The sequence below is a fragment of the Dermacentor albipictus genome, chromosome 2, assembly GCF_038994185.2.
Source record: "Dermacentor albipictus isolate Rhodes 1998 colony chromosome 2, USDA_Dalb.pri_finalv2, whole genome shotgun sequence".
Classification (NCBI taxonomy): Eukaryota; Metazoa; Arthropoda; class Arachnida; order Ixodida; family Ixodidae; genus Dermacentor; species Dermacentor albipictus.
In genome coordinates, this window is record NC_091822.1 from 208,353,184 (window position 1) to 208,425,272 (window position 72,089).

Sequence of the window (72,089 nt, forward strand, 5' to 3'; positions counted from 1 at the left end):
TAATAACAATTTAGAACAGGCATGTGCTTAAAGAACAGTGTCTCGCGAAGACGTTGGTTATCCATGATTGATGCAATGTCAGCAGGAAGGCGGTTCCACTGATTGGTGTGCGCCTAGGAAAGATTCGAAAAATGTTTTCGTTTTACAAAATGGAACATCTTCATTACGGCGATGATGAATGCGATGGGGCATACATTGTGGTGACAGAACTAACTTGTCGTGAAGAACGGTATGGCAGTGTATGTTATGAAGTAAATTCAGGCGGTCAATTTTCCGACGCGCTGCTAGAGACGGGAGGAAAAGGCTGGCTTTCATGGCTGTTATGCTACAATGCGATTGTAGTTGGAGGGACTAAAATGAGTCATTCTGAACAAGTTCCAGGGCAGTGAATAATTGTACATGCATAGGATCCCATACGCAAGCAGCGTATTCAAGCTTCGATTTTATTAATGTTTTATAAAGTGCTGGTTTAGCTGAAGAACGAACGGTGGAAAAGTTGCGAGCTAAGTGTCTTAGCATACGGTTGGCATTGTTAATAATGTTTTCTGTATCCACTGTCCAATTTACATTACATGAATACCTAAGTATTTAAAACATGTGACTGATTCTAATGGGACACTGTTGAAAAGATAAGTATGATTAACAAATAGAAAAGTGTGTTCCCTCCTCAATTGTACATCGTCCGTCCGTCCCCGTTGCCTCTCACGCGCTGGTGCGTCCACTCGATCTGGTATTTTCAGCATAGCTTGAGTGCATAAATGTAAAAATTGCGTCTCATTCAAGTTATGTCCTCTGTGGTGGATAAACATAAACATTACACGAAGTTGCACGCTGCATAGTATGAATTAAAGTAAACGCAATTTTCGACCTAATACGCAAAACCGCAGAATTTATCTTTTGACAATTGTGCACATGGACGTTAGTTGCACAGAATTTAATTAACCACTTCAAGAAAGCCTCGCGTCACATACGTGCTGGATCTGCATGTTTCTTTTTTAAATGTTCCTAAATTACTGCTACATTTCTCTCGTAATCTTCGTGATAATGCTAGCGTCTCACATCCGTAACCTTGCGTGGTGGACGTCGCCGCGGAAAGTGCCCGGCGTAACAGGGCTTAGTACATCAGAATCAGATCCCACAACGACTCGGCGAGGCCCACAGTGCAAGAGGAGGGCAGCACTCACCTGCGCGGGGACGGATGCAGCGGACGAGTGGCGAGACGCCGCCGCCGCCGCTCATGGGGCGAGGAGGATCGCGGAAGGCGAGGGAAAGATTGCCCGCCCGGCTCGGTGGCGACGCCTATTCGTCAGTGGCCATAACGCCCGCGTTGTCAACCGGTGTGCGCGAACCGCACTCTGCCCAAGGGCTTGTCGATTTTACGCGTCCAGGCTAACTGGCATCGATTGGCGTACGGCTCGTAACAGTGGCCTGCTCGCAGCATAATAACAAGAGACGTAATAGTTCTGCGGAAACCCGCAAAGTGGAGAGAAGCAATTAATGAAGGGAAAGTCAGATATCCACCCGTTCGTAGAAAATGCTACAAAAGAAACCTATACGGGTTCCTCGAAAGAAGAGCCTCGCAGTTGAAGAAAGACACCTCCTGATCCGGGACTCGAACCCAGGGCCACCGCCTTTTCCGGGGCAGCCGCTCTACCATGTGAGCTAACCAGGCGGCTAGCAGATGGCAGGGCGAAGTCGTGTTTGTCAACAACTGGAAGCAAACGCATTAGTTTGACGTAATAGTTCTGCGGAAAGCCGCAAAGTGGAGAGAAGTAATTATTGAAGGGAAAGTCAGACATCTACCCGTTTGTAGAAAAGGCTACAAATGCTACATGTAGCATTTTCTACGAACGCGTGAACGACTGACTTTCCCTTCATTAATTATAAGAGAGCGCTACAAATATTCTGAAAACTGTCCACTAATGCTTAAGCATTGTTTGGCTCTGCCTTGACTCCGTTATTGCTCAGTTTTGCTTACTTGCTTTTCCTAGCTTATGCGCGACAAGCCTTACCGGTGGATGGCATGCTTCGGCTTGAGCAGACAGGTTTCCTCGCCGCCCCTTCAATGCGATCGTACCAATGGAGCGCCAGGCACGAACGCGCCCGGACGGAGCAGAGCGGTCGACCACCACGGCTGCTGCCTCCGTGAGGCGTTGCGTGAGGGCAGAGGGCGTCGCCGCCGTGTCGCAGGCCTGTGCTGTGCGCGCGTTCCTCGTCCGCGCAAACCTGGCTGCTGGTAGGAACATTTATCGTCAATGATACGAAAGGTAAGCATATGTAAGGGTGCCCCCTCCCTTACTATGAGGGCATGCTATGCAGATGCTATCCGCCGTCCCCGTCCATCTGCTCCTTGCTGCCGGTGTGACTTCTTCTGCTGCCTGTGGATTGCTGTGCTACAACTCTGCTCCGCCCACTATCCAGCTGACAACCGTCCACGTATCAAGCTTGAACCCGCCGCTATCTGCTTTCCTGTCGCCACTACCGCTGTGCCTGGCCCTGGATGGTGGATCGTCAGCGCCGTCGTCACCAACATCAGCTACGTTGCCAACTATAAATAAGCTGCAACTGTCAGCCGCGCTTCGTGGGCTTGGTGGCTGCTTAGTGTCGTCACCTACATACCCGCTACTTCTTGCTATGCAGGTTGGTGTATCAGAATCACTTTTTTCTAAGAAGACAAGTAATTACTTCTTGCTGCAGCTACCGAGCCCACGTTGCTGCTGTGCGACCGTTATTGAGTGTGCTGGTGTTGTTCAGTTGTTGTTGCTTTTGTTATCGGGTGACGTAGAGTCAAACCCCGGCCCTGATCCTATTCTCGTGGAACTACAAAAACTTTCCGCGGGCCAGTCAACGCTAATAAGCGAAGTGCAGGGTCTAAAGAACCAACTATTAACAACAGAGCAAGCCCTATCTGACTTAACTAAGAGAAGGGCCGACATTGAAAAACATTACCATTCTCTGCCATCCCTCCAAGCCGAATTAGAACTTATAAAAAATAACACTGTTCATACATCACGCCTAACCGACGATATTGAAGTACGTTTGGATGACGCCGAAAACAGGTCGCGACGTAACAATCTAACTTTCTACGGCCTTCCAGACGCCAAGCCATCTGAATCGTATGCCGAATCTGAGAAAATAAGCATTCAACATTGCCGTGACCATTTAGGTATAGATATTAACCCTAAAGAAATCGACCGTGCGCATCGCTTAAGCCGCCACACAGGCGGGAGATGTAGGGCGATAATAGCGAAATTCGCGTTCCACAAAATAAAGGACGCTATCCTTTAAAGTGGACGTAAATTGAAAGGAACACCCTATAGTATAGGTGAGGATTTCTCACGCAAGGTTCAGACCGCCAGAAGTCATTTGGTCAAATTTGCAAGACAGAAATCTGTTCCATTTTCTCTACGCTACAAAACGCTTCACATCGGCTCGAAACGCTATCTTTTCAATTAAACCTCAAGAACAGTACAAGAAATCCAGTAACAATCACATCAGCGTCAAGCACTTATCACCAGTTTTCACCCTAGATCAAAAGCTAACCTTTTTTTTTCCGTAATCTTCACTAACATTCGAAGTTTCATACCCAAACGTGAGCACCTGTCCTATCTTGTCAAGTCTTCTGATAGCAGTATTCTGATACTAACCGAAACGTGGCTATCAAGTGATGTTGCCGACGCAGAAGTACTCGCCGATTTACCGAATTTCAATGTCTACCGGAATGACCGCAAAGGCACTCGCGGGGGCGGTGTTCTCATTGCAGCCAGTAAACAATTACCGTGTTCTGAAGTTAACATTGACTCTGAGATGGAAATTTTATGGCTATTAATCCAAGCTTTACCACAATCTGTATTATTGGGTGTTTGCTATAGGCCCCCATATAACAATCCTAACTTCTCCCGCGCACTTAATAATAATCTAAACCAGCTTACCTTGACCTATCGTAAAGCCTATCTCGTTCTTTTTGGTGATTTTAATTTTCCCGGTATTAAATGGAGCGAAGAAACTGGAACGGCTAACACAGCTGAAGCTAGAGATTTTCTTGATGTTTGCCTTGATTATAACCTAACGCAGTTAATAACTCAGCCAACGCGTGTAACTTGCGAGTCCTCTAACATTTTGGATTTAATTCTGACGACCCATCCCAATAGCCTGTCTTCGATTAACTATCTGCATGAAATTAGTGACCATAAATTTATTCAGGTAAATTTCAGTTTTAGCCCTACTACCAATCCCTCGCACAAGAAAACTATAACATTATACAATAGGGGAAATTATGAGGCCATAAATAACGAACTTTGCACCTTTTTTCCGACATATGAGGCCAATTTTTATCACTGTTCCGTTCAGGAAAACTGGCTTACTTTTAAGCAGAAACTAACCGAGCTAATACACCTGTTCATCCCTAAAACTACTATCCGCGTAAACAGCCAAAAGCCATGGTTTAACAAAATATTGCACGGCGCCTAGATAACAAGAAAAAACGTTTATTCCGGAATGCCAAACTTAAAGGAGGCGCCCAAAACTGGGTGAAGTATTGTGTAGCAGAAAAAGCTTATCTCACGGGAATCGCCAAATTCACTTTCTTTAACAACGATTTGCCTAATATGTTAACTAATAACCCACGCAAGTTTTGGCAGATTATTAACCCCCAAGCAGCAGCTTCTACCACGCTTACTAACGACTCTGGAGAGGTTATTTCAGCAGCTGAATGTGCCGATGCTTTTAACAAGGCCTTTTCATCAGTCTTTACTAAAGAGGTTAACACTTCCTTACCCATGTTTTCATGTCGTATCACGTCTTCCATGCCTGAAATCAGCTTTTCTGTTGATGGTATCTCATCCCTCATCGAAAAGACTAAGTTATCATTGGCATCTGGACTGGACGACATTAACGCTAAAGTGTTAAAAAATATAGGTCACATTGCTTCCGCTTATCTTGTCTTATTATTTTCGCAATCTCTTTCAACAGGTATCATTCCAGATGACTGGAAAGTGGGAAAGGTCGTTCCCATCTTCAAATCCGGTAACAAAAACTCACCTCTGAACTACCGAACAATTCCATTGACCAGCGTACCTTGCAAACTCATGGAACACGTCATTTACTCTTACATCATGAATTTCCTCGACTCTCATAACTACCTTCACCATTCTCAACATGGGTTTCGTAAGGGTTTCTCTTGCGAAACCCAGCTTGCCATCTTTGTTCATGACCTTCACGCTAACCTTGATGTTAACGTACAAACTGACTCCTTATTTCTTGACTTCACGAAAGCTTTTGATAAAGTACCCCATAAACGCCTAACTTTAAAATTGTCCTTCTTAAACTTGCACCCGAATGTACTACATTGCATAAAAGCATTCTTGACTAACCGTTCAGAAGTAGTGTTTACCAACAACAAATTATCCAGCCCAGTTCCAGTCTCATCGGGGGTGCCTCAAGACTCTGTCCTCGGCCCTCTTCTGTTCCTAATATACATTAACGACCTGCCTTTGCATGTGTCTTCTAATATTCGCATGTTTGCTGACGACTGCGTTATCTACTGAACCATTACTAGCCCATCTGACCATATGATTCTACAACAAGATCTCGACCACATACTACAATGGTGTGATGATGGCTAATGTCCCTAAACCCTACTAAATGCAAGCTCATTTCCTTCAATCGTTGTAAAATTCCCCTTCACTTCACTTATAACATAGCTAACATCCCTGTTGAATCAGTAACCACTTATATCATCCACTTATATATCAACCATCAACGCTCCGAGACACGTAAAACTACTTGCTTATAAATCTTTAATGAGGGCTAAGTTCGAGTACGCATCTCCCATCTGGAACCCACCCGAAGTAGGTCTCACTAATACCCTAGAATCCGTTCAAAATCGTGCTGCTAGATTCATTCATGCTTCGTGTTCATATGAAATCAGTGCGTCATCCCTCAAAGCTGAGTGTAACTTATCACCTTTATCCTGTTGCCGACGCATTTCAACCCTCTCTCTATTTCACAAGTTCTTTCACTCGCCGCTTAATTGCGCTCCTTACATTATCCCTGCAGCTCACATATCTCACCGCACTGGTCATTCCTTGCAAGTTTCTCGCTCACGTGCCCGCACTAAAACATTTTCTGCTTCATTTTTTTCCCAGAGCAGCAAAAGACTGGAACGGCCTTTCTCATAACATCGCCATTATCACCTGCCCATCAAGCTTCATGCATAGCATATCAAATATAACATCGCACTGATCGGTATCAACAATATTCTGCCTAAGAAAAAAAAACCCCACGCCTTATGTAATACCCCTTCGGGGGTCTTTAGGGAAATAAAAATGAAAAAAATGAATGAATGACACCCTTATAAAGCGAAGGAGAGCTCTTTGGAGCGCATTCCTTCTCACAGCACTGGAGATGATCCGGCGCTGGTCTTGAGCGGAAGTGCCGGTCAGGGGAGTCTCCTAGTAACACTCCGCCATGGCAGGTAATGGAAGATGAGGAAAGGTCGGGCATGATGAAGAGGGTGTGTAGGAAGTCACCTGATTTGCCGCAAAGTTTGCAGGGAAATTCGTCTGGGTATCGGGCATGTAGTAGTAGGGGTTATAGAGCTGTCCTTGCTTGTAGTCGTCGCCAGTGTGCGGCTTGCGCTCTGGTGATGGATGGGGCCGGGGGTGTGTATTGCCTTCGTTTGTCACGGTAGTAAGAGAACGAGAAGAAAGGGGGTTAACCAAGAGGCCCGATTTTTATGAATCATATCATGAGAAGCCAGCATATAAGGTACCAAGGACAACAAAGGAGACATGTGGTTACTAATTGAACTAAAGAAATGATAAAAATGGCATTGAAAGTGGATGAAAAAACAACTTTCTGTAGGTGTTAGCCAGCACTACTACTTTCAAACCTTGGAGGTGGATGTAGAACATTCACCTCTAAGTGGTGAAAGCAATTGGTTAATAAACCTGCACATGCCACCTGAAGGTATCAGTTTTGCCGGGGAGGGAATATCATGGAAGCAGGCAATCCTCGGCTCGTAGCTCGACTTCTACTGCCCCGAATGCGAGCCGCCTCGTCGCCAGGGAGCCCGGCACGTGCTGGCGTCCATATTAGGGTTACGGGGTGTCGGGGCTGCCAGAAGCGTAGTAAGCGCGCAGCGATGCGGGATATGTAGCCATTGGCATAGGCGAGAATGGCGGATTTGGAACCAGTACTAATTGTAGTGGCAGATGTGGAGACGACAGCAAGCGCGATGGCTGCCTCTTCTGCGATGGAATTGGTGATGTTTAGCTGGAGGTTAGAAGCTTTCCTTGATTGTCGGCTGCCGCCTGGACCATACGGGAGGCTGACGCCCTGCGTCCACGTAGACCACCTCATGATCCTCGCCGTACTGTTTATGCAGGGCCTGAGCACTTGCTATGAATTCTGACTGCGCCTTGTAAGGCACAATGAAAAGGCACCAAGCGTCTTAACGCGCTCGCGTGCCCGCGAGGTGTTCATAAAAGGAAGGACGCCGTTTAAGTTGCCCAGCTCCAAATTTCATTTGGTCCAACCCAAATTTCATTTGGCCCACCCTCAAATTTCAGTTGGCCCACTCACATATTTTAACTTGGCCGACCCGAAATTTAGGCTCGCCTACGCCCAAATTTCAAGTTGGCCCGCCTCCAGATTTACCTTGGCCCACCCCCAAATTTAATTTGACACGCCTCAGAATTTCAAGTTGGCCTACGTTGAAATTTCTTGTTGGCCCACCAACAAATTTAATTTGTCCTATGTCCAAATTTCAGGTTAACCCACCACAAATTCTAACTTGACCCAATCCTAATTTAAGTTGGCGCACCCCACAATTCAAGTTGGCCCACCCAGTAATTTCAATTTGGCCCACCACCAAATATAAGTTGGCCCACACCGAAATTTCAGTTGCCCATCATCAAATTTCAAGTTGACCCAATCACAACTTTCAAGTTCACTCACCCCCAAATTTCACTTGGCCCACACCTGCCATGCATCTTCTATGGAGCCCTATGTCTCAGTATGGGTATTATTTTTTAGCTTATTTTTGTTTTAAATTGCTACTTATAGCTTAAAAGCTAGCAGTCATCTACATTTACTTTATCATAGGTTGTAAACGTCATAACTTGGAGAATTACGCATTCTTGTGCAAATGCAACGAATTAGACTCTTTGCGTGGCAGGGCTGCGGAGCTCACCAAATAATGCATTATAAAATGAAATAAATTCTGGTGTTACACGAATCAAAACACAAACTGCATTTGAGCCATGCCGTAGTGGGGGCCTGTAGATGACCACATGGGACTCCGTAAGGTGTGCCTAAACGTAAGGGCGACGTTGAGTTCAGTAGCGCAACGGCATAGCCACCGGGCTTTGCCGCGGCGGATGCGTGCTTGCATAGTTGTCGGTTATGTATGTGAAGAGATGAGAAACTGGTGGGCGTTCTCTGCGTAAAACATTAACAAAATTTTTGAGTCATTCCACTCTGTGAATATGGATGACCGGTCAAGCTGTTTAGCGCACGACACAGGGGTGACACAGAAGTTTGAACAAACGTAGGAACATATTTAATGTTCTGACCTGTGGTCATCGTGACGATATAGGTACGCAGACACATTCACGTGTCACCTCTGTTATTAAATGTGTCCATCAAGCAAGAAAACGAATGTCTTATAAGCCATTATAAGCCATAACCCCTTAAGCAATTGCTCGTACCCCCGAAAACGCGGCCTCCCCACTAGGACGACAGAAGTCGACGCTGGAATGATGAGCGGCACCAGAGCCAGCTGTAGAAAAAAGACGACGTATGCGTGAGCAGTAGCACGAGCGCTTTCTCGCGGTTGCGCCGGGGTACTGTGTACTAGAATATGAGGGTATAGGCATAGGGAAAGAAATTCAACAAATGGGGACACTCGGCGATTACTGGCAACAGGAAAAAGAGTGACAGAAAGCCTCTGCAGCCTAGCTCGCGGAGTAGCCGTCGGCCTTCAGCGAGAGAGTGGGCCGCAAGACGCCCGACATGCGCCAGTCATGCGTCTCGCGCATACATGACAGAGTGATTTTGGCGCGAATCAGCCGAAGATCAAACACGGGGAAAATCTTACGTAGAATCTCCTCAGGGAGTTGACCATTTCGTAGTAACGACGTGGCGTTCAGTGCTCGCGCTTGGTGTAACTGCGAGAGCGAGCGTGAAAGAATCGCGAAACGGAGAAGCTCCATACCGAACTGCTAAGTGAGACCTGCACGAGACGACACAGAAGAGGCGAGTAGAAGCAATGTTCACTCGTGTTGTAGAGAGGCTGCAGCGGATGTGGACGTGGGGTGAAATGACGAGGGCGAAGCAGGAAATGTAGGAAATGGACTACGCAACCTTTTCGTGGTAGCGGATGGGCGAAATAACGTCTTAAAGAGAACAGCGATAGGACTAGCCCAGCCCCTGGCAAATGCCGTGGACGACTTGCGCGAGCTGTCGCCTCAGGTGCAGATCGTGGTGTGCACGGTGGCGGAGCTGCCTTTACGTGACAGTAACGTACAATAAGCCGTATTGGCTGCCAATGAGGCTATATCGACAGTTGGCCAAGAGAAAGGTTTCGAGGTTGTAGAAGTAAATAGGGCAGTGAGAAGGTGTCGTGGTTTCCAACGAGACGGCTTCAATCACAGGCTTGGACGGGAAGTGGGCTGGCGACGTGCTGGTCGCGCGGTTGCTTTTTTGCGAGGCCCACGCGCGATCAGAAGGTCAGTGTAGGTAATAATGAAGACGGTCCCCTAGGCGCAGTCAATCAGAGAAAAAGGAGGAAAACATGAAAGAGAGCTCGCTATGCAATAGGCTACATAAACATGCAGGGTGGTAGAAGAAAGGACAACTGGGCAGAGATTGAGTAGCAGTTAAATAGAAAACAAATAGGGGTGTATGCGATTACAGAAACGCACCTTCGAGACTCGGAAGAACCGCCAGTGATAGAGAATTGTGTTTGCGAAGGGTGCAACAAAACTAAATCGCAAAGAAAGGGAGGGGGAGTCGGAATGCCCATCCATCAGGGAGGCGAATAGAAAAGAGTAAATTCAAGATGTCATTATCATCTTTGGTCATCATGTACAATGAGTGTAAAGAAAAGTTAGCTGGGCGTAACGTATTTGTGGACGGGAAATAATTGTGTAGAGAAGAATCAAGAGTTAGTGGAATGTCTAAGTGGCTATATTAAGGGTATCGGGAGTGATGCCGAAATTATCCTATTAGGTGACATGAATGCCTACATACAGGATTCAGATGGCTATACCGACAACAACTGGAAGTGAATGCTAGATCTTCGTGAGCAACATAACCTCGTTATCGTCAATACAGGGCCTAAGTATGACGGGCACACTACGAGGAAAGTGGGAAACCGGCAATCGACCATTGATTACTGCCTTATGGAAGAATGAATTCATGATAAGTTGAGAGAAATGGTCATTGATGAAGAAGGGTATAACGGCATAGGTAGTGAGCATAGATGTATCAATTTGAAAATGGAATATGTAGTTGGGAAAGAGAGCAAGGAGTGCAAAATGACCAGTGCAAGCTTGAACGCAGAACAAATAACAAATATAGTCACAAGAGTCGAGGAAGGACTTGGCAAATGGCCAAATTCTGTCAAATGGGCTTTGAATATAACTCAAGTGCATCTGATTACACACAATCATTCCTGAGATTCAAAGAACGCGCAGAGTGACAGTCTCTTGATTGGAAATGTTCCCAAAATGAAGATTACAGCTGCCTGCTCACTTGAGCTGAGCTTAAAATCTTTCTTGCTTGTTGCATCAGCTCAGCACCAGGTGGTGACCGTATAATATGTGAAATGATCAAGTACTTCTACCCTGAAACACAGAACACACTCCTTTCACTTCTTAATGTCATGTGGGACGCTGGGTACATTCCATGTTCTTGGAAATGAGCTATAAATAGTAATACCCATATTCAAACAAGGGAAGTACCCGTCCTTAGTAATTACAGACCTTTCGCTTTTACAGGCTGTCTCTGCAACCACTTCGAAAAGATGATAAACCGGTGCCTAGTCTATCTCCTTGTGAGCAACCGACTACTAGATCCACACCAACGTGCTTTCAGAGAAGGCCGGTCTACCACCTTGCTCGCATTGACGCAAATATAAGGGGTGCCATCATACAGAAACAGTTTTTTTCTCCTTATTTTTTCATTTGGAGAAAGCATATGACACCACATGGCACGTTGGTATTATCCGAGACCTTTTCGCTATGGGTATCCGCGGCAGTATGTTGAGTATAATCGAAAGTTATTTTTCTAACCGCACCTTTTGTGTAATGGTGGGCCATACATTGTCGAGGTCTTTCACCCAGGAAACCGGTGTTCCGAAAGGTGGTGGGCCAAGCTGCACAATTCATTGTAAAAATAAATTCTTTGCGCACGGCTATCTCACAAAGAATGTTCTACTCAGTATATGTAGGCCATGTGCAGATTGGAGTTCTATCATGGAACCTTGCTATATGCGAACGACATGTCCAGCATGGCTTAAATAAAGTGGCAAAATGGGCTGATGAAAATGGCTTTAGGTTAAGCCCACAGAAATGTATATGCGTTCCTTTCACGAATAAGAGAGGAATACTACTGTACCCTGCTGTTGGGCTCTCTGGTAGCAGATTACCCGTACGTGCCGAGCACAAGTTTCTCGGCATCCTATTGGACTCGAAACTTGCATTCACTCCGCATATTAAATACATGAAATCTGTTATGGTTGGCGTGTAGCACCCCGGGCAAAAAGGATGGTCGACCACCATGTCTCATCGAAATGAAGGGTAAATTTTCTATTTGTTGTGGTTGGCTCCAGTGGTTACCGGTCTGGCAGGTGCCCCGCAGCACTTACAGGCCCTTTCGTGTGCGTACATGCCTAAACGAAACGAAGAATGTATTACTTATTTGCTATGGTTGTCTCGGGGGGGTTGCCGGTCTGGCTGGCGCCCCGCAGTGCTTACAGGCCCCTTTGTGTGTGTGCGACTTTAGAATAACCCGTTCCACTAACTGTCAAGTTCTACTGGAGAACTTCCATGAACCAACGTCGCCTAGAAGAATGAATCACTCACCTATCCACAGTCAGCCGCCCATCTACAACCAGACGCCCTTTCCTCGAACCAACGTCGCCTAGAAGAAAGGATAAGTGCCTACGATCCCGGACCTCCGGGTTGATACCTGCGGAGGCGGCCCCGTACAGGCTTACCTGAGAAATGGAAGCAGCCGCAAAGCAACAACAGAGACGTGCAACCTCGCCCAGAAGAGAAGCAGCAGCCGCAAAGCACCGATAGGGACTCAGTGCCTGTCACGTGATATCGACGTGAGCAAGATCCCGCCAACGACTTTAGTGGGCCTATTTAAAGGGCCCTGCAATATACTTTTACACTTCATTCTCTTCTCATCTTTCACCAACCATTGAATAAACCATGCAAGTTTCGCACTACAAATCACCTCGTCCCTGCCTGATCGCCCATGTCTACTGCACGCCTGCAGCCCGCCGACAACGTTACGCTACCCAATAGTAACGCCGGTCGGGCGTCGAGAAACAGGCGTCGCATCAACTGGTCGGCAGCGGTGAGATACGCTACCCTGGGGGGGTATTCTGTAAGAGTCCACCTAGTGGACTGTCCATTTCGGCCGCTGCTGATTGGATGCTGCTGTACGAGAGAGGAGGAGACGAGAGGCCCTAGCCAATCAGCAGCGGCCGAAATGGACAGTCCACTAGGTGGACTCTTACAGAATGCCGCCCCTGGAGAACGCAACAACGGTTGGCAGTTATTGGCATACGCTAGAACGACAGAAAGCTGAGCTAGTTGATAAGGATTCATTATGCAAAAAAGAGGTGAGGCGTGCAGACAGGGCACAAGAGTAGAGAAGTGGACAACACGAACGCCGACTATCAACTGAAGGGAGCGCTGAGGCGAAAAAAGAAATTATTTCAATGTACTTGAAGTCGACGCTGATTGGGTGGAGTGATGGCGTTTTCCTGCAGAAATCAGGCGTTTGTATTGGCTCAAAGGTTGCCCCTATGCTTAGCAATATTTACCTGAGTAAGGATGACAGCTGCTTAGAGAAAGCCTTAGGTGATAGCGTTTTCAACATATTTCGTTACGTTGATGATTACCTGATTTTCTGCAATAGGGAAGAATTTGATTCCGCTGCTACCTCAGTAAGTGAGCAAATTAAACTTTATGGAGGAAGATTAAGATTTACCAAGGAATTTCCTCAGCGATGCGTAATTCAGTTTCGTGACATTTCCTTGGTCTTCGAACAAAATCACGTTTGTTGACAGCACTCCGCAAGATCTTCGAAGCCGTTGCTGAACTTTCAATCCAAGCATTCCAAAATAGCAAAACAAATTACCATGCCGTGCCTTAAGTCTTCTCTCACCAGATCCTGCATGCAGAAAATGAGCACCAGCTTTAATGCGCAGGTTCGGTGCCTATTAGAAGCAGGTTATCCTAGTGTAGCAGTGGCCACTGTGGCTGAGCGCCTAAAGAAGTTGGTTTCAAGGGAGACGGACGTGATTACAGAAAGCAGTAATAGCAAAAAAAAGGAGTAGTGGCTATTGCGTACATTCATTCATTGTCGCACAGGCTTAAAAAGTTGCAAGTAGATATGATGTTAATGTTGCTTTCACTGCTCCCAATAAGCTAAGTAATATATGCGCTGCCATACAGAGGAAAAAGGAGCAGTTAAAAGGAAAAAAAAACAGATATTTGTCCAGTGAAGCACAATAAGAACAACAGTTTTACTGACTGTCGTATGGCTGTGGTGTATAAAATTCCCCTTAGCTGTAGGGCAAACGGGACGCTGTATCAGTGGTAAAATGGAACATAAAAGTAAATTATAAATCCATGAATAAACATAAATAAATGAAACATAAAAGGTTGTTAACCGGTGGATTGCCTTCTAATCTTTCCCTACATTGCCAAAATTGTAACTGCACGCCACAGTTAAATGAATGCGCGATATTGTACAATCATAAGAATGAAGATACGCGTTTTATGGTAGAGGCATGGCATATCTATAATAGTGGAAGTGCGTGCGTGAGTCAGCCTTCGATTACTTTACATAAGGGAGATATTAAGTGCCTTAACAGTTATCTCTCAACTATACCGGCACATGTACCCGACTGACACGTGGTGATACCATTCCTGAGCTTGCGCAGATGAGTTTTGTGTCTTCTTTCTTTTTTCGCCTCAGTGCTCCCTTTAGTCGATAGTCGGCGTTCGTGTTGACCACTTCTCTACTCTTTATTTTTATTTTATTTAACAATACTGTAGGCCTTTGCACAGGCCCAAACAGGAAGTCGATTGTACAATATGCACACGAGCATGGGGAAAACAGGAAAAAAGAAAAACAAGAAATATATAAAGCAAAAAAGACTGCCATACAACAGCACTGGTACGCAACACAAGACACTCTTTTTTGTTTCACATGAATCAGGGAAAAAGGGAGCTTTGCATTAGCAACGCCGTGAGCAGAACCGGCGACGAGCTCCTCTATTCCGTATCGATGCTGCAGCCCAGGCACAAGAACAGACTCATGCAGCAAAGCGCAAGCAGCAATTGCGTACTGAGGATCCGGCAGAGTACCAAGCCGTCGTTTAATGAACCATCGAGATTAATCCACTCATAAATACCGGGGTCGAACGTTTCAGCTTCGCCGGTTAACGATCTGTACGGAGTGCTCGGGTGGTGTTTTTTTTTAATTACAGTTGTGAAGATGTGGTTCGGGGAGCAGGTTTAAAATTTTGTGAGTCAGATACGTCTCCGGGGCAGGAAGGAACGAACGGCAACAATCACCGCTCACACGCATATATTAAAGGGGTGGAGACATCAAAATTTTCGTTCATGCGTTTGTTGATTCAAACGTTGCGTCATGCTTCAGGGAGCACGATACACACAGCGGGATTCATATATATCCGATAAATAATTTAATAGCATTATTATACCGAGCGATTTCGGTTTCGGTTTCTGGGCTCCGGGGATGCTATGACGTCACAGAGGAGGAAACGCAACATGGCTTGGTCACGTGGGCCACAAAAAATAGTGACGTAAAACTATGCTGCGTCGTCTGCTCGCTCATACGCGTGCTCTGCCAGCAGAAGTCAACTGGGGATTCGAAGTGCATGTCGCAATTATTATAATTATTGCAAAGAGCGACAACAACGGTAACAAAATATTGCGGCTTGTGAGAGTCGGTGATTCATTCCGAAGCGCCGTAAGCTTTAGCTTCGAAGTGAACCGGAAAAGGCCTAGCCACGATATCGGCGGCGCCGAACGATCAGAGGCGGTGAAGCTGCCGTCGGTGCAGAGAGTGACCACTCCTCGGACGCTGATTGGCCGCTTCGCCGTACGGCTGCCGCACAAATAGGTCCCGGGCCCGTGCTCTCTACAGCTAGGAAATCTCGCCGTTCGCGAGCAAAACCGCCGTCGCACGGGGGCCCGCGAACGGCAAACGGCGTGCGGCGAGTTTCCGGGCCGTTAACGTGGACGGGCCTTCACATTGAGAAAGGCCAAGCGAAGGATAGACCGCTCCGAGCTGCCGAACTATGCGACTATGCGAGGAGAGAAGCGGACAACACGAACGCCGCACATCCTGTACCTTTCGGAGTCGGCCGGCTACTGTTTTACACTCAAACGTGCAAAGGCCCGTAGGCACGGCAACTCGCCACACGCAGTTTGCCATTCGCGGGCCGCCGTGCGGCGTTCGTGTTGTCCACTTCTCTCCCCCTGTGTCCGTGTCTGCACGCCTTACCCCTTCTTTGCATTAAGAAAGGATTTCTATATGTTCTATATGCCTGTAGCTCGGTCATAGTGAAGGCTATGCTCGGTCGCTCGGCTCAGCAGGCTCCGTAATCGGCATTTCATAGCTACTCATCATACGTCACGTTTTTGTGCTGGTGTGCTATGACGTCAATATTTTCGTTCCTCCTCTGTGACGTAGTAGCTGCCGCGCTAGCGATGGGTCTCGACTACGAGAAGGAGTTTTTAATGACTTTTTGGAGCTGAATTAAAATTATTTTGAAATGTTTGCAGCGTCCGATACCTCTTTCTGGGTGTCCTTGCATACGGAAGCAGCCTACAACATGCTTTTTATAGCCTCAAAATTTGGTGTCCCAACCCCTTTAAAACAACCAAAAGTCAAGTACACAGGCACAAGCATGGGGGCAAGCAAGATCAGCGTCCCTACCTAGCGTTCATAGCGACAACCTACACGCAAACACAGTTTGGTTGAGGTTGCGGCGCTGGGCGAACGGTAAAGGCCCAACCACACGCGGTTAATCGTGCGCGCTTGGCTACGCGTCACGCGTCTGCGAGGCCATGCTTGCCTGTCCTACGCGTTGTTACGAACGGCCTGCAAGGGTAGCGACCTTTTCCCCAGCCAGCCGGAGCTGCGAGCGTGGCGAGCTTCCCCGAAGCGATCATGGAAGGCTGCCTCGGCGACTTGTTTAGTAGGGACGACGGTGTGCCGCATCAACACCCCCTCGCTGTGACTAAACGCGGTCGGCGGACCAAGTATTGTTCGTGGATTCGCCGTGGCCGCCCCGGGCTGTTTGAAGCAGGGGGTCCCTTGAAGATATTTTGCGCTGCCGTCTCACGCAGCTTAGAAGTCATGGGCAGATGCGGCAACCATTGCCTGCAGAGTTAACATTGGGATGAAGCGGCGCCTGCTCGGGTCATGCACCGTGTCTGTCAGAACCCACTCACTTCGGTGTGGTCAGTGCAACCTGTGCGGAAATGTGTCACTATTTAGGTACTATTTAGGTACCTGTGTCACTATTTAGGTATTATTTAGGCACATTTATTTAGGTACCCACAAGGCAACTTTGGCTTTGCAGTGGGCAGTAGAGAAAGCAGGAATACAGGTACAAAATAACAAGTAATATAGCGCATAAAAACCTAACATAATAAAGCATAAGACAGAAGCACAGAGAACATCACATACAAACTAGAAGGATGAATAAAAAGAGAAGGGCTTGCATTATGCACACACAAAAATAAAACACTAAAGATGCAAGTATTTTCCTTTTATTCTGTGCACTGATCCTAGAAAGCACTGTGCAAGTCAATGGCCAGTATTTAGAAGAGTACTGAATGTTGCTATAATCACGTATGCCCTGGGCACTGCAATGAACAGCTTTATTTTGCATTTTGTCACTTCCCAGCAGTGCGCAAATCTGTGCTTCATCACAGATCCTCAAATTTTACCTATCTTGCTAAAGGATTCATTCAGTGCCCTCATGCTGTAGGAATAAATGCACTATAGTACAAACGACATTATTAGCTGTGTGATTGGAAATGCTTGCTTTGCGTCGGCTCAGCAGTGTCCTTACCTAACTATCTGTTTGTGGTTATTCTGCAGATACCAAGCGCTGTAGTTACTGGTTTAAGCAAAGCTTTGGCGATGTTTATGGAGAACTCTGTTCCTGCTTAATAAAATTTCCAAGGAAACACTAGACGATCCAGTTAGACACATTTTCACTGTGCATAAAATGATTACTGGAATTTTACATGCGAAAACCACGATCTAGTTACATTACTATATCCGGTATTTGCACTATGTCTGGTACTGGTCACTCGTGCAAGACAGTAGCCAGTAGTCAGCTGGGATGACAATGATTCAACGACTACATTAATATCAGTACGAGGCATTCAGTAAGGGCTATTTGGCAAGACAGTAGCAGCAGTGGGGGGAAAGTCCTCAGAAGAGGCAAAAAAAGCTTAGGCTTATGAAACCTTCTCGAAGGGTTTGCGCGCTAAAATCAGCTTCACTAGGCCAAAACGTCCTTTACAAGGCAGATGGCGATATGACAAACATGATTATGCATAACTTCCTAAATAAAAACAACAAGTACACTGACTGCTACGTACACAGCTTCACACTGTGTTTAGGCACACATTCATTAAGAAAAACAGTTTACAATGAGACGAAGTTTAAAAAGAAATGAAAGGAAAACGAAGTTACAAGCAAAGAACATTTCAAGTACAAAAAATGTAACAGGAAAGAGCCTTATGTTAAAGCAAGACATTACAATACTACTATATGTTTAGGAAGTACAAGCGTAGGTCTTTCAAGATAAAATTTATTAAGTGGTTGTATTGAATAATGTAGTGGAATGCTTGCTGCTAATTATTTCGAAACTGGTACATTTCAGATATCATGCACTGTTTCAAGTACACGGCATCACTAGGCTTTCGGCATTGAGATCTCATAATAACTGCTTAAATGCATCAGAAGCATAAAAATAAAATAATAGAAAAACTACGCTTCAGCGCATGTAGAAAATTTTCATTCTGGTTGGGTATGCAAGCTACTTTTGTCCATACAAAACTTACTCAGAGCTTGGGCGTTGTTCTCTAATAAAATGACACCTTAAAACAAATGTGGACGGACATCAGCCATTACGTACTTTTGCAATCAGACCGGCACATTTGCACATTGACACTATGTGCAAACCTTATTAGGCTCGCACGCAGGACGTCTGCCAACCTTCCACCAGTGCCCCCATCGAGTGAGGAGGGAAGTGCTGCGGACATCAGAACGAAGATTTGTCAGTTTTCTGAACTGGCAACGCTTGACCTGCCATCATTGTCAGGTGAAGAGTCACAAGCGCCAGCATCGATTTGACTTCAGCATCGCACGATTCTGTGGAGCCCTGGGACATTTTGAAATCTCTTGAATCACTGGTTCTTCAACCAGTGCTGGTTTCTGAAGCACACCACAGCAGGCCGCAGTCACAAGCATCGCTGGCTTCAGCAGGCAGTCACAAGCTGGACACGTTGGGACGCATTGCTTCTGAAGCGACATCGTCGAGAGGGAGGAAAAAGAAGAAAAAGAAAGATGAGAGTCAGGTAATATTAAAGGAACCAGGCAATGTTTCAAGTGCAATCAAAAGATGCAAACCAGAGGACGACCTCAAACTTTTGTTGTCTCTCTGCTCAAACACATAAGGGAGGTCAGTGAGGATAAGCATTTCGGTATGAAAATTATATTGATGCAAGTAGTAAAGTAATTCAAAGATTAATGCTTTAATGTATACGTTTTGTTTAATAAAACCCAGAGAGAATGAAACAAAGGAAATCATTGAGTAATTTAATTACTTTATACTGAAATGGAGAAATAAGGAGGAAAATGAAATTGTATGAAAAGATAACTTCTCATTGATGGGAGACGAACCCACAGCCTTTGAATTATGCTTGCATTGCTTTATCAATACAGCTGCAGAAACGACTATCCCTCTGCAAGCTTTCTTGAGCACACATGTGCATGTACTAGATCTCGTTCTGGTAGTGTTAGCCAGTGCTACTTGTGCAACACTTCCAAACCTAATCTAGTACACGTATACATTCTAGGAAATTGATGGTGGAATGGCCTCCACTGTAGTTCAATTAGTTTTGGATTCAGCTTCCACCAGTGGCAAGTTATATTTTGTCGACTTTCATTTGCCTTCTCCTAGTGAACTCGACATTAGAAAAAAAAAACTACAGTTATTTTCCTCTATGTTTTACTACGTTTCCTTGTCTGTTGGTGTCGTATCAAAGCCCCTCAATTCTTATTTTTTGTTCATTTTACATTGTGTTGTATTTGTATGATTGTGCGTAATTATTTAGGAATTTCATAAAGTTGATATCTGTAGGCCTGGTTGGTTAGCCATGGCTGCTGTAGAGATGTGTGAACATGTTTTATCAACACACCTATGAGGGAGAAACAAGCACTGACTTGCAGCTGAAGGTTTGTTGTTACAAGACAGGTGTTCATCGCTTTCATCTGTCCTTACTCATTGAACCTGTCCTGCAGCAATGAACGTTTTTGAGTTCACCACCTGTGCATGTAGAGTTTGTGCGTGTATCTAAGGCTGTGTGTACATGCCTGTAAAGAAAAAGAAATGTAATGGACCTTCAACCAATATCCCCATCGGAAATTTCAGTTACATGCTGCAATTTGTAAAGCATTGTCTCGGGGCCTTCTAGCCCCGCAAGCATTCTTCAAATTATTTTATTATTAGAAGAGATACCAGAAAGTGAAAAGTCTTACCACCACCTTAGCCAGGCGGTGAGGTTCATTGCCAGCACAGACAACCACAAGCCACATTTCTTGTTCTTCTTTTTTTGCTGTTGCATGGCTCACTTCCAGAGTTTGCTTAGCATGTTCTGCATTGCATGTTTGGCCAAAGTCCTTGTACATAATCAGTGACATTAAAGACATAGCGTAAGTGAGGCATTTGTACATATGACTTTGCTTCTCTGGCAGGAAGGAGGGCTACCTGACATTAGCCGTGAAGAGCATGTGAGCTTTAAAAAATTATTAAGCTTAAAAAATGTAAAAAATTTCTGACGCTCTCGTGCTGTAGAGCAGTTTAATACTTTGCACACACGATCGTCACAGTACGACTTACACACCATTGCAGAGTCTAGCCGTCTCATTCCCCACACGGTAAGCCGAGGAGGGCCCGGATGCCAAGTAGCTGGAATGCAAGTTGGAAAAAAATTAGTGCCCATGTCTCAATGTTTGTTTGCACATTAATTGTGATGACATGACTTTTCTTGACAATGATTTCCATGGCTGTGGGGGAACTTCTTGGGTGACATAAGATCAAAATTCTTTTGTGTAGGTTAGCTACCCCCTTTATTTAATGCTACATGTGTAACCATTCCTAAGTGCATGTTGTACAAGCTGCGCAAGGTCAAAAGCGCTGAGGTAGCTTTTGTGCGATGCTACTAGATGGCAAAGTTTTTCGACTAATTTAGCCACACCTGCTACACTGGTGATGCACTAAGTGCAAACTTTCAACCTCTGTGATCATGCGATAATTTTCTTTCAGGTATCTCTTTTTCATGCGCATTGTCAGTAGCTTCATTACTATTTCTCTTGTTTTGTATCAGTGTTTTGTGTCCCATCCGTTATGTTTTTATGAGTTCATAAATATTTATATGTGTATGATGAACTAGATTATGTATTAGTATTTTTATGTATGCTTATTGTCAGTTGCTTCGTTCTTTCTTTTGTTCTGATTCCGTGTTTTGTGACCCCTGCTTGCTTTGGCTGCCAAAAGGCGGCGGGCAGTATTATGTAAATATATAAAACAAAATAAACAATAGAATAAATGACCAAGAACGGTGTTCTTTTGTATTCTTCCAATCACACATTATTACTGCAGGGGCAACTATCCTTTAAAAACCTCAATGCTATAGCAAGTCGTTCTCCAGGCTCCAGGGCTCTATCGAATGTGGTGCTGCAGTTTGATATCCCCTGCGACAAAGCCTAATAGCTTGTCAGAGCTGCGGCGTCATGCGAAAGAACTTGTAGAAAAATCCGTGGTCATCCTGATGCATCTGTTGGATCTGTAAAAAATGGTGCATCATTACTTGACAGAAGGTCAGTGCCCTACACACAAACACGTGCAGGTATCAGGAGCTGTGCACTTTTCACTCATACACATGCATATCTACGAGCCATGAATAAAGGGAAAATCAGACATCCACCCGTTCGTAGCAATTGCTACAGAGGAAACCCATACGGGTTCCGCGAAAGAACAGCCTCATAGTTGAAGAAAAATTCGTCCTGGTACGGTCCCGGACCAGGACGAATTTTTCTTCAACTATGAGGCTGTTCTTTCGAGGAACCCGTATGGGTTTCCTCTGTAGCAATTGCTACGAACGGGTGGATGTCTGATTTTCCCTTTATTCATTACTTCTCTCCACCTTGCGGGTTTCCGCAGAACTACTACGTCAAAGGCTTGCCTTTGCTTCGTGTTGTCGACAAATTTGACTTCACCCTGCCATCCGCTAGCCGCCTGGCTAGCTCAGATGGTAGAACGGCTTCCCCGGAAAGGCGGTGGTCCCGGGTTCGTGTCCCGGACCAGAACGAATTTTTCTTCAACTATGAGGCTGTTCTTTCGAGGAACCCGTATGGGTTTCCTCTGTAGCAATTGCTACGAACGGGTGGATGTCTGATTTTCCCTTTATTCATTACTTCTCTCCACCTTGCGGGTTTCCGCAGATCTACTACGTCATCTACGAGCCATAATTAACTTTAGCCGCTCCTTTGGTTATATATTTGAATACAAACACTGTGTCGGCAAAAGAGGTGAGCCAGTCAACGTTATGTTAAACAAAAACCGTACGGTCCGTGCTAAGAGATTTCCGAAAGCAGTCGCACAGCATTTTAACCTGCCAGGTCACAATTTAATTACATTACACTTCATATTCTACAGTTACACTTCCGAGAGACAGAAAAGAGAACTTCTGTGTCGTCCACAAGCTTCATATATGACAACCAACACGTATAAAAAGGTGTTCTTGAATCCATGTGTTATACTAATGGCACAAAGATAACTAGCAGTCATTAACTTTTTTTGTAGTGGTGGGCTAATACCGAATAGTAGATTTAGAATCAAATATCGAATCAAATGAAGAAAAAATAAGCTGGATTTCGAATTAAATATCTAATATAGCAGAAAATTTATAACAAAACTTAATTCTTACAAATTTTGTGCAAGAGGGGGCTACAGTAGCTCTGTATAAACAGTATGGGCACGTTGCAAGTGCTAGGCGGCGCCCTGTTTTTCGGACCCCTAGCGCCATCTGACGAATAGTTGCTCAAATGTGGTAGGGTTACTCACGGCCTCAGCAGCTTGCGCGGCGTGTTTGGTGCCCTGTCAAACGGTAGTTATCGCGCGAAACAGTGTGCCTATATTAATTTTAGCCGGGTTTCGGGTATCACAAGATCTTGCCAGCTTGTTTCGTGGAAAAAATTTGGAGAAAGGAAGTCGTCAATTTCAAGCGGGGCACGTGTACGACGCGAGGGAAGTGCTGAACTCGCACGGATCGGAAGTGACTGCTAGGTGCATTCCGCAAACGAAACTTAAATCACCGCATCAGCGAGATGCGTGAAGGTCAGCGTAAGTTACGTCGTTATATACGTTGTTGACGCATGAAGTTACAGGTGACATTGATTCTTGCAGATCGGCGACAGCAGACAAATCTCAGCGGGGAGCTGCGATTGCCGTGCTGACATCGTCGGGGAGAGCAAGCACGCCGCGGCGGTTGCTGCCCTGTGCATGCAGGACGGCAAATGCGACTCCAAAACATCTCAACCATGAACGTGGGGCGTACCAACGTCGCGTAAGACCTAGCCGAGGTATTCTGACGTTGCTCTCCCCAAACACAAAAAAGTGAGGAACTTACCAGTTTTGTTGGGCTACGCTGGGAAAATATTTTCGCCCAAATTACTCGAAGCCCGACACTTTTTATGTTGTTGCGATTTTTCAGTGCGTGCAAAGGAGATTCCAATAAACCATGTCGTCAAATATTTTGGTTATCTGAACTGCCCTCTAGTTGATATGCTGGGAGCAGAAGAGTGTATGCCAGCTGAGCCAGCTGCAACCCCTCCTCGTAGCTCTCAGCAAGGCCTGGCACTGTTTGAATGGGAGAGGATTGGGAAAGAGTTCCACAGCTTTACTTCGGTAGAGTGTGGAAACAAATTACTTTGTTTGCTGCATATGCTGGTACGCACTACAGGTGTCCCGTTGCCGCCATCGTTGCTGTAAAGGCAACGAATTCAGCGTTAACGCATTTGGCATAACGCCAGAACATAAAACTGTCTGCCGTCGGACAAGCGCGAGCCAGCGTTGACGCCGTTCTACTTCACACGGTCGGCTCGGAAACTTGTAAAACTTTGTTCCTAGTGAGTTGGCGTACGTGCTGTTGCAGCCCACTACGCAACAGCTCGGGTTGCACTTCAACATTGCTCAGAAAAGGCAACAGCTACGCGCGAAAGAGTGCACATACAGGCTTTCCGATCGCAAGCGGGCCGGTCGTGTCCTGCCAGTTGCGCGCTCGCCGCCGCGAGGGGCGTCCCAGTAGACGCGGGAACTACGTTCGCAACCTGCCTATGCTCCTGTTAATAATGAATGGAGCTCCAAATTAATATTCCAGCAGTGGTTACACTTCTGTTCTAGTGCATGAAGGTCTGGCAAATACTTCTTTTATTAACCGATTCCCTGTTGAATAGGATGAAGTGCTTTTTCCTCTCTGAAACTGAAGGATTAGTGACGATAGGTCGTACTGCATACACGTTGAAACGGCGTCAAGTATCGTCACCGCGTATCCAATATACGATCTGCGTGCCTCCGGCGGCTAATCAGCCCGATCTTCACCCATGCTTTCGCGCTTTCCACAGCACGCCCTGCTTTCGTCGTTGGCTCTGTTGGCGTACGTCACGTTATCGTTTCGATCGGTGCTGTCAAATTGGACGGACCTTGTACCGACGACGCGGTGCCGTTCTGCGAATTGTGGCATTCGCGCGCTGCGAGTAGGATCCCCGCATTATATTTTAACCTTTTCACTTATGTCTCGTATATGTGCGTAGCTAAAAACGCTGATAATTGCTGTCCCGACGAAGTCCCCATGTCCTGGCGCCTAGTTCTACCACTGTAGATCATGGAAAGAAGTTACTCACAGCCGTAAACCCGTTCTTTTTTACGCCGTTGAAAGACGGGCTGGACCCACCAACATCGCTGCAGACGCTTTCTGCGCTCCCGCCGTCTTTGCTAGAGCAGCAGTAGCAAAAGGTTCTTTCTCATGTGGTACATTGCGGGCCGAGAACGCTGAAGCCTGCGAAGCAAACGGCTAAGCAAAAACTCTACCGCAGTGTCGTGCGAGGTCGCGCGCAGTTGTCAACTGCAGTCGTGGGCAAGCAGACGCTATCGCGCGTGATGTTGATCATTGATGTAGCTTTCCTTGCCATAATGATGTGTAGATAGATGCAAACGGCGCGCATCTCTCAACTTAGAAAAACAATATACTAACTCTAACATAGATACATTAAATAGAAAAGGCTACCCATAATGAAAGTAAGGATTCACTTTTCTCAAACCCAAAGACGAACGTTTCCGCCATCGCTGGTGCGCTGGTCTGTCAGCCCCTTGCAACGTGGAGTGAAGCGCGCACGGGTGCGCCTGTCGTGTGGCTGGCTGCCCTTTCCTTCGTCACCCGCACTCTGAGACCCGTGCGCTTACGTGTACGCGTAGCGAGGCGCGTATCCCGTGCTACGTGTGGTTGGGCCTTTAGAACGGAGGCGGCAGCCTGGCTATCGAAGACAGGTTGTTCGGCTGGTATGACGGGAGCGGGATACGTGTGGATTAGAGGTCCCCTTGTGCGTTTACGCTCCACCGCGTCCCTCTGGCAGCGGTTGGCCTCCCGAACGTTGACGTCCAACACAAGTCAACGTGTTTTCCTTGCTCCTCTTCTCAGCTCTGTCTTCTCACCGACGGGTCTCTTCGCCTTCTCTAGGCAGCCTCAGCCGCGCGTTTCTTGAGTTCTTATTCTTGAGTTATTATTTTGCTACGGCACATGCAGAGAGGTCCTTGTAGGCGATACAGGCGCCGCGGTGCACGTGCTTCCATGTTTGCGGCGCCGTCGTCGAGGCATCTTTTGGCACCACAACAGCGTATGCGTGTTGCATAAACAGGTCCGTGGTAAAAAATTAAAGTGATATATAGAGACCGGGAAGCGGCTCAAGCATACAGGAAAGGCAAAACCGACTTGTTCAAGAAAGCAAATGTACTACCTCTAAGCGAGCTCAATTGCCCAAGGGGATGTCTGAACTAAAAAGAAGTGATAAAAAAAGTAATCGACCCAGAATATTCTCTGGGATTTGCGTGAATGATGCGTAAGCATTTCGTATCCCTTTCGTGGTGCTTTGAGGTAGTACGCTGATGTGTTTCGTATAATTGCAAGAACAATCGCGAAAGAACCGTGAAGAGGAGAGGCGCGGTTGCAACACCGAACTTGTGAGACCTGCACGGAACGACATACAAGAGCCGAGTAGAAGCAATGCCCACTGCTGTTATAGATAGTCCGCAGCGGACGTGGCATGAAAGACGAGCATGCTATACCAAATGAAGGAAATATAATCAACACTTACATTGCGGTACACTACCCATTATGAACCGTGATCCACCGACGGTGGCTACGTGGGGCATGGCCCGAATCTCGAAAGCGATATGGGAAGTCGGCAGAGTGTGGCACGTGAAGAGAATTCCGTGAGCGCTGTATTGTCGCCGCTTCGATGGCGTTGACGCCAGAGGTAGCACGGAGGGGAATTCACTCGCTGCTGCGGGCGCGATCTTGAAAACAATCCTCTCACGGGAAGGACGGAGGGACGAATTTTCCGCTCAATAAGGATAGAATATTTACGCATTTAAGACCATGAGAGCGCAGTGTGGCCTTATTGCCTACAAATTCGTAAGCGCCGTTGAGCACTAGCTGCTACACAGAGAACGTGTTCGAATAGGTCTCCTTCTGCAGCTACGTAGTACTGAGTGCGCTTTATCAAATCTTCTATGGCTGTCTTGATGACATCGCTGGAATTCTCTGGTAGACATCCGTTATCCTTGCCTTGAGCTCATGTGACATGTGTCTCGATCATGGAAACACGATCTTTAACATAACCTCAAAGAAGAAAATCGAGCGTAGGGAGGTCAGGTGACCGAGTGGGCCAATTCACAGGCCTGGCCTTCCAATCTATCGGGCATCAAAAGTCGCTTCCAGCCAGTTCGTGCTCGGCTGCTGGTGTGTGCTATAGCTCCCCATCTTGCTGATACCTAAGAAATGGAAGACGTGACAGCGGGACTGCACTGAGAGCCTAATCCACCACTCCTTCAAGGATTTCGTCAGCGTAACGCTATCCAGGCAGTGCTCGATCTAAGTAGATGAGACCGATTATAGCACCGGCGTAAATTCCGCATCACACATTGAACGACCACTGTTGCTGGTGCCGAGTGCGCGTTACGCATTCTCTCGAATAGTGTGAATTATTCGATTTTACCTCTGTGATCTTCCTCTGGATTTGGTGGAAGCGGCGGAACGCGCTGCACGCAAAAGTCTTATAGGCCAAATTCCTGTAGACCCGAGCCTTTGAATCTTGCACCACCGGTTATCTGTGAACGAATGTGCCGCCACAACCGGGAAAACCACGGCATATCGTTCGGCGGGTGCGTGTCATTACATTCGGTGGCGGAACGCGCAGGACACAACGGTCTCACCTCGCTCCTCTATTTTCTCAGGCCGGAATCAACCGATTCACTGCGGACCGAAGCCTTCGAATCGCGTGCCACCGGGAACGCCTAGTGGCGCCGAAGAGTGCAGACGTGTTCGCATCGGCTCCGTCAATAATCTTGCCTATAAGCAAGATTATTGACGCAGCCGATGCGAACCGCTACTATAGTAGCCGCTATAGTATGACCGCTACTATAGTAGCGGTCAAAATCATGTGACCACCACGGAATTCGCAGGATTTGTGTAGGAAGACACCAGGAACAAGCTGATACGCCCTTTTTTGGCAAGTGAACCCAGCTTCTTCCAAGAGATAAGACGACCGCCCGAGCATGCACGGCCCGCCACGCTAAGCCGCGGCTGCTCAGGACACTCCCTCTCAAGCAGTCATGTTAGACTGATTTACTTTCTCAAACAGTCATTTTAGACTGATATAAATACTGTAAATAAACCCATATTCCTCGTTCTCGATGAGAAGCAGTCCTTCCCTTCATCAACGTCCTCAGCGTGGATACGTTGGACGACGGCATGGGCCAGCTACCTTTTAATTCATGCCCGACTGCAATCTTGACAACGGATCACGAGCGATGGGATTGAACCCCCAATCATAACAACTGGCTGACAGCGGTGAGATGGACCTTGCAACGTGGTGCTGTGTCTGCGGTGAGTGCTTGGTTCTCGCTTTGACTCTTTAGGCTTCATTTTGTGGTTGTTCTGTTTAGAACAGCAGGGAAGCTAGATTGCTGAGTGTTAGCTAGGTTGTGTTTTCCTAGCTAGCTTTAGCGAGCAGGATCAAGGCAGTAAAGCAACAAACATGGTGTTAAGGACACTGCTGAGAGATGAGTTGTTGATTGTTGGTGAGGAACTGGGCCTAGATGCACGCAGGGAAATGCTAAAATCGGAATTATTGCAGCTATGTCCGAACAGGCCAGTGAAGAAGAAATTGAAATGGGTTTTGAACTTCTGAAAAGGATAGAAGAACGAGAGAGAAAAGAAAGGGAGGAACGCGATAAAGATCGCGAGTTAAGAAAAATGCAACTGGAACTTTAAAGCAAACGTTTTGAGTTGTCTCAAGGAAGTGAAGGGGCTCTGGGACGATCAAGTGAGGCAGAATCATACCGCATGGACAGGCTATTAAAGCCATTTGAGGTCGGGACCGACATAGGCTTGTTCCTAAGCAATTTTGAAGAGACTTGTGAGAAGATAAACTTCGGCCCGAGTACATGGCCACAGCGGTTGCTGTCTCTGTTGCCGTGTGAGGCGGCAGAAGTAATCACCAGACTGAGTGCACAGGATGCATATGATTATGCAAACGTTAAGGCTAGTCTCCTGAAGAAATACCGCCTTTCAGCCGAAGCTTTTCGGCAAAGATTTAGGAGCACAGGCAAGCAAGATAGCGAGAGGTATCCGGAGTTTGCATACGGCTTAAGTGTCAACCTAGTCGAGTGGCTGAAAAGCGTGGAAGCGTACAACAGCAGAGACATGATCATTGAATGCATGTGTCTAGAGCAGTTTTACAAAACCATCCCCCAAGCTGTGAAACTGTGGGTGCAAGAGAGAGGGAATGTAAACACTGTGGAAAGGGTGACTGAATTAGCCGAAGAGCACGCAACCCGTAGAAAGTTGAACGCCGCGGACGGAAATTGGGCGGTCGAAATGGACCACGGAAACCATTTCCGTTCAAAAGGGGTTTGCAGACTACACGATCGGAGCCTGTAGACGTGGAGGAAAAGCCCGCAGCAAAAAAGCGAGGAGAAACTTAACGGGGAAACCGCACAAAAGGAACAGAAAAGAAAATTCGAAACATTTAGGCCGATCCGCTATTATAAATGCTACAAAGTGGGACATATAGCTGTAAACTGCGGGAAGTCTAGCGTAGTTTTTTCCTACGTAGAGGAAAAAGACAATATGGAACTTTTAACCCCCTATCTTCACGACCTGCAAGTTAATGGCAAACCATGCTGAGTGCTAAGAGACAGTGCCTCCACGATGGACATTGTCCACCCGCCTTACGTGACGGTAGATGACTTCTCCGGAGAAGTAGCATGGATCAAATAGGTTGTAGAAGAACACAGCGTGTGTCTGCCCATGGTCAAAGTCAAAATCAGTGGACCATTCGGTGAGCTAGAGACTGAGGCTGCAGTTTCGTAATTTTTTGTCGCTGCAGTACCCTTACATTTTTTCGAATCGTTCGAATAAATTGCTGCGTGACAAAGGGCTTAAACTGGGAGAGGGCGTAGTACAGGCATTGACGCGAGGCCAAGCCCGTAAAATCGCGTCGTTTTCGGCTGAAAATGCAAAAGCTGCTCCAGCGGAAGCAGAAAAGAGGATAACTTCCATACCCGAATCTGGGCTAGGCTCGGGGGATGAAAAATCAGTCGAGGAGAGCCTGCCAGCTGATCAGCTCATTGAGAGCGTATCACTAGAGTGTCCAAGTTCAAGCCTGCAGGAAGATCAAGCTGACGCACTCACAAGCGAGACAGGGTCCTTATTATGTACTCAAAGAACTTTGATAAGCTCTTACGTGTGGATAGATAATCATTGGCAGCAGAGCAAAAGAATGATGAGAGCTTAGCTAAATTGCATCACACAGCCAAAGAAGGCATTGGTAGGCGCAACGTGACGATACATGAGAGAGGAGGATTGTTGTATCGCACTACAGAGATCGAAAGGGTAGGATTTTAGATCAGTTAGGCATGCCTACTAAGTGTAGGGAGGACCTTTTGAGTCTCTGTCATGGAAATGGGTGGTCCGGCCACCTAGGCATAAACAAATCAAAGGAAAGATTGCTTATGGAATACTACTGGCCTGGCTGTTTCAAAGGCGTAGAAAACTTTGTAAGATCATGCGACGCCTGCCAGCGTTCTGGTAAACCAGAAGAGACATGGAAAGCTCCACTGAAGATAGTGCCCTTAATAACAGAGCCTTTCAGACGACTTGTAATAGACATGGTAGGGCCCCTTCCAAAAACAAATCGGGCTTCAGGTACTTGTTTACCATGCTGTGTGCGGCTACAAAGTTTCCAGAAGCAATGCCTCTGAAAGAGCTCAGCTCCACCGAAGTAGTATACGCGCTTTTGACAGTGTTTGCACGAGTTGGGTTTCCAGCCGAAATTCAGGCAGATCAAGGGTCAGTATTCACGAGCGCACTGATTTCCACATTCTTGAAAAAGTGCGGGGTAAAGTTAATACACAGTCCTGTCTATCACCCTCAGTCAAACAGTGTGGAGAGCTGGCATTCAGTGCTTAAGCGAATTTTGCGTGCGCTCTGTTACGAGCACAAGGAGGACTGGGAGAACTGTCTGCTGGCAACTTTGTTTGCTTTGCATACGGTTCCACATGAAGCGACAGGGTTCTCGCCAGCAGAACTAGTGTATGGGAGGACACTCCGTTCTCCACTGAGAATGTTAAGAATGATGTGGGAGGAAAAAGGGCAGAGTCCAACAGTGGTTGAATACGTGCTAAATCTGCTTGGGCGGCTAAGCGCAACCGAAGAACTAGTCGAAAAGAACATAGGAGTAGCTCAAAAGAACGCCAAATTCTATTAGGACAAGAATGCGAGGCTTCGAAAGTTTAGCGCCGGAGACCAGGTAATGATCCTCAAACCTTCAAGAAAGAACAAGCTTGAAGTTCACTGGGACGGGCCCGTTAAAGTGTTGCACAAACTTTCAGATACTAACTATGCTCTGAAAATGCCCGGTCGCACGAAGGAATTGAAGATATATCACTGTAATTTGATGAAGCCGTATGTAGAGCGGAGCGGAGTAGTTAACTATGCCATCAAAGAGCAGGATGGCACTAGTACCAAGTTTAAGGAGTATAGGGCAACCTTCAACTCTGAAATCGGCCTAGAAGAAGTAGTAGAACACTCGGTAAGCTCGCACGCTCTAAGACCCGAGCAGCTAGATGAGCTAAAGGAAGTGTTAGGGGAATATCTCGACAGATTCAGCGATCGGCCGGGTAGAACCGAACTAATAACGCATGAAATAGAGCTGACGTCAACAGAACCCGTAAGATCAAAGCCTTACAGGGTGTCTCCAAGAGAGAGAGAAACTATGGAGGCAGAGATACAGCGCATGCCAGAGTTGGGAGTTATTGAGCCCGCTGAGACTGACTACACGTCACCGCTAATACTGATGGAAACCCCCCACAAGGACCCTCGTCCGTGTGTTGACTACAGGAAGTTAAATGCCATCACTAGGGATCAGCTGTACCCGATACCCAACATTGAGGAACGAATTTTTTTTTAAAGTTAGCGCTACTAAATACATTTCAACTATTAGCCCCGAGAATTAGGAGTGGCGCCCTCTCGCGAGTGACGTCACGGCTAGGACGCCGCTCGCTCCGGCTCGCTCGGCTGCCGCACACGCTCGTTCCCTTCGTGTATGCTTGGGGTATATAAGGGTGGCTCGAGCCGTACGTATTGAAGAATACGTCAGCTTCTTTCAGCTGCCATACCTTAACCACAGTTTTTTCTTCAAAAGCGTGTGAGTCGAGAAACTTTGCGGCTTGGATATCGCAAGCTAAGTAGCGTTAAAGGGGTCTACTAGGTTTTGCAATGCATATATGCGCCGTGTCTATCGGTAAATTTTGACTAAAAAAAGAATATCTGCAAATTCAACGCGCGAAGTTGTGTATGATGCTTCGCTAAACATTTAACATTCCTTTAGTATTTAGCTATGAGATGCATTGCATTTTACGTGGAAGAAAAATTTGGTAATTGGCGTCAACATGTTATCTGATTTTAGAAACACACTGCCCAGCGAAGCTCTCATCATGATTCCTATTACTCTGGTGTGTTGTTCTATTCAAATATGGCCATTCATTAATGCGTAAAAAAATAGTTAGGTGCGCATTTCTTATGAAAAAGTTTGCTGCTACTTTCATCCCCCTCTGAAACAGGCCTCCAAAAAAACGAATTGCTCATGGCTGCTAACACGACGGCGCGTCATGTAGAGTATTTACATAGTTAATTCACGAACACCATAGTAGCAATCACCTGAGAGAAAAGTTTCGTTGTTAACATCGAGAGCCACTCAATTGAAAGTGATGAAATGTTTCATAGTGGCCCTCAGTAGCCTTTATCGACAATATGGCACACCCCTGATCACGTAACGGTAGCAATCGACTGTCCGCATGGCGAGGCACGCTATGTTCGAGAAACCCATCAGTTCACTACAACTTCGAATTAAAACCATAAAGCATGTTTTTTACAGCGCCAACTGGAATGGCTAAAGTATTCTCGAGCTACTACACCGCAGCTTAGATTTCCTGTATACAAAAGGAAAATTCAACCACCTTCTGTCTCACCATGTCTCGATCCAGCGTTATTCAATTATACAAACGGATAACTATTCGCTTCGTCGGTACATAAAAGAGAACCTTGCAGGCAAATTAAGTTTGCTCCAATCCAATCGCAAACATTCATAAAGAAAGCACCACAAGCCTTGCATATACTTTCGCTTGATTTCTTACCCTCCACCGGGGGAATTTCGATATCTTCAATATGTCCCATACTACTAATCATTGACGCTTCGAATTCTTTCTCTTACGAAAATGGGTGTTGAATTTCCATTGTCGATTTGTTGTACTATAATTGAGTCAAGTCAAAGTACACGGAATTTCAACACCAGTTGACTCACCACAACGAGAGTTCAACGGAATTTCCGTTGTCCACTGCCAATGATTTTTCCGTTGAATGCTTTCCAATTGATTTCTCGTTGTATTTTCACGTTGCGATTACACCGGTACCACATGGTCACTTTCAATCGTGATCTTGCTCCATTAGGATCAATAATACGCGCATCGCGTTCGAGCCTCTTTATCGCGATCATAGGCTGACTACCATTTGTTTGATACAGTGTCTCGATGCTTAGCCAAAGGTTAGTGTGGATCCAAGCACTATAAGTAGCATTGAATTTTTTAGGACAATTGTTTACATACTGAAGACTACTGAAATCATAAATATAGAAATGAAACAGAAAACTAAGAGAATGAAGGAATAGCATAATTGAGCGAATAATAATGAGGAGCAAGAATATGTCGAGAACAGTGTCATACAATCAGCTGATGATAACGGCCCTATTCACAATGACAAACGAAATATTTTCCTTTAAAAAATGTTTTATGTTGAAATTTTTACAGCACATTAGACAAATTTGACAAGTCCCTTGGACCTGCAACACCTGAAACTCCATGAGCATCACTTAATTGGACAGTGTTATCAGCTGTCACTGTCAATTGCAATCAAATTTGATCCATATCAGGCTTGATTGCAATCGAAAGTGGCTCTGTGACACCAGGTATTAGATGGAATGACGAAAGCCAGGCGTTCTTCAGCTTGTGGCTGTTTGGGCTTGTTGTTCCACATGTTGACAAACTGAGCAGAGAAAACACAGACAGAAAGAATGATACGAATGCTTGTTTGTCATCTAGTTTCTTTTGTCTGTCCATGTTTTTCTGCTCTACATTTTCTCAACAGGCATCCATGTTTTCTTAATATTCCAGAGGTGTAAATTAGGATAGAGTACAGGCACACTGCAACAAGGCAACAGCAACTATCTGCAAATTACTGACAACCATCGTGATTGTTGCCCGAGGATCAGCTAGGTCACACTCATTACAGTATGAGTATGCATCCTATCCTAAAGGGAGTCAGGATAGCCGTCTGCTACAATATGAAAGAAAATACACCTCTGACTCTATTGCACTGCTTGTTTCTTATTAAATGTAAGTGTCTATATGCAGATTTACAAGCCCCCTGCTTGTATTGATACAAGTGCAATGCTGTTTAATGATGTTTGTTAGCATACTGCAAGTGTACATTTCAATTACCCTAGCTATTTCACTAAGTGATTGTTGAATAAGAAACGTGTTTTTGTCCTCATATGAAAAAGCTCATTTGAAATATGTCACACTGTTTGGACTTATAATATATTACCCAATAGACCTATATTTTGCAAGTTAGATCTAGCATGCAAATGATGACTGCTGTTGGCCACACAGTGTTGCTGCACCAATTTTCAGATTTGCAGACGTGGATAAGCAAATGAAGAGAAAATGAAACGCATGTTCTGTGCCACCCCATGATTTCAATGTATTGCTTGTGATAATATGAGGGGCCACTCGTGAACCTGTGTGCTACTCCCCCAAGCAGCGATTACTCAAGGAACCAGACATATAATGCTCTTTATTATTTACAGGCATCGCAAAAGTGTACAAAAGCATACTATACATGAAAAAAATCTGTATATATCACTTTTGCTCACAGCACACATCATAACAAAGCATAAAAATGTGGCACAACATCACGTAATAACTTAACAAAAGCAAGCATGGTTAAATAGGATGTGCTTAATTCAAAAGAGTCCATAGAGCTTTCCAACAAAACTGAACTCTGTTGCAAGGTAATGTAACATTTTCTATGGTGTTGGAAAATCAAAATGCAGCTGCAGTATTCATTTTGTAACAAGCGATGAAAGTGACTGTAAGGTCTTGTGAGCAACTTCCAGACAGCGAATAGCTAAAGCAAGTCTAAAGCCCTTTGATGGCATCTCATATTACTCATCTTTTATTATGTAGTTTAAGGAAAATGTTACTTCACCATGCCATTTCGACAACTATCACTCACTTATCTCAAACAAAATATTACGCAAACATCTAATTTTGCCAGCTACAGTTGGCAATCTGAAATTGTGGATATCTGATGCCATTGACTTAGCGTCTAAGTGTACCATTCATAAATTCAAATGGAAAAAGAGGGTGACTCCACAAAGGACCCCAGTTTACGGCACTGTCGACAACATGCAAAAGAGGAGAGCATTATATGTCACGTACGTGATACCGTACAATTCCTGGTACTCAAGAAGAAACTTCTTCATCTTTCTCCTAACTGTAGCAAGCTCCTGAATGCAGATGCAAGGGTCAAGAAGGTAATGCATGATCACAAAGAATTTCAACTAATGGTTGTACTGTCTTTCTAGAATGCGTCCTATTAATGTGACTGGGGAACAAAACAGCAGCCGATTCCTCCAACCGGCAGCTTTCCACTCCTTTATGTCCTTTAAAGACCTTGGCAGCCTCGTGAGCTCCCATATGGGGGCGAGGCTCAGAAGACATTTGTCTGCATCAGGAAGATGTCGGCATAGATGAAATCGGTGGCACTGTCTGGACTCCAGCCACATAAACATTGTTGCCCGAACAAAACCAGAACAAATGGCATGCACGTAGCGTACTACAAAGGCCTCACTAAATGAAAAAAAAAATGAAAGAAGTGTCAGCACACTTGCTACTTTGATGCCACAACTAGGGGCCTGCACGGCCATTTGTGCATGGCACAAAAATGGCTCGTGTTCTGAGCTTGTTTGCAGAAGCACTTGGCAGACACACACGACAAAACCCATTTCCTTTTGAAACAACCTGCCCAGAGTCCTCACACGATGCACAACCATAAGCACTATTGAATTGTGTCATACTAGTTAGTTCACACTTGGAAACGCTGTCTACAGTACGGGGACCAGAAAATGTCTTTGACGTGTGCGATACACCCCTGCTGTCCCTCCAAACAACTCCAGTGGATGATATTTCATTCATTCTTTTCACAAACTGTATCAAAAAAGAGTTCATTGATGGCCTCCCTGTGCCAAACCACAGCCCAGACAACAAAAGAGTCTGTGCACATTCTTTGCATGGCAGTTCACTAATCATCAAAAGAAGAGACCACATGCTCGCATCAGAACTTTCGAAAAGGGGCACACCGTCAGTATTCAATGTCAATGTAATGTCATTCGAAGTCACAGGCAACTTGTACTGATAGCTTTTTGTGATGTCACACACATCAAAGGAAGTGCCTGTTCTACTGCATTGCAGCTTTCCTGATTCTAACACATCTGGAATTTGGCCCTTCAGATCCATTACAAGAAAAAATGATGAGCTTTTCAGTAAACTGCCACTCGCATAGTTCACATTGCACCAACTGCCAACCACATCATTTCCTGGTAATTCTGGTAGTTCACCAATATACCCAAAACACACACTGCAGTATAAGTGCTTAGCATACTGCTTTTTGGATCCGGCAAAGTGTCAAAAAAGAAGTATACTTTGATGTTGGGTACGCGACACCTTCTGGCAAGTGAGCTCTGAGAAGCTGCACTAAGCTATCGGTGGCTTCTTTTGAGCAGCCATGGCGCAAGCTGTGGGCCATGACCATTAAGAGGCTTTCGGCTTTCGTAAGCTTGGCTCCAGGAAACAGGTCTTCATCCTAAGCAGAGAGGAATGGTAGCAAACAATGGTGGTGTTAGAAAAAGTACAACATTACAATCATACACTTGTAGATGCCTGTTTTGTTACCTGCACAGTAAATTGGACAGAAAGTCCTGCCATGACAAGGGCTTCATGAGTTATCTTGTGGCACTGAGTTTATACTGGCTAACATGTTACTTAACCTGGCAACCAGCTTTAATGCACCATTTTAAGCTACCCCTTTTACTTTGTGAACCTGCCTCGAAATAATGCAGGTGCCAACTGTGCATGGTGAACACCAGATGGCCACCAAAGAAACCTCTTTAAAGCAGCCATGGTATACATGCAGCACAGTGAGACTAAGCAGTGTCTTGCCATGAAATGTGTGCTTCGGGACAGCAGATATTTTTAACATGTACTTTTGGAGTACTATTAAATAACGACAGATGTTCAAGGAAGATTTGAGGGCTTCATTTGCAAACAACCCCAAAAAAAGCAGGCTTTGGCCACAACACGACAAAATTACACACACACACACACACACACACACACACACACACACACACACACACACACACACACACACACACACACACACACACACACACACACGCGAACGCACGCACGCACGCATTATGTATATATGCTAGAACAGGCGCTAAGATAACGCCTGAACGTTAAAGGAAAACCCTAGGAAATTCCATCAGCACATTACGTATTCTAAGGCTCTGCGGTGCTCTGTTCCTGCCTCAGCTCCACGTTACCAGCACCGGTTTACTAATGCTTTACCATCAGTAAACACAGGTTACTGACGTAAACTGTGTTTACATCAGTAATATGAATTTAACAGCGCGGTTTTCTCCTTAATTGGGAGAAATAACTGCTGCGAGCAATGATCGCATCGGTACGCTCCCTACTTCATTCCATCACGTCAATATTTTCACTATACGACTCGGTCACTACGCTGCATAAGCTTCAGGAGATAACCTGCGGCAGGCGTTACAGCGGGGCAAAATAAGACGTCACAGCAACAAAATAATATCTGGAAATTACGCCTGACACCACAACGCTTACCAAGTCATCCTTCCAGGCTCTCGGAAAATGCTGCTCGCCGGGGTCAGGATACACGTCAGCGCAATCAGCGTCACATTCCGATTCGCTGCTCTCAGACGACGAGGTAGTTTCATGCGTGCTTTCCAATGGATGACAGTCTTCAGTTGCAGCGTCAATTGAAGGGAATGGTGCGATGTGGCCTGCGTCTGCTTCGTTTTCGCAGAAATTCTGTTCACTTGCATCAGTAGAACCCAGTTCACTGTCCAACGCGGCAGACGAAGCACCGACTGATGTACGTTTTTGAACCTATTTTGAGCGTATGGGCACGTCGATGGACGGGTCCCATAAGTAATTTCCGAATTGTCTTCTCGGCGACATTATTCGTGAACGGCGCTGGGCCTTGCACGATTACTTTACGATAAAATATAGAGCGCAACACCCAAGTAAAACATAGCGAACAGCGAATGCGGAGTACAGCGGAGTAGTCATACAATCACGTAGTAGTGCACCCGCTGGCTAGAAAACCTAAAGCGTTGCCAGACGGTCAACTGCCTCGACGCTCAATGACTCAACAGTGAAACGTTAGATCAGCGTATCCAAGAGGTAGGTCTGGAAAATGCATTTTATATTATTAGGCAATAGTGTGTGGCTCACAGGGCCGCAAACATTTATTAAAGTTTTGTTTCAAGCTTTTGTTATGAGTTTTTAAAAAAATAATTTTAAGCCAAACACAGCCATATCTAAAAAGTGAGCAGGAAACACTGATACCATCTCTTTCGTTTGCGTATAGTTTGCGTCGTGTTTGCATTTTTCCGTCGCCATTTCGTACGTATTTTTGTTAGTTGCCTCCCGTCAAGTTGGTTCTTTATTTTATGTTCCGGCCTCGGCACGTGCGTTTGTTTGCTCGGACAGCTGGAGCGTAAGATGTCTCACGTCCTTGCGAAGTGAGTTGACGATAACAAGTGGGACGTGTATCCCGTGAATGCTTTGGCCGACACGGATGTGGCCTTCCGTCTCATATCGCAGCAGGGGTCAATTAAAGAAGTATTCAACTCATCAGTTGGAAAGAAGGAGCGCCACCGGACCCGGCAGTACTCCTTGCCTTCGGTGAGTACATCTCGTGTTTTTTGACGGCTGTCCCTACTAAAGTAACATATTTAACAGGGAGAGGCGAGCTAGTTGGTGGTCGATATTGGAATGCATCATGTAACCGCGAAAACGACAACGGACGATGAAACATCCGCGCCTGTCCTGTGTGTTTCTTTCCTCGTCCGTTGTCGTTTGCGTGGTTACATGATGCATCCCAACTAAAGGCACGTTACACGGAACCTGTCTCAGAAAAGTTTATGCGCTGTCCAGGTTGCCGGTGTAGCGTGTTGCACGTACAATCAATTGATCACTAAGACACGGAAAAAAAAAAAACATCTCATAGCGAATATGATCGACGCCACCAGTTTGTGTGCTAGACCTTGACATTTTTCATACGTATGCCCGAGCAGCGCAATGTAATACAGCCTAGCCACAAATTCGTGCCAGCTTGCCCGCTTATCAGTCATTCTGCTCGATATTTCAGCAAAGTTCTGACTGGTGTCGCATAAAAGTCGCGGGCCGCTTTTATCGTCGCGACGAGAGATTGGAGAATTTTTACAAGCACTGCTCCCGGAGGGGACATGTAACCGGCAAACGAACGCTTCAGAAGAGCACTTGATATTATAACAAAAGAGGCGGCGCAGGTTCTCCAGGGCACCCAAGGGGTGCGGGAGGATCAAAGCTGGAAGCAGGGCGGCCCGTGAGTTGGGGCCGCGGAGGCCGAAGCGTGTCAGGGGCATTCACACTGTAAGGCATTCGTATTTCGAGCTGCCGGTCTTCTACAGGTGGATGGTCACGCATTTATGAAAAAGAAGTAATATTTATTTATTTACAATATCGCAAAGACCCCAGTAAAGGGATTTTACATGAGGGGTGGGCTATTTACAAATGCATTAAGTGTTATATACAATTTTTTTTATTACTGTATTGAAGTCGGTGCTACTGGAGAGGAGCGCAACGTCAGAGGGAAGGTAATTCAAATCTTGCAATGTTTTGACAAAAAATGAAGAAAGATTCACAGTGGTTCGAGCAGATGGTGGGTATACAGCTGTTTCGTGATTGGTGCTGACTTGATGGCAGGAGTACAAGGTGACGTGTGATAAAACTTGAACAATAGGCACAGACGTGCTATTCTGCGGCGTGCTGAAAGACTTCCAAGGTTTGCACGAGATTTTAGTTCGGTGAGACTAGAATGGTATGAGCATTCTGAGAAAATGAATCTGGCTGCATGGTTCTGTACAGATTTTAGCATTTTATTAGGGTTACTTTGGTGAGGGTCCCAAACAGTACATGTGTATTCCAGTTTGGTCTGATTATTGTGTGATAGGCGAGAAGTAGGACAGAAGGATGTGGTAGATAAAGGTTACGATGTAAACAACCAAGAACGCGGTTAGCTTAATTAGTAGTGTGCATTGTATGAAAGGACCGTGTTAAATGTGATGACAAATGAACACCTACGTACTTGCACGCACTTACACATGAAATTGTGAAGTTATAGATCAAATAATTCAGTGATGAGTAATATTGCTGGCAATGAAAAGAAAGTAGTGATGTTTTATTTGTGTTTAGTGACATGAGCTACTCGTTGCACCAGATTTCGATCCGTTGAAAGTCAGACCGAAGGGAGTGAATGTCAGACAGGTTGTTAATTGGACGATATATGTAGCATGCAGTCGTCTGCAAAAAGTGTGATGTTAGAAGAAATATCACTCGGTAAATCATTGATATATATTAGGAATAATAGTGGGCCTAGGATCGTGCCCTGAGGCACGCCCAAGCTGACAGGAAGGTAGGCAGAAGACTGTTTATTGGCGTGCACGAATTGCTGGCAGTTAGTTAGAAAGTCACAAATCCATTCAAAAGCAAAAGAATTAACGCATGAAAGTTTTAGAAACGGGCGTTCATGAGGAACGTTATCAAATGCTTTCTCGAAGTCCCCCCCCCAAAAAAGGACACACACTCACACGATATATCTCACGTGCTCCTTTCTTCCGCATTCCAAAGAAAGCCTGCGAAATATAAAAAAATACCATGTGACGGGGCAATGGTGCACTGTTATTGTGTTGCTTGCTCTCAAGCGTGCGATGGATGAAGACGTCGGCTGCAGCGAGACTGGCCCGTGACAGGGCGTTACGTCTGGTGTAGGTGTCTGGGCGTGCGGCTTTTATCGCATGACGGCACAAATGCATGCTGCTGGCTGAGCGGTGCCGAAGCGATAAAGCATCTAAGGAGACGAAAGAGAACAAGAAGATAGCTTTATTTCTTTTTTATTCTTGAAATGGACACGAGCTGGCGGCCTGCCGATGGAGTGTAATGGGGTTGGGCGGGGAGGCGGCGTTAGGGCCGGAATGATTTTGCAGTGACCTTCAATCCAAAAAGTGCCTTTCGATTATAATGCGTGTTCGAAGAGGTCACCATCTCATAGGCACATTTTCCAAGCCGTTCTTGATCATGGTATCAGGGATGGAGTTGCAAACTTGTCTTACTTTTTCTTTTAGGTTCTCTGATGTTGTAGTTGGTGTCCGGTATACTTGATCCTTGATGTAGCCCCAGAGAAAGAAAGCAAGGGAGTTAAATCTGGCGACCATGCTGGCCAAGCAATGAGCCCATGCTGTCCAATACACTGCTGCGGGAATAATTCATGCAGCCATTTGCAAGCTTTGGTGCTGCCATGTGCATGAGCACCATCATGCTGATACCAAATATCCTAGCCAATGGAACTCGGCAAAGAAAATCCTCAGGCGCCCCATCAAGGATGTCATTCATATGTTTCGCCTGTAAGCATGTTATTAAAAAACAGGGGGCCAATGATAGTGCCACCGTAAATTCCACACTACACGTTAACCGACCGCTGATATTGGTAATGTCTTCAAAACCCAGTGAGGGTTTTCGTTGCTCCAATAGTGAGTGTTGTGGATGTCCACGTGGGCATTACATGAGAAGGTAGCTTCATCAGTCCACAATGTTTTGTTGGCAAAGCCCGGCTGAAGATAATCTTCCACCTTGATTATAATCCAGTTTGCCAAGTGCTTTCGATTTTTGAAATAGCGGGGCTCCAACATCTGGTGCAGCTGCATGTGGTATGGATGAGGCTGCCTCTTCTTAAGTACTCTTCACATTGGAGAATTTGGCACTCCAGCTTCAGCACCCACACTACGAGCGCTTGCATGTGGGTCTGAAGAAAACTGACACAGTATCTATCTCCACGTCCTCGTCCAGGATTGAAGATTTATGTTGCTTCTTCGTAAAAGTCCCAGTCTGTCTCAGCGTTTCATATGCATGCACAATCATCATTGAGCTCAGATGCTTACCTGGATGCCAGTGTGGAAATAGCTAAAGTGCCCGCCTTCTATGTCCACTTGACGCACCTAGAGCCAAAACCATATCCTCCCTTTCCTCATTGGAGTAAGCCATATCCGCTGCTCAACGTTGGTCACAGCTGAATAGTGTTGCTGTAGAGAACACGCAGGGATATGTGTGCCTGAGGAGCTCTGGATATTGGGGGCGAGCTCCACCACTGGAAAAGCTCATGCCACCATCGGCGTGACGTGACATATGAGAGGTCACGTGAACACAGTGGCCGCATCGGCTGCATTGGAAGCACCGAAGCCAGCTGAAAATGAAAGTTTAAAGTGCCACCTGTGCTACAGTTCTGATTAAGTGGTGAGGCTTTACCGCTTGACAACATTTGAAAGTGCTCTTAATAGGTAGTGGCTGCCTTTGGAAGCGTGCAGCAAGGTAGGCTGCTGCTCGGTGCCGTTGTGCCGGACGTACGCAGTGGAGCCTGGTGTCAGCCTTATTCACACGTAGCCACAGAACAAAGAGCCACATGAAGCTTGACTCGCGAAACTTAGAAGTGGCAGACAGCCATCACCTACAACTCCGGTATGCAGCAAACAGGTGCGAGGAAGATTTCTGCTATGGTGTCAGGACTGCGCGATTTTCGGTGAGTAGCAGAAAACGCACACCGAGACGCTTGCCCGCGCCCACTGCCTAGCTAATGTCATGACGGTTTTGGTCTATGAACTTGTTGACGCTAGATACTGGCAAGTTCACTGGAACGGAAAGGGAGCGGCAAGAAGCACATTAAAAAAAGGCATGGCATATGGTCACGTTTGTGTTATGAATTATTGCACTGGATTACGACGAAGAAGCACAGGGAAATCGCACGCTGAGAAGACCGATAAGCATACAGTGCGATGCAACTTGAGAAATAATATTGGAACGTCCAAGAATTCAGAAGACAAAAAAAGATTTAATCGTTGCGATGGCACATCACAGTCACCGTAGGTGTCGAAATCTCTATCACAAAATTATTTTTGAACAGTTGTGATAGCGTCCATGCAACAAAGATTGCCATTGTACTGTAAAATGCTCATATGCTGCAGCCTAAAGCTCACGGCACGGTGCGAAAACGCGCTCACAGCGAAAGCAAAACATTGTTCACAGACGTGCATGCAGACATGCAGTCGGTCGCCGCGAACCCGTGCGATCGCTGCATTGAGGCTTCATTCTGTTGTGCCCCATTTGGTTACACAGACAGCCCACTATAAGAACATATTTCGCATAGTTTATTCGCAGCATTTGCCTACCTTTCACGCAATTAGGGAGACTCCATCCTGGCGACCGCGTGCAGTGGCGCTCACTGTACATATGTATTCGGCAAAGAGAGAGCGTCTGTAAACGATTCTGTGCGTTCAGTTTGCCCAAGATTATTATATCGACAGTCAAAAACTTCCCTCGTTGTGAGAGTACTTACATAAATGTTGAGGAGGGCCGCCACGTCGGGTTTTTTTAGCGCTGTAAGCGAAACCTATGAGGAGCGTGCCGCGTGATCTCATACTACGCAAGGGAGGAGCTTCTGACAGATGGCGACTCCGTAAGTCCTCGCCCCCAACATTGCAGTTCGCTGGAATTGGTTCAGACGAGGTACATAAGGTATGATCTACATCCGGTAAACTGGAACAGCCTGTGGGCGCACTCTCTCGGGGACTGACACGCTGGTGACGGTGCACAAGTGTGAAGCCAGACGCGGCCACCCGATACTGCGACCACAAAGTGATGTGCATCCGTGGGGTGCGAGATAAAAAAAAAAAAAAGTCTGGTAGACAGTAAGTGCGAGAAGGAGAGCAGACGGGGCCAGTATGGAAAGAGTTGCCTGAAGAATACATGTGTAATCTTCCTTGAATATAGCCAAGGTTTTTTTACCATTAGTTAGTTTTGTCCGCATGCGACTTATCCGCTGTTATTCGAGCCCTAAGGTTTAAAATTGTAGCATCATCGTTCAATTTCAAAACTTTTACAAGGTCATTTGTGTACAAAGGCAAAATTCCAGCAGCAGCAATTGCTTTCCATCATTCCCACGCACTTCGCCCTTTCCTTCTTTCAAGCAGAATCAAAATGCTGCTTTCATCTTTTCTCTTTTGTGGCCTTAGATGCTTTATTGCTTTGGCAACATTTGGCCAGCAGCATGCATTTGCACCGTCCTGCAATAACAGCCGCATGCCCGGATACCTACACCAGGCATAACACCCTCTTGTGGGCCAGTCTCACTGCAGCCGACACTGTTCATCCATCGCACGCATCAGAGCAGCACAATAACAGTCCACAAGTGCCCCGCCACGTGGTATTTTTTCATATGTTGTGGGCTTTCTTTGGAACGCGGAAAAAGGGGCCATGTGAAATATACCGTGTTGGAAACAATTTATTGAGAGGTTTCTGTAAATGCTCTACAACTTTGCATCTCACACTTGGGGTCTGCAGCCAATGCTTAAAAAGTTGATTAATTAAACATAAATAATCCGTTAGTTAAGGGGAAAATAAAAAAACAGCCTGAGTAACTCTAGAACAGTGCCAACATTATGAATTTGGTTCAACTTGCGTCCGGAGTGCCTTTCATTTTGAAAACTTTGGCTCAAGCTATGTGGGACAATCTGTATATATAGTACAGGAGGGAGATTGAAAGGTTAGATGACATAGCTGGCTGTTCATTACACTATTACCAAAAAAGTTGTTTGTAAATTTAATAACTAACCCTCATTTATCACTAGTTGCGAATAAGCTCATTATGTAAACTAGGTTGGTACTTAACCAGACTTACTTAGTCAAGACAAGCATGGGCCGGTTTTTGTAGCAATGCCTTTTCCCACGGAGGAAAGAAACAAAGTAGGAGGGCTTGACGTCACATTTTTGAAGAAGTGACTAGCGCAAGGGTGGACATGAGACAATGAGACACTAAAAAGATGACAAGGACAAGCGCCTGTCCTTGTCGCCTTTTAGTGTCCACTCTTGCGCTAGTTACTTCACCATGGAATACCAACTAGCCCAGTCTCGCACCCCACATTTTTGAAGCCGGAAATGCAGCCATGTTGGTGTGCCATCTCCCTTTGTGCCTCCACTCAGTTCGCCAGAACAGTTAGGCACGAGCTTTGAACTTGCATTGCTATGAGCTGCCAGAAGTGTGTGCTGCTGATGCGCATCAGAACAATGCCTGTGAAACTTCTTGATCAGTTTTAGTGAAGCAGACGCGATCCTGTGCCCATCTGGGGCATGTTGAAGAAGATGACAAAGACCTGCACCGCAGATACTTGAGTACGTCTGTTGCTGACACTTGCACTCACAGACCCAAAACATCTTTCGAGCTTACACACCTCGCTTCAAAGTCAGCTTGTCTTGCGAACATAATGTGCTGCGAGAAAGACGCGGGTCGAACAAGCTTATTTCACTTTTCAGAGGCCTAGCACAGCAGCGAGAGCTTAAGGGGCATGGTTGCTATGGCAAGGTTTTCATTTGAGGCACCATTACCAGTGCTGCATTGCGAAAAACAGCATGCGACTTCCGTCACACTACCTCCAACACGTCTGTGTTGGCCGGCGCCTCTCCTACGCTCTCCTTCCTCCATGCCTTTTCCCGATAACAATGCCTTTCAGTGCTCTTCGCTTTAGTGAGTGGTCAAGCGAGGCTGTGTATCGGGCGGAGCTTTAAAAGAGGCCACTCATAAATGCGAAAAGCACTGAAAGGCATTGGCATCGAGAAAAGGCATCGCTACAAAGTACTGGCCATGCTCGCCACTTCTTTCTGTATAAGTAAATACAAATAAAAATTGGCTCACAAATGTACAGGACTTGACACAGCATAAGAATTGGGGATAAGAGTTAATGGAGAATAGCTTAGTAACTTGCGAATCGCTGATGATATTGCCTTGCTTAGGAACTCGGGGGACCAATTGCAATGTATGCTCACTGACCTGGACAGGCAAAGCAGAAGGGTGGGTCTAAAAATTAATCTGCAGAAAACTAATGCTTAACAGTCTCGGAAGAGAACAGTAGTTTACGATAAGCAGCGAGATACTGGAAGCGGTAAGGGAATACATCTACTTAGGGCAGGTAGTGACCGTGGATCCGGATCATGAGACTGAAACAATCAGAAGAATAAGAATGGGCTGGGGTGCGTTTGGCAGGCATTTTCAGATCGTGAACAGCAGGTTGCCATTATCCCTCAAGAGAAAAGTGTGTAACAGCTGTGTCTTACCAGTACCCATCTACGGGACAGAAACCTGGAGGCTTATGAAAAGGGTTCTCCTTAAATTGAGGACGATGCAACGAGCTATGGAAAGAAGAATGATGGGTGTAACATTAAGGGGGATAAGAGAGCAAGTTGGGTGAGGGAACAAGCACAAGTTAATTACATCTTAGTTGAAATCAAGACAGAAATGGGCCTGGCTAGGGCATGTAATGAGGCGGGAAGATAACTGATCGTCATTAAGGGTTACGGACTGGATTCAAATAGAAAGGAAGCGTAGCAGGGAGCAGCAGAAAGTTAGGTGGGCGGATGAGAGTAAGAAGTTCGCAGGGACAACATGGCCACAATTAGCACATGACCGGGGTAGTTGGAGAAGTATGGGAGAGGCGTTTGCCCCACAGTGGGCGTAGCCAGGCTGATGATGATGAAGCAAGTGATCATTGTTAGCATTGTGTTCAGTGGGGCTGGTTGGTTCATGTTTAGAATAAAGACAGGGACAGCACATCACGGAGTACAAGACAGCGCTCTGTGCTGTGCTCTTTACTCGCTTGCCCTGTGTTGCGCTGTTCCTGTTTTTATTCTAAAGGGATCATTGTCTGTGTTTATATATTTTTAAATAAGGTTTCCATTGAAACCGTTCAACGGTGTGGAGTAAACAAAAATATCGGCACATCTGAACATTAGAATATTATTCATCAAACAACCATGCAGGCTGACTGATCACTGGTTGTGCAGTTTTAATCTTTGAATAAGTTGGGAATCAAGCAACCGAACAACTGGTATTGCCAAAGGCCTGATTTAATGGTGCTTTTATAGTTTGTCAACTACCATTGGCAATATTGAATTAAGGCGTGTTTGTAAGAAGGCATTATGTTGATAACTTCGATGAGAGTCTGTGAAAATGCACTGCCCACACATAATTTTCGTGCGCGTGATACTGCTAAACCAATTGTTCTTGTATGTCTTTAAAAAAATAGATGCTTTCTTTTATTTCAGATATCAACCCATGCAGCACCTGTACTGTTCAGGTAAAGGCACTTCAAGAAGAAAATCGGGAATTAAAAGATGAAGTGGAACATATGAAGCGAATGGCAGAAAAACACGATTACATTTATGGTAAAAAGCCTTTAAACATATGTTGCCACAACATTATACAGTCAGCAGCTGTCCTAACCTTGGTGCTTGACCACTTGCCATTGCTTTTGAAAAAGTTGAAGACCCTTCAAAATAAGAAAGAAGTTAATTTCATGAAACATGTTTTTCAACGGAAAGGTTTTTGCTTCCGTTATTACCATGTGAACTTGGTCACAAAGTGCCAAACTATGTCATAAAAGGCGCTGGTAAGAACACTCTTCCTTTCCTATGAAAGCACAACAAAATTTTTCAGGTAAATGAAGAGAAAGAAGTTTTACACCATAATGCATTCGTCGATTATCAGCCATTTCTAACATATTTATAGGCCATTGAAAGGCAGTACAATGGCCTGTATTTAGGATTTTTTCCAGTAAAAGCTTAAATTTTGCATCAGGCAAATGGTCAGGACCTGTACAATGCTGAAAAAAAAATGCTTGGACGGAATATGGTACAATAGTGTACACATGTGACGACCACTCAAGAAAGCTGATACGGTGTGCTAATTTAACAATGAATTGAAAAATATGCAAACACTGCCTCTTGTGATAGCTCATTGTGTTATTAAACTGAGAAAGCTTTGTTAGAATAATTTTTTGCTTAAAGGGAGAAAAAAGGATATTGAAGTGCTATTCCACCGATCTCAAAATGTACAATACATCTCACTTCAGGAAGCCTCTTGGCGCCAAAGACGGAATGCATGGATACGAGCGCTCCTGTGCCAATAAATAGAGGTTAGTCTAAACTGATTTTAAGGTAATTGCTTCATTGCTAGGGTGGTTATGAGCCTCTTCAGTCAAGCAGGGCTGCTAGATACTTGTGTTTACCAGCATGTCACTGTCTGCTAATTTCCTGCTTGGTGCCCTTACACAGCATTGGGCAGTGCATTGATACCGACGTATTTGCTACCCGACTACTTGTGCCAGTCTAGTTAGAATTGGGCAGAATGCAATAAATAAAATAATAATAATTGCAGATTCTCGTAAATATCAAACGAGTAAGTTGGTGGGAATGAGCTGCCCAGTATTGTGTAAGGATGATGAGCCGGCCGTTAGTAGACAGCGACATGCTACTAAATACACGTAATCTAGCAGCTCTGCTTGACTGAAGAGGCTCGTAACCACCCCAGTACTGAAGGAATCAACATAAAATCAGTTTGCACTACCCTTATGGCACAGTAACGCTCGTGTTTAGTACTACAGGCTCAATATATAACAAGAGATCAAAGGACGAGAGAAAAGAAATAAAATGTGCATGCATCCGCTAGCACAAAAACTTGGAAAAGGACAGCAGAAGCACAATGAGATAAACAAAGTGGCGAGTGATCGCTTTTTCATTCTGCGTAACTTGTGCATTTATCCACTTCCAGTTTCATTTCACATGCTGCCATGGCTCAGTGGCTGCATTTTGACTGTGGTGCAATCCAAAAGCACCTGTCTGTTGTGATATACTAAAGAACCATAAGTGATTGCTTTCATAATTTCGTAACCAATTTATTTTGCAGAAGCACCCAAATTAGTCAAAACGAACTAAAACGGCACTTGGCAAGGTTGTAAATCAAGCCAAACAAACAGTTGGAGCTTTTGTTGCTTGCGCAAAGGTGCATATATCTATCATATCCTCTGTCTTAGCTAGCTAACATAAATGCATGAAATGGTACTGTTAGAAAAATGAATTTTTCGCACTATCCTTAAACTTGTTCTCTGCAAGCTCCAAGTCTCTTCAAGTCAAAGGCAGGAACATGCACATTGGTATAGCAATGCATCATCAGAAATCGCTGTTTATTTAAAAAGGCAGGATGACCTCTCATTGATAGGCTGCATTTTTCATATCAATTTTGTCTGTGAAAGCACACATTAGGGTTGATGCCTGAGGAAACTTGTCACTGTCTTCACTGTAATTATGCATTTATGTTTCTGGCTAGAAACGTCATTTATAGTCCTAATATAATGTGTGCTGTGTAGCATCCATGTCTGAACCTGTACTTACTATTGCCAAAAAGCACTCGTCCTGTCTCCCTTTCTCATCCGTGTTTTCTTCGATGAATTCATAACAGTGAGCTTGCGTTTGAATCCTTTTAAGCCACTGATAACTTACACCATCACCAGACAGTAACTTTATTGTCATGAGCTTGTACAATTTCACTTGATGGAGCTCACTTTAGTGTTACATGACAAAAAAGTGTCACCTTATATTGAGGGCTATGGTGCTTATCAGAGTAGTATGCACTTGAGCTTTTCCTGTGCCTTTATGCTGTGTGTAGATGTCATAAATGGATATGAAAGTGCCAGAAAAACCAAACTTGCCTCCGGTGGGAGCCAAACCCACAACCTCTTCACTACAAATTGCGTTACCGCGGCAACTGTTCCAACTTCTAGATTCTTGGGTATTTTGTTTATGTGTAACTGTGGGTGTGTTAGCCAGTTCTATTCATGCCAATCCATTGGATGTGGACCATCCTTTTGGCCAATGGTGACGCATATGTGAACTTTATGAGCAGGCAGCTGACCAATAAACTCTTGTATGCTATTTGAAGACATCAAACCTGCCTGATTCAAGACCCTCATTATGAAATTAAAGACAAAGGGAACTGAGGGGCCCAATTTTGTTAAACACAATCATGTGAAACCAACAGATAATAAGCCAAATAGAGCATAAAGGAAGTTATCTGTATTTTTTTACTTAAGTGTAGAAATGATAAAGCAAAATGATAGTCGATGAAAAACAACTTGCTGCTGTAAGTCATGTCAGTAACTGCTGCAGGTTACCGCATTGTTTCTCTCCTTTAAACTTAGCTATTTGTTCCTAGATGTGTCACCCGCTGTGGTTGCTTAGTGGCTATGGTGTTGGGCTGCTAAGCATGAGGTCGCGGGATCGAATCCCGGCCACAGCGGCTGCATTTCAATAAAGACAAAATGGAAAAGCGCCAGTGTACTTAGATACAGATGGTTAAAAACCCCAGGTGGTCCAGATTATTCAGGAGTCCCCCACTACAGTGTGCCTCATAATCAGATCGTGGTTATGGCATGTAAAACAGCATAACTTAATTTTTTGTTAGGTATGTCATTGCCAGCAAATTCTGAATCTTACTCTGCAAAAGGTTATGGGCTATACAGCTCCTACATGATATTTTTTTTTCATGTTCCCAGGTGGACATTGGGGCCGGTGTGAGTGTTGAACAAGGCACCCTAGAGAAGCTATGCTGAGCATGCGAAAGTGGCCTTGGCAAATTTGCCAGGGCTCTTTTGTGGAATGTATTCACCCCTGAGGAGCTACGGGACGAACCGCTCCTGGGTGAGAAGAGCAACTTGCACTTAAACCAGCCATTCAAGGAGGCCTTGGACCCTATTCGTATCCGAGCTGTGATTGGTATGTACGTCAGTCCTAGTGGTACAACTCCAAATTTCAGTCTTGGAACATTATTTTAAAAATTCGCATCTCCTCGTGCGTTACTTAGCAAGAGATATGCGCCAGCACAGCAATATTAGCTTTTAGTTTGACTGGTCAAGCTCGGCACCACCAGGTAGCTGGACCGTACAGAGCGATCAGGCCACTCACGGACGTCTAGGCTAAAAGCTCCTTATCACAGCAATAGTAGCATGGAGAGGATTTAGTGTACGCCTCCACCTATCCATCAAAATCTCCAAATCTTGCCTGTGGTTAACAGAAAACCAAACACGCTTGGCATTGCGACAGAATGCTTGCAACACATGCTGCTTCGAAAGCTCGCTTGGGATCGACTGCCAGTCAGCTGGCAGAGAAGTTTGAGAGGCTTGGTGCGCTGGCTCAAGACAACTAGAAGGAGATGACAGGATGTCCCATCATGATGCAGAGCCAGTGAAGGCGGAGCTTAGCCTGGCGAATGAGTTGGAGAAAAAGCATGGCTATGGAGGTGGGTAACTTGTAATTGGCTAAAGTTCTCTGAAAGGGCCCCTGAAACAGTTCGGACAAATTTTGTAGACGCGTAAGATACAGCTAAAGTTAATCATTCACACCACAATTTGTGTGAAGCCTTGCTTATTAAGAGAGCCACTGACGATTACAAGTTACCCTCCTCCGTAGCCATGCGTTTTCTCCTCAACTCGTTTGCCAAGTGATCAGGGCTAAGCTCCGCCTTCACTGGCTCTGCGTCAGGATGGCACGTCGTGCCGTCTACTTCCAGTTCTCTAGGACCGAGTGCGCGAAGCCTCTCCAACCTCTCCACCAGTTGCTTGGCAGTCGACCCCAAGCGAGAGCTATCGAAGCAGAGTGCATTCTGAGCAGTCTGTCGCAACGCCGAATGTGTCTGGCATTCCGGTAACCACAGCTGAGCGGACTGATTCGTCTGCACGGTCTAGCCACCTGTTGGCGCAGAGCTTAACCAGCCAAACAACGAGCTCATATTGCTCTGTCTCGGCGTAAAACAATTTAAGCATTTACAAAAACATGTTAACGATTACGCTCGTGCAAAATATTTACACCAGCAGTAAGGAAGAATACACTTTGTTACTGTTACTGTTTTTGGTCAAGCTCTGTGCCATCAGGTGGCTGCGCCGTGCAGTTTGCGCTTCTGCTCATCCTGTGAAACGGCACAGTCAAACGGCCAGGCCCTGTCTCCTTGTGCTTGCATTTACACAAATACCGGACTCGCGAAACACTATTGTGGTTTTTAGTAATCCTCCGGTGTAAAGTGACGGCTGCAAACGTGCAAATCCTGGCGCCGATTCGATATCGACAGTCCGACGCACTGCAGCCACTTCGCTCGTCTGCTGCCTTGCAGAGGGACATGGTGTCGCAGCTTGACATTGCCAGTTACGTTTTCAGCCTTCAACGTAACAAAGGCGAATCGTGTTTCTTGCGAAAGGACTGAGACCGACAATGACTGCGGAGCTCTCGTAAAAATGGAGCACGTTGCAACACAAGCAGATGACACTTGCTGTGCGCCAGAAGTGTAGTGACAAATTTTTCTTATGCATTCTTTTTCTGTTACTTTCTTTTTTATAGAAACAAATTAACTAACATTCCAACTATTAAGAACAACATTGGTTCACCATAAAGTTAAAAAAATTATTGATGAAGCGCGCTGGGCGGCCAGTCGGATAGCTTGCCCTACCAGCATCATTAGGACAGTTTACATCAAATGGTTAGATGCGGCTGAAAATTCAGCCGAGTGGTGTGCTGTGATCGGCAGCAATGTAAATTTTTGAAATCTTATAATAAATTATGTGCTTTAACCGGAGCACCTACATGTGTCAAATAATGATCAGAAGGACCTATCCTCTAATGGCTCAGTATGTTTGTACAGAATCATCAAAATCATTTCGGGGTCCCTCTAATGTAAGATGCTTTACACAGATTGTTGTGCGAATGTTTTACTGTAGCTGTGCCCCACGTGCCTACAAAATTTGTCCGGACCATTTCGGGGACACATAAGTGTGTCTTAGCAACAAGGCTGTATGTCAACGCTTATTAGCCTTCATATAGCTGTGATACTTTAGTGTTGCTATCATTGCTTCCACTTTTGGGTGAAGCTTCAACTGTTTTTGTCATTGAAATTCATTTTTTCTGATTGCCCGATAATTTGATAAGGTTTACGCACCCTTTTGGGTAAGAGAAATTTGCTGTGAGGATAAATGAATTTATAAAAGTTCAAATTTTCATTCAACGAAATTTTTATACAACGAAGTAAAGTGCTGGTTTTACTGGCTTCGTTATAGAGGATTACCTGTACGTGCAAATGAATTATATAAAATTCCAATGAATAGCTGCTAACACACTGACCTGTTCTTTATGCATGCCAAAGAGCTTGGTGCCAGTACTGAGATGTTTATCTTCATTCTGCCTCTGCTCTTTACAATATTGTGGTGCACACTTGATAACTGCAGACCCTGGCTCAAAGTACACAACGTAGCTAAATTACTCTGTGATGATGTTTTATGACTGACACTAGCAGTTTGGCCTGCACTTAAACATAGCATAAGGCTTCAATTTGTTATTATTTTATTAGACAGCTAGAAAATCCTGTATGCATCGGTAATCTTATGCTGTATTTCTTTTCCAGACTACACATGCTCCAAGTTTCCCTCTGCCAGCCTCTCCTACATAAAGAACATCATCTCCCCAGTACTGGCAAGAGAAATGAAAGAGCCTGAAGCTCAATAAATTTGTGGCCTATTGTATAAAAGGAATGATTCACATGCTTTTTGTTAATCACGAAGTTGTTTCTTTTCATAACACCACAGGGAAAGAGGCCTTGCAATTGAAAGCTAGAAAATGCACCTTGAAGATGTCCCGAGGCCAAGCCATGCCTCAATGGCGAATATCAACATTAGTTAATTTCATGTTGCATTGCACCTTAAAATCCATAAATTTAATATTGCATTCCACTTTACAATCCATAAACTTAATGTTGCATTCCACTTGAAAATCCATAAACTTATTGTTGCATTCCACTTGAAAATCCATAAACTTATTGTTGCATTCCACTTTACAATCCATAAACTTAATGTTGTATTCCACATTACATTTCATGGAAATACAATTGTTCGTCCATGGGAATTCCATAGAAAGTCAAGGCAATAACTGGTAAATGAAATTACAATGGTTTCACGGTGGCCACTTTTCAATGCTGGTCAACAAATCTGCAATAGTGGGACAATGATATTTCAACAAAAATTTTGTTGATTGACGGCAATGGAATATCTACTAAAATTCAACACTAATTTTCATAAGGGTTGTGGCTGCAGCGATGCGGTCAAGCAGGCATACTTCACTAAAAAAATTGGGCCGAGCAGCCTGTGTCAGTTCGCCAAACAGATTCGTCATGTATATTCCTCAAGCAGCAAGCACCAGTAAATTTCTCAAGTGAGTTTGATTTGATTTATTAATTTCCATTTACACACACACATGTACAGAGGAGTGGTAAGTGGAGGTGGATGAGGGAAAAAAGTCGCACAAACGCGGCTTGAGGTAACCTCACCCCCTTAGGTACAATATGGCTGCATGGGGTAACACATCAAGCGCCATATAAATTACATTTATATAGTGGCCATAAAACATTGCAGTTATACAATATATGAAAGAACAGTGAAATATTTCCACAATAACAATGCAAAACACACTGCGGCATTGAAATAAATAAATGATATACACTAGGTAACATAGACAAAAAAAGAGGAACATAACATACATTATTAATCATTAACAAACGCGCTCTAAAGAGGTGAGTTGAACGTGTAGCACGGAAAAGGGAATATATATTGGTACATTCCTATTTGTACTCTGTAAATAGCTGTAAGCCTTCATTAACTTTACTTCAAGTTTTCGCCGCTTAAAAAAAATGAACACGTGAAGAACCGCCTAATGTTGACAAGCAGTTAAAGAAGCAAGTGAGGCGTGTAGAATCTAAGCTCCAGTATTAGTTAAGTCCCCGTGCTACTGCCGAGCGTTTCTGTGAGGAAATGCAAAAATTCGATATTATACCATTAACTACTCGTCGTGAGCAAACCTGTTTTAGCGGAATAAAATCAACGTAACTGCTGTAGAAGTCATATATAGCCAGCTTTGTGACATACTTGTTGCACCGTGGCAGGTATGGTATCATAACTGGATTCCTATAGGCTATGCTCTTGCCATTGTCTATCTGCGTATGAAAAACCCGCAATGGGCTGGTCTGCGTCGCTTCGGCTGGCACTGTAGCGTTGCCTTCAAGAGCTGCATTGTTGTCTAAGAAATTAGCTCTTTGAATAAATGTTCGCAAAGGAAGACGTCGTAAAAATATATTTGAGACGACCACCATAAGTTTACAAGCAGAGAGAACGAGGGCGAACAAACGAAAACACCGCTGAAAGCGCCCGGACAACGCCCGAACTGTAGCAGACGACAGGCGCGTGTCCGGGCCCTGACGTCACGCGAGCGGCGCTCGCAGCGCCGCTCGTGTTCGTTCTCGGGGCTAATAGATCTCGTGCGGGGGTACTGGTTAGTTCCCCTTTCAGAAAGTGCCAACCGCTATGCCGCATTCATCTCACCTGTAGGCACTTTTCGCCCTCTCGCACTCATCTTCGAGCTGAAGAACGCCCCGTTTAGCTTCTCTAAGTTAATGGATATTGTCCTAAAAGACTTGCAGGAGTTTGCCTTGCCATATCTCGATGATGTAGCAATTTTTTCGGACAGCTGGGAATAACTGGCATCGCGCCTCAAACAGGTGTTCTCACGGTTGAGGGAAGCCGGCTTAACGATGAAAGCGGAAAAGTGTAGATTTGGTTGTTCACAGGTTACTTATCTGGGCCATGTTGTCGGCCAAGGCACGAGACGGCAGCTCGAGCTGAAAATAGATACGATTGGACAATTTTCTCAGCCGCGCACGAAAACAGGCCTTCGTTCATTTTTGGGGCTTGTGGGGTACTATCAACGGTACATTCCGAATTACTCGCAAATGGCAAGTCCATTAACAGACGCCCTCCGAAAGGGAGCACCAAGTAGCGTACACTGGGATAAGGATAAAGGGAACGCTTCCCAAAGTTTGAAAACGCTATTGGTTTCTCGTCCTGTGCTTCGCGCGCCAGACGACACAAAGGAATTCATAGTTCAATGCGACGCAAGCGACAGAGGTATGGGTGTGGTACTTAGTCAGGTCGGCGACGATAGCGAGGAGCATCCCATTCTCTATGCCAGCCGTAAACTAAATGTAAGAGAGGAAGCCTACAGCGCTTCAGAGAAAGAAAGAATGTAGTTTGGGCCGCCCAGAAGTTGTCGTGTTACTTGTACGGAGCGAAGTTCATCTTCGAGACCGACCACTGTCCTCTGACGTGGCTCAATCAAATGTCACACAAAAATAGCCGCTTGCTCCGATGGAGTCTCACTCTCCAAGAGTACAACTTCTTCGTTAGATATAAGAAGGGAAAGTTGCCTAGCAATCCGGATGGTTTGAGCAGACTAATTTGAATTCTGCGTTTGAGGGTCCCGCCTAAATTTTGGGGTACTAGTGTTAATTTTGTTAAGCCAAGAAGATCCCCTCTCATTTAGCAGGATTCCCTCCATGATTGCTGAATTTGTCAGCACGAAATTGCTTCAAAAATTGACATAGCGAAATGCAGCATTTTTTGTTTCTTGCACTTATGTTTTCTTTGAAGCCTAGCGGGTCTAAGGTGAGAGCCAATGTACGTCATCCCGGCGCAGAGCAGTGTTGTGGGGTTCATTTTGCAGTTGCCTGTCCTTGTTGGATGTTTTGAGGCGGTGACATCATTACACAAGTGGTCGCTGCGAGCCAAGGTACCACCCCCCTGGCCACCAGCCGTTCTCTTCCTGCCCAGCGGTTGTCAGCGCTAGACTGTCGATATTTTCCGGGCCATGGAGGCGCCGTTAAGAACGGCCAGCTGCAGTGCAAGTTTTGCCAACCAGTTGCGACTGTGGCGGCAACTTTCCTGGAGCGTCGCCGCCCACCTCTAGCCACGGCGTGACTAAGTCGACTGTGTGTGAACAACAATACGTGCATCCTCGACTTTCCGTCACTGGAGCCGAGTTTGACGAAGTCGCCATTATGACTAAACGGGCTCGGCGGACCAACTATTGTTACTGAGCCGCGGGAACGTCTACTGACACCCCTTCCGACGCGCTGACCAAGACGCCAGACAATGGGCGGCCGGCGGGCGTGCTGCAGCGCGGGGAATAAATGCCCCTACGGTGCCGGGTCGTCACCCCTACGGTGCCTGGTGAACTCACCTAGGGTGCTTGGACGGCCGTTTCCGTCACCTGGATATCGGGGGAGGACCGAGCGTTTATAAACTGCTATTTGTTGAATATTATGCTCCGAAAAAGAAGCGAAGAAGACGAAGTGAGAAACGAGCGTGGAGCCGAGCGCGCGCCTGCATTTTTTTAGTTGTTTTTAGCAAGCGTCGAGAAAAGAAGACGTTCTCTACTTCGGCTCCGCTTCCTGGTTTTCCACACATGGTACCGTGACCAGGATATCAGATCTACAGTTGAAGACCCCTGACGATGAAGCGAGTTACCCGAAGAGGACGACCGATCGACGCGACGACGCTGCGACAGAATCGAAGAACGATCCACGTCATCACGAGGCCTACCATTCCCGACGTGACGACATGGAAAGACTACGACGGAAGCGTGCTACCGTGCGAGCGGCGGTCACTAGGATCATCAACGACATGACAACTCTTATGCAGACGGAACCAATGCCATATGGTGAGCTGACCGACCATCTTAACCTATTGAATATAAAAGAAACTATGCTTACGGACCTTGATAACCAAGTAGAAGAGGAAGTTACCGATGATAACCTTGAGGATGAGCTTCAAAGTGTCGGACAGTATCAAGAATCTATCGTCCTCGCGAAATCCCGCGCTGAACGCATTTTATCCGATCAGCAAGCAACGACTACGCGCGAATCTCACGATGAGTTTCGTCAAGCACGCGCATACGTTAAGCTACCGAAGCTCGATGTGCCGAAGTTTCATGGTGACCCCATTAAATGGCCAGAATTTTGGGATCAATTTGAGTCTACTGTTCACCAGAACCGATATATCACAGACGTAGACAAATTGAAGTATCTTCGGAGCTACTTGAGGGCTAAAGCGGAAGGTGTCATCAGCGGCCTGTCAACAACTAACGAGAGCTATAGCACAGCTATAGAACTTCTTAAAGAAAGATTCGGTCAGAAGTCACTGATTGTTAACGACCACATGCGTCGCCTTCTAAACCTACGTAAAGTTCGTTCTTGCGAAGATTTCGAAGGGCTTCAAAGATTGCATGAAGAAGTGCAGACTCGCATGAGATCCCTGCATAACCTTGGTGTCGAAGAAAAAGAATATGGAGTGCTTCTGAAAACTGCTATAATACAAAATCTTCCGCAAGAAATGGTACTCCGTTATAATCAGCGCATCTTGTCTTCGACAAATACAGGCGTTACTAGTGACAGGCTAAATGAAATGTCCGTTCTTCTAGACTTCTTAAGTCTTGAAGTAAGAAGCCGGGAACAGACTATAATGATGACTTCTGACAAGAGAGAACAAGCCTCAACAGCAAAACGACAATATAATGAGCATTTCCGAGGTTCTGCATCTATGCTAACCGTGAAACTGACTACAGAGAGTTGTAGATTATGCGGAGACAAAGATCACTCGGTGGATGTCTGCCCAACGGATCTATCATTAGACGAGAAAAAGCAGAAACTACGGAAATTAGGATGCTGTTACCGCTGCGCTAGACAATTTCACAAAGCTAAGGAATGCCGAAACTGGAAGAGACTAAGCTGTGCGAAATGCAAGGAGCGACATATCACTACAATGTGCGACCCGAAATGGAAGCAGAAGAATACGGAAACGCAGACAACTGTTTCCAGCTCGTCAACAGACTCGATAAAGTGCACAATTCTTCTGCAGACCTCGCAAGTTTGGGCTGTGGGCACTGGAAGCAGATGCTTTGTAAGAATGTTGATTGATGGTGGCAGTCAGCGCAGCTTCATCACGGAAGAATTGTCTAGGAAGCTGAAAGCCACTGTGTTAGCCGAAGAGCAGCTCACAATGTCGGGATTTGGAAACGTTTCAGCACCGCGGAAATATTATCGGAGAGTACGAGTCGCGCTGCATAGCCAGTACGACTCAAACTCACTTGAAGTAGAGGCGATAGAAGTTCCCGAGATATGCAATGACTTGTCAGCATTGACAGATACAAATGTACTTGCAAAGTTGGAAAGCAAGAACTTACGTTTGGCTGACGTCAACGCAGTTCAGGTATCGCCTGAGCCTGGAATAAGCATCCTTATAGGTGCCGACTATTACTGGCTGCTTGTCAGCGGAAGAATTAATCGACTGGACGACTCCTTGACCGCCATCGAAACTGTCATAGGATGGACACTTCATGGGGGTACCAGAAGTCCACCTAAGTACTACAAGCAGTAAACCGTAAGGAACTTCAACGTATGCCTAACGGAAGACAATGTTTCCCAGCAACTGAGGTCTTCCTGGGAAATAGAACATCTGGGACTGACTAACGAAGACAGACTTTCGAAAGATGATGAACACGTCCTGAAGAACTTCGTGGAAACGACTATTAGAAACAATGGTCGCGATAATGTTGAACTGCCGTGGCGCTGCAATTGTTCCCAGCCTAAAATAACCGGGATATCACGTTAAAGAGGCTGGAGTCTGTGCAGAGAACACTACATCGAAAACCAGAGTTTCCGAAGGAATATGGCACTGCCATTAGGAGCTACTATAACGAGGACTACGCGGAGAAGGTCCCAATGGACAGTACGAGTGAACATATCACGTACTATATGCCACACCGAGCAGTAGTGCGACGCGACAGAACTACGACTGAAGTACGGGTGGTATCCTGCGCCTCTTCTCATACTCCGCAGTCACCTCCACTCAACGATGTCTTGTGGACAGGACCGAATTTGAACCCCAACATAATCGACTTACGGCTGAAGTTTCGCAGCTTCAAGACTATAATTTCCGCCGATATCGAAAAAGCGTTTCTTCAAATATCGCTGGCTGAACAAGACCGAGACGCGTTTCGTTACTTGTGGTTTGAAGAAGGATCTTCCAATATTAACGAACTGCGCATCACAAGGGTTCCTTTAGGTGCCTGCTGCAGTCCCTTTCTCCTTGCTGCAACTCTGCGACACCGCTTCCAACTAGTACAAGACAAATACCCTTCTACTGCCAAACAATTGAAAGATCTTCACAGACTGGAGGCCACCAATAGTGTGTCGGCTACTCAAGGACAGTTATGGAATTCTTGGGCCAAAACTATCTCCTTCAAGAGTCCAGAAAACGAAGAAACCGACACAGAGGCAGAGACAGCGAAAAGAAAAAGCGATGCCATGAAATTAAGAAAAGAGGATATGGGACTTTTCGGATTTTGTCTAGCGTGGGATGATTTCTATTTAGTTGTGTGTGAAATATGTAACGAAGTCACAAAACCACAGGCTCTGCGAAAGCACTTGGAGCAGCGGCATGGGAGCATCGACACGTTTGGTAGGGGTGACCACACTGCTGACACGTGGGTGCTCCACCCGGCGGGTGTAGGGAAGTCGTCGGGGCACAGCTCCTTGTCATCGTCGTCCTCATCGTCGTACTCAACGTTATCGTCTTCCGCCCACCGACACTCGAGCGGGCTTGCCGGGCGCCCGTCATCAACAGCAAAGGCTCCATCTGGGTCCTCACTGTCAGGAAGGCACAGCAGTGGGTTGAAAAGGCTAAAACGCAACAACCAGACGCTGGCCCCCGTTGTCCAGGTGGAGCGAATGCCACTTCCACGACAGCCTCAAGCCATGGCCGCCCTCAACAGCTCGCCAGGCCTTGAAAAGGAATTACCTTCACCCCAGCAGCCACCACCTTTAACCCCGGGAGGGCTAGGAATGCTGTCTGGGCCGGGACCAGGGCAGGCCAGTCACATAACACCCGACGCATGCACCAGCAGCACGTCAGCAATGGTGGCTGCGACGGCTTCCACTGCGGCACCTACGCCCATCAGGAAGACATATGCCAGCAATGGTTCCACCACGAGCACAGCAAAGTGCGCATGGTGCCAACGGCTTTGCCGACGGCTAATTTAGCTCATGCAAAGTGCGCCCTTCTAGTGGCAACACGTTACGGAGAGCGGCACAGATGCGGTACCACCTAGAATCTGCTGGACAAGCTCCGTCTTGAAAAGAAACAAGCATACGCAAATTGTTCGGCCGGGAGCTGTTGAATGTTATGCTCCGAAAAAGAAGCGAAGAAGACGAAGTGAGAAACGAGCGTGGAGCCGAGCGCGCGCCTGCATTTTTTTTAGTTTTTTTTAGCAAGCGTCGAGAAAAGAAGACGTTCTCTACTTCGGCTCCGCTTCCTGGTTTTCAACACTATTGTGCGCCTGCTCAGGACACTCTCTCTCAAGCAGTCATGTTAGACTGATGTACTTTCTCAAACAGTCATGTTAGACTGATATAAATACTGTAAATAAACCCATATTCCTCGTTCTCGATGAGAAACAATCCTTACCTTCATCAACGTCCTAAGTGTGGGTAAGTTGGACGACGGCATGGGCCAGCTACCTTCTAATTCATGCCCGACTTCAATCTTGACAATGGAATACGAGCGATGGGATTTAAGACCCAGTCATACCAGGGGCAATAGTCTTACCTCACTCCTCTATTTTCACCGACTGGAATCGACCAATTCACTGCAGTCGGGGGCCTTTGAATAGCGCCACCGGTTATCCGTGAACAAGTGTGCTGCCACAACGGGGAAACGTTGCTCGCATATCGCCTCAAGGCAGCTGTTGATCGCAGGCTACGGTGTGCAAGGGTAAGATCTGCGCAGTCACGCGCTTTCGTCGCTGTATAATCGTTCCCGCTCGAGTGTGGGCATTTGTAAGGATCGAATACGATACACAAGCGTAAGCCATGTGTCTCCAATGCTGTCGCCGCTGCCAGTGAAGCCTTAAGGAATTTCTTTCTCTATGCGTAAGGTGCCAGCGTCCCCTCTTAAGGCCGATCCACACGACGGACCAAGTCCGCGGGCCGATCGGTCACGTGATACGACGTCATGTCTCGGCGCGGGCCGGTCCGGCGCCGAGCACATCCACACGGCGGTCCGCGATAGCAGACGGCGGAGCAGATCACCCAGCTACACTCTCGGCCGCAGTGCTCGCGACTCAACAAATTCGCGAAACCATGCCGACCCCTCGCGCTCATGCTGCGCATGTATCGCGAATAGAAGTCGTCGAAATGAAGGCGTAGCAGAAACGTCGTTTGGCCGCTATGGCGTTGGCTCTTTGCGTGGACGAAGAAGATTACTACCCTGCCCCGAAAAGGTCGTGTTGGGTGAACGATTGGATGTGCAGGAAGGAGCTCGGCCTGCAGAACCAACTCTTCAAAGAGCTGGTAGTGTCCTTCTGAGTACAGACGGCTCCTGCGCGTCAGCCGGGAGCAGTTCGCGGAACTTCTCGCGCACGTGGGGCCTAGGATAGCACGAAAGACGACTGTCATGCGCCAACTGATACAGCCGGCGGCGAAGCTGCGAGCAACGCTGCGTTACCTTGCATCTGGTAAGCATTCTTCGTCTTGGTTTGGTCTGTTGCAGCCTTACATCACTTCTCATTGCCATGGCTTGCCTCGTGTACTTTCTTACAGGCAACTGCACTGAAATGTAGCACCGGGTGCAACATGCGGCTTCAAGACCAGCAGCCGAACGTAGATGCTCTATGTGTTACCACAGTGTAGCGCGCAGCTAGCTATTTTCTTTATAGGAGAGCTGAGCCTTGGCGTTCTGTACCTTCTCAGCCACATGCAGTGAAGTGGGGTTTGTAGGAGCTAAAACGCCACTATTTCGCTGACATCGGCAGTAAGAAAAAAGCAAAATGATTGCCCAGCTGCCGTGCCTGCATAAACTGACCACGTTTAGTCTAGTTTGGCTGCATGCTCCAGTATGTTCTACCGGCAATCTAAATAGGTCCTTCCACCTCGCCTTTTTTTATTTACAGGTGAGAGCCACTATTCCCTAAGTCGCCAGTTCAGAGTTGGGCACTCCACCGCCTACAATTTCATTCTCGAAACATGTTCGGCTATCTATCATAAGCTAAGCAAAGATTATATGAAGTCACCAAAAACAGCTGAACATTGGCGGTACGTTGTTAAGGGGTTTGACGAAAATTGGCAATTTCCAAACTGTGTGGGGGCAAAAGATGGGAAGCATGTCTGCATAACCAAACCAGCCAACTCTGGGTCCCTTTACTTTAACTATAAAAAGTCGTTTAGCATAATTCTTCTGGCTGTTGTGGATGCAAATTATAAATTTACCTACATTGACGTTGGTGTGCCCGGTGCTCGAGGCGACGCAGGAGTATGGCAGACCACGCCCCTGCAGGAGGCATTGGAAGGCAACAGAGCAAACTTGCCAGACCATGTGGAAGTTGGACCAGGTCTATTCCTACCCCCCGTGTTTGTGGCCGACGACGCATTTCCAATCGGGAAGAACCTGATCAACCCGTATGGAGGTAGCAGCCTGTCGGGTGATCAGCGGATCTTTAATTACAGCCATGCATCTTAAGCTTGATTCTTTGTATTTTAGAGGGCGTTATAAGGCTTTTGAATATGCTTACCTAAGAAAATGCAACACTTTTTCACTTTGTATACATTTCGCAGGTTGTCCAGAGCAAGACGGGTTGTGGAGAACGCGTTCGGTATACTGGCCAATCGCTTTCGCTTTCTTCTCACTACAATCAATGCAGGGCCTGAAAGAGTTGTCCCCATGGTGAAGGCAGCATATCTGCTACATAACTACCTTGGCAACGACATGAGCACATTTTCTGACTCGGGGCCCGAAGATAGTAGAGAGCAAATATTTTTTGGCCTACGAGAAACACGCGGACGTGTAAACGCATTTGGTGCCAGGGTCCGTGAGGACATGCGGGACTACTTCAACGGCCAAGGCGTTGTGCCGTGGCAGAGGGCATCTGCATATGTTCAAGAGTAGGAATAAAATGAACATTTGCGCACACATTTATTTACATTGTCAGAAATTTTTCAACTGTGTCCAGAATTCCTTTCTGGCACTGCACCTGCTTCACAGCGTCCAGCTGCCTCATATGAGCCGCAATCGCTTTGGCAAAGAAAAAAGAGGCGTCGTATGGCTCGGACGGTTGCTGCATGGCTGAGGCAATAGTGTGCAAAACTGCCTGCCTCTGGGCCCAGTCCTCGCCTGACGGCCCCGAGGAGCGTAACTGCCTCGGCCGTGTTGTGCTGAGTGTGGGCGGCGACTCGACTCTTCTCGACGTGGTTAAGGAGTTCCTCCAGCCTCACGGACAGCTGCCCTTCTTCCCCACCACTCTGTTCTGCAGGTGCCAGGATATCTCGGTTGTGGTGAGGCTGAAATGAACAATTTCACAGTTGGCAAGAAATAAGTTGCCGCCTTGTTTAGGTTTGAATCCCGGCATTCGCAGACGATACGTCGAAGCAACTAAATTGCTGCATGCGTCCTGGGCTATAGCACTTACTTGTCAGGTCTATGTGCCGAAGTCGCATACTTATGGAAAAGTTAGGAGAATTGCTGTAATTCTAAATGCAAAAAAAAAACAATAAGACAGCCACCTTGTGACAAATGACGCTGCCCTATTTACAACTCAGTGAAGCAAAAGCCATGATCTAAACAGCGCAGCATATTGCAATGTTTGGGCCTCATCCTGCAATATACGCACAGTAAATAAGGCATTTTTTCCAAGTTGCAATTGTATTCTCCACATTTTGTCCAGTGAAAAAGGCGAAGAATCCTCCTTTGTACAAGTGAACATCTGCCTGACGGTCTGCAGCAAAATTTGTTTGCTGTAAATTCTTTTCTCTTCTGTGTGTCTCGTCAAAGTATTGCGCAATCCAACCTCTGATATGCTATACCAACAGGCCCAGTCGTCAACCTTGGATTTGCTCGCAACTCGCACAAGGGCCTGCAGAAATCATGTTTTTAGGGCATGGCGGACTCTGTGGGAACATTCTGATCTTTCCTGGAATTTCGCTTTCTACATGCGCAGAGACAACAATGCACAGAAATACAGTACCTCTATAGCTGAACTTGCCGAGATGCCATAGTCCCCACTGCAAAATCGGTGGTTTGGCTCCGGAACAGCATCGAGGAACCGCATCGCGGCGAAGAAAATCCACTTGCCAGTATACACCTCCCTTGCAGGCTGGCCGCTCGTTTTCGTGCGGACTTTCTTTTTTATGCGAAGCATATTAACGTAGGTTTCGGGCCTTCGCGCGACGCCCGGCGGTGGCCACCATTGACCCTGAAGTGGGGTCACGTGATATGACGTCACGTGATGATGTCGCACAGGCTGCAGATGGGGCCTCATATCGCGCCGTCGGTCGCCTCCCGGCGGTGGCCACCATTGACCTTCAAGTAGGTCACGTTACCTGACGTCACGTGATGACGTCACACCGGCTGCAGATGGGGCCTCATATCGCGCCGTCGGTCGCCTCCCGGTGGTGGCCACCATTGACCCTGAAGTGAGATCACATGATGTGACGTCACGTGATGACGTCACACCGGCTGCAGATGGGGCCTCATATCGCGCCGTCGGACGTCGCCCGGCGGAGGCCTCCACGGTTCGGTTCGCGCCGTCGCGCGCGACGCGGCGGCGGCGCCACCATCGCTGCATCACGTGATATGTGACGTCACGCCAGGGATGAAGCGGCGCGCGCCCGCCGTCGCGTCAGTCTCTGTGCCCGCAACCGCGCCAGCGTCTTTGCGCCGGGCGTGTATGCGGTCAAGATGCCTCCAAACGCTAAGGATACGCTAAAGTTAAGCCCAGTGGATGCTTCGCATCCACTGGGCTTAACCTTGATAGGCCTCCAATTTTTTTTTCCTTTCTGTAGGTTCGCCTTTTATTGGCGGAGATGCCCTTCAGCACATCTGCGAAAATGCGTCACCGATCAGTAAAGGACATTGTTTGCATGCCTTTTTTTCGAGACTCACTCGCGTGCCCTGTCGCGATCGGGCGCACAGAGCAAGCGAGGTGATGAAGGTGTGTGGAGCTTCGACATGACGTGGCATAAACATATAATTCACCCCACTTGTGGAATGAAGCCCGAACACACAAGGCAAGAAAAAAAGAAAAAGAAAGGAGCTGGGGATCGAGTAATTGTTGACCTCAGAACTGTTCAATCGGGAAGGAAAATGCAGTTGCCATGTTCTTCTATTCGTCCGCGATCATATATTTTAGTAGCGAGAGTTGCAGGCGTGTACTTTGTGGCCACTGGAATCGCCAAGCCCGTCCCGGAACCGCTGTACAGATATGCGGATTTCGTTTCTTGAGTCGTCTGGGAGCGCTGAAATAGTGGTGCTATCACGCGGTTGTATTTCGCCGGCTTTCTTTAAAGGCAATTACGAGAAGCTCCATCAATGGTACCTAGTTGCAAACACTTCAGTCGACCATTTTTAAATGTGAACTACAACTTCCGTATTGACACTTTCATGGCAAAGGCAATATTTAAGATGTTGGCAAATACTTTATACTAACTGATTTTGCAAACCAAAAAATATATCGCAGACCAGGACACGCGATACTCGACACCACTGAGTTGGTTTGAGCCTCTTAGCACACTTCCCTTTTAAAACATTGGCTATCTTTAGCTGGGACACCCTGTATAAAAAATGATTAGGTATAAAACAGACTGCGCGTGGGCAAACAAAATTAAGACCAGACAAGGTGAGGAGGGAACTCTATAAAACCACCAGGCATTCACGAACGCCGCACGTATGCAATCCTTTAGGTAGTGCTCCCACCAATTCACGTGTAAGTTGCTGTCTGTGCGCGAACGCAATGTCAGTGGCTCGAAAAAATCGGCGTGCAGCCACACTCAACGTGGTGTTATGACATAGAGGAAGAAGCAAGGCCTTTCAATGGCAAATGGCACTCTCGCGAATCCACGTTATGAATAAGTAAAGACTGCCTTGTCGCAGAAAAAACTTACCCACTTCATACGGTCCGTTTTCCGGGTAGTTCTCGTTCATCTCTCCAGCTACCTTATTCCACAGGTAATGGTTTTTCGCGTTGTCATTGTAATCATTCCGGCTCGAGTCCCACATGGCCGGGAACTGCTCAGCGAGGGACACAAAATCAAAAACCTCGTCGCCACTCCAAGAGCACATGCTGTTTAAAAATATATCTCCTGCACGCACGTGCAGGCGGAACGGCGGACATGAAACGACTGGCTTTTGCTGAGCCGCAAACTAGATTGGATTTGGCTGAAGACACTCTGTTGCTGGACAACATTCGTTGGCTACGCCAAAATTGCTGCGGTCATGCGGCCCGCCGCCATAACGGAAGCGGAAAAAGCCTCGGCGATTTGTTGGACCGCGAGGGCCGCGGTCTTGCGAGGGCTAACGACAGTACGCACGAACTGGTGACGTCCTATCACGTTATGCGCCGACCGCGGTCCAAAACAGCAATTTTGTCCGTTGTGTGGATCGGCCTTTATCCGGAACTGGTCGTAGTGGGTAATAGGGCAGCTGTCAATCGTAGGCCACGGCGTGCAAATGGAAGATGTGCGCATTCCCACGGTATGGTCACCACAGAAGCGTTGTCAGCTCGAGTGTGGGTACCTTTTACGACCGAATACGACACACAAGGGTAAGCCATGTGTCTCCAATGCTGCCGCCGCTGCCAGTGAAGCCTCAAGTTTCCAGAGTTTCCTTTTATCCGTAGCTGCTTGTGTGGGTGTCAGGGCAGCTGTCAATCGTAGGCCATGGTGTGCAAGGGGAAGATGTGCGCAGTCACACAATTTGGTCACCGCAGAATCGCTATCAGCTCAAGTGTGGGGATCTATAACGACCGAATGCGATACACAAGTGTAAGCCTTGTGCTTCCAATGTTTCCGCCGCTGCCAGTGGCACAGTGGACACAATGTAAAGACTTCAAGAAATATGTCAGTTTAGTCATCTTCACCATACAGCTTGTGCTGATCAGTACGAAGGCATTACGTAGGATAGAAAGACAAAGCATGAGTGGGCCTCTTCGATTTCAGTCCCTGGCAGTCCCGGACTACCTTGGGCTGCTGTCCCGCATTCGATTTCCTCAATTAGCTTCGGACGCTCCGCCCACCATTGCGAGAGCTGACAGAATTACACTCGTTTTATTAGAAGTCACAGACGGTCTGCGGACTATTAGAGCTGCCAGCAGATTTTTGCTCGGACATATGCGAGTAGCTAGCAGACGACGGCTGTCTTAACAAGATGCGTGCAGGCTTGACGCCATGTTTTATAAGAGGCTGTGCATTACTGTGTACTTTGCGTGTTCCAGATGGCAAATGTGCACTCAGCTGTCGCTTCCGTTAGTTACATTGGTGCTTCGTGTGGCATCATGCGAGTTTTTCACGAGTGGTCTGATTGCTGGAGCTTTAGTCCTTGTATTTTTAAGAGCGAAGCACAGTGATCAGGCGCAAATGCTTGCTCTTTTTTTTTTATTCAGTGAGTGCCCCGCTTTGCCAGAAAGGCGTTACAGCAGGGGGGTTACAGACTTAAATAGAACACTTCTTCATCTATACAGGACACTTGCGTCTCTTGCAGCCGGTTCCAATCTCTGATGGTCATCACAAAGAAGGAATTATAAAACATAGTTGTCCTTGCACGGTACTCTTTCACTTTGTGTCGGTGATTATTTCTACTGGATATGTTATTGGGTTGATACAAGTAGTTATAAGCAATTCCAGTGTTACCATGAAAAATACAAAAGAAAAACTTCAACCGCAGTTTTTTTCTGCGTAAAGAAAGCGATTCCCAACCCAATTCCGTTTTCATAGCGGTACAGCTATCTGTCCGCTTGTACCGCGCTAAAATAAACCGCGCAGCTCTATTCTGAATTTTTTCAAGTTTATCTATAGACCTGGCCTGCATCGGGTCCCATACAGGGCATGCGTACTCTAAAATCGGCCTAATACAGGTGAGGTAGGCTGCGTTCTTTAAATTCTGGGGTGCCAATCTTAGGTTCCGTTGGATAAAGTTAAGAGCCCTTGCTGCTTTACCAACAACATAATCAATATTAGCATTCCATGAGCAATCATGCGATAAAACAACACCAAGGTATTTGCATGTCGGTTCAGTAGCAATCACATACATATTCAGGCTGTAAGATGTTTCAATTTGTTTCTTTTTTTTGGAAACACGCATGTGCACACACTTTTTTGGGTTCGACGTCATTTGCCACTTCTGGCACCACCTTGTAATACGATCCAAATCGTCTTGCAAAGAAACGCCGTCACTTGCTTCCCTAATCTGCCGATATAAAACACAATCGTCGGCAAATAAACGCATGCGTGATGAAATACCCACAGAAATATCATTAACAAATATGAGGAATAAGAGCGGTCCAAGGACGGAGCCTTGTGGCACGCCTGACGATACACCAAGATAGGATGAACACCTCCCATTTAAAAGCACGCATTGAAGCCTGCCGAACAAATAATTGGTTATCCAAGTTAGTACATTCTGGTCAAAATTTAAAATCTGCAGTTTGACGAGGAGAAGGGAGTGCGACACGGTGTCGAAGGCCTTTCGAAAATCTAAAAAGACACAATCTGTTTGCCCACCCTCGTCAACGTTGGAAGCCAACTCATGAAAGAACTCTACAAGTTGCGTGGTACAAGAAAATACAAGAAAAAACCGTGCTGCTCATTTATCAGAACATTATTATCGGTAAGATGGGTCAATATCTGCTTAAATAGGATATGTTCAAAGAGTTTACATGATATCGATGTTAATGAAATGGGCCGGTAATTTGTTACATCCTTTTTTGAGCCACCATTATGAACCCGAACAACATGGGAAATTTTCCAATCATCGGGTAAAGTGCCTGTTGAAAGGGACTTAGTGTAAATTATGTAAAGGTAAAGCGAAATGGGCGCAGCACATCGCTTCAGTACACGAGGAGAGATACCATCAGGACCAGCTGCTTTGGATTCGTCTTGGCTTTCAAGGAGAGAACGTATACCACGAACACTCAGTTCCACCGGCGGCATCAGTGGAAACGTGCTTGGGTGCGGTTGGGAAGGAGCGTCATGCTTAGGTAAAAACACGGATTTGAAATACATATTTAAACATGTGGCTTTAGCTTCCTCATCGACTATAACCGTATCATTAAAATTCACTTCGCTGACTCCAACATTATCAGATCCGCACTCCTTGATATAATGCCAGAACGACTTGGGATTAGTTTTCATTTTATTATTGAGCCCTTGAAAATATCTCTCTTTTGCTTTTTCGACACTTGCTTTATACTGCTTCGTTAATGCTTGTAATTCTTTCGCGTGCTCACTGCTTCCAGTTTTCTGTAATTTACGGAAAACGCGTCGCCTTCTCCTGATTTCTCTCAAAATACCTGACGTCATCCATGGCTTCTTGCATTTATTAATCTTGCCTGCTTGCATCGCAGGTATGTACTTATCCACAAGGGCTAACACCTTATCCCTAAACTTAAGCCATAAATCGTTTACACCATTGGTTTCAGCAAGGCGCTCAAACACGGGCAAATAATCTTCTAGCTTTTGAGCTATGCTCGAGTAGTCACCCTTGCTGAATAGAAAAACCTTTCAAGTTGCACAACTTAAGGTTCTTCTGCTCTCTTTTTTAATGTTGAAATTGAATAAGACCAAAATTGTCAATAATATTCTTCATTTCTATGTTTACACGGCACCCAGTGCTGCTTACACATATTCCATCACGCCATTCTAAGTCTGGCAAGTTAAAATCACCAGCAAGAATGAATGGTCTGCTTGAAACTTCCGAGATAATTTCATCCAGCGATTGAAGTGTATTGTAATCAGAGTTCGGTGGTCGGTGAAATGCACCTACGGCGAGCGAAGAATTATCATCTAGGGTTACTGTGCACCAAACAGATTCGACATCACACGGGATGTCTAAGGCGGCAGATATCAGGGAACTTCGCACAAGTAAAAATACACCGCCCAATGGCTCGACCTATCTCTACGATACGCGACAAATTCGCTCGGAAAGACTTCACTATCGCCGATATCATGGTTCAGCCACGATTCCGTGCCAATAACTACGTCAGCTCTCACCGTCTCAATTATTCCTGCCAATTCTTCCGCCTTATTCATTACACTTCTACAGTTTATTAAAACGGTGACCAGGTTGTGCCGTGTTATGTTTCCTTCAGGCAAGCATCATTTCTTTCTTTTTAGTGGGGCAACTACCTTCTTTTCGTCATCCCATACGTAAGTTTTTTCACCAAGAGTAAGCCTATCAAAATTCAGTTTAACTTTTGTTTTCTCGCCTTTGTGTGCCTTACCGTATTCCCCTAATCGCTTCCGTACTTCCCAAGTAGCTGGCGCATAATCCTGATCAACTCTGATCTCTGACCCCTTAAATTTTCTTGCATTGGACAAAATTTCTTGTTTTTCTTTATAAGAAGAGAGGTTTACAATAATCGGCCTCTTTTTTTGTTCTCGGTATACACCAATCCGATGTGCTCTTTGTAGTGATGTAACTTCAATTCCCAGCTTGTCGCCAACGATCTTTTTAATCAACTCCTCTGATTGGTCCCACGTTTCCAGCCTAGCTGTTGTCATCCACTCCGTAAAAATAAAGGTTTTGTCTCCGACCTCTGTTCTCTAGGTCAATATTCTTAACCTGCAAATCCCTGAATACTTTCTGAAGAGTCTCAAGTTCATCCTTATGTTCTGAAACTGCTCTACCAAGGTCCTGAACTTGTTCCTTAGTTGCTTCAAGGCTGCCTTTTATGTCCGCTATCATTCCTTCATGTACGACGATCCTGGATTCAATAGCATCTAGCTTATTCAAGATTGCAGTCTGCCCTTTTTGCAGGCTTTGCAATATTTCCATTTCGACAGGACCCAGATTAAGTTCAATATCGCCGGAAAGCAACAAAAGCAGGAACACGTACAAAAATCTGTTAAAAAAATTGGAGGACGCTTAAGCTTCGCCTTCAAGAGTGGAACGCGACAGCGTTCCCGTCGACCCGCCAAGGGGTGTAAGACAACGGGCTACGGCGCAGCGACTACGCGCCCCGCATCGGACGCGGTGAGCGTCGAGCAACGCAGCGTTCGGCGCGGCAATGAAATGTGCGCCTGAGCAAGCGACGCACGCCTGAGCCTTAGAAACAGCTCGTTTCGAAGGCAACACCGCATTCACTAGAAGCGCTTTTGTACCGCTTTGAAGCATCGAACTCGCAGCCCTATAAGGCTGACACTTGGTGCTGAAAACTTGCAAATTTGTCTTGTTTTCTCAAATGTCATTTGTTGTGTGATATAGAAGTACAAAGCAGGCAATAAAGAAAAAAAAACTCGTGGCTGAGTGGTAGCGCCTTCGTCTCACACTCCGGAGACCCTGGTTCGATTCCCACCCAGCCCATCTTGCAAGTTGTTTTTTTTGTTCATGAAGTGCCTGCTGGGTTTTATCGCTCACGGCCAACGCCGCTGACACCGACGCCGACGACACCGGCTCTTCTGCGACATGAGCTCCTT

The 72,089-nt window shown here is 46.0% G+C and overlaps 3 protein-coding genes and 2 long non-coding RNA genes across 10 annotated transcripts in view; 3 read left to right on the forward strand and 2 right to left on the reverse strand.

Moving 5' to 3' along the window:
* Window positions 1–1,226, reverse strand: part of LOC139055657 (uncharacterized) — a 287,082-nt gene extending 285,856 nt beyond the window's left edge. The window contains exon 1 of the mRNA XM_070533187.1: window positions 1,185–1,226. The gene's annotated coding sequence lies outside the window, so the exon portion shown is untranslated. The remainder of the gene's footprint in view (window positions 1–1,184) is intronic.
* Window positions 1,227–34,252: 33,026 nt separating this feature from the next.
* LOC139056418 (uncharacterized) lies at window positions 34,253–37,936 on the reverse strand. Its single transcript, XR_011512362.1, has 2 exons — window positions 37,397–37,936; window positions 34,253–36,341 (listed from the first exon to the last, which is right to left on the reverse strand). It is a non-coding gene; the product is annotated as an uncharacterized lncRNA (long non-coding RNA).
* A 249-nt stretch (window positions 37,937–38,185) lies between these two features.
* On the forward strand, window positions 38,186–53,305 carry LOC135916654 (uncharacterized). Of its 2 annotated transcripts, XR_010569015.2 has the most exons (5): window positions 38,186–38,482; window positions 46,982–47,101; window positions 48,621–48,716; window positions 50,266–50,485; window positions 53,157–53,305. It is a non-coding gene; the product is annotated as an uncharacterized lncRNA (long non-coding RNA). The 2 variants fall into 2 exon arrangements; XR_010569014.2 differs by lacking the exon at window positions 48,621–48,716 and having other exon boundaries at window positions 38,197–38,482.
* Window positions 53,306–62,203: 8,898 nt separating this feature from the next.
* LOC139056470 (uncharacterized) lies at window positions 62,204–63,245 on the forward strand. The gene is made up of 2 exons (XM_070534719.1): window positions 62,204–62,231; window positions 62,582–63,245. Exons 1-2 carry the CDS (start codon window positions 62,204–62,206, stop codon window positions 63,145–63,147), a joined length of 594 nt encoding a protein of 197 aa, XP_070390820.1. The 3' UTR covers window positions 63,148–63,245.
* Window positions 63,246–67,045: 3,800 nt separating this feature from the next.
* The window catches only part of LOC139056419 (monocarboxylate transporter 9-like), a 266,111-nt gene continuing 261,067 nt past the window's right edge, over window positions 67,046–72,089 (forward strand). Inside the window, exon 1 of one of the 5 annotated variants that reach the window (XM_070534641.1) lies at window positions 67,046–67,222. In XM_070534641.1, coding sequence (XP_070390742.1) covers window positions 67,136–67,222 — 87 coding nt within the window. In that variant the 5' untranslated portion in view covers window positions 67,046–67,135. The remainder of the gene's footprint in view (window positions 67,223–72,089) is intronic. The other 4 variants (XM_070534638.1, XM_070534637.1, XM_070534640.1 and 1 more) reach the window with 4 other exon arrangements.

Bases quoted from the DNA above. Each gene is read 5' to 3' on its own strand.
- LOC139056470 (XM_070534719.1), top strand. From the start codon at position 62,204: ATGGCTTGCCTCGTGTACTTTCTTACAG. The intron at 62,232-62,581 runs GCAACTGCACTG...TTTTATTTACAG, and splicing joins CCTCGTGTACTTTCTTACAG to GTGAGAGCCACTATTCCCTA.